General features: G+C 38.3%; 3 protein-coding genes, 1 non-coding gene and 1 pseudogene across 9 annotated transcripts; 1 reads left to right on the forward strand and 4 right to left on the reverse strand.

Moving 5' to 3' along the window:
• Nucleotides 1-13,004: 13,004 nt before the first annotated feature.
• On the forward strand, nt 13,005-18,784 carry LOC137722725 (sucrose nonfermenting 4-like protein). Of its 2 annotated transcripts, none has more exons than XM_068461798.1 (13): nt 13,005-13,883; nt 14,020-14,107; nt 14,932-15,105; nt 15,192-15,299; nt 15,410-15,469; nt 15,679-15,768; nt 16,520-16,654; nt 17,044-17,188; nt 17,306-17,479; nt 17,620-17,683; nt 17,786-17,855; nt 18,081-18,198; nt 18,299-18,784. In XM_068461798.1, the coding sequence occupies exons 1-13, from the start codon at nt 13,753-13,755 to the stop codon at nt 18,388-18,390; spliced, it is 1,449 nt and encodes a 482-aa protein (XP_068317899.1). In that variant the 5' UTR covers nt 13,005-13,752; the 3' UTR covers nt 18,391-18,784. The 2 variants fall into 2 exon arrangements, with proteins under 2 accessions (XP_068317899.1, XP_068317898.1); XM_068461797.1 differs by having other exon boundaries at nt 13,007-13,883; nt 14,932-15,108.
• A 1,067-nt stretch (nt 18,785-19,851) lies between these two features.
• On the reverse strand, nt 19,852-29,438 carry LOC137723301 (protein ALWAYS EARLY 2-like). 5 transcript variants are annotated; one of them, XM_068462461.1, is made up of 20 exons: nt 29,300-29,438; nt 28,422-28,539; nt 28,234-28,299; nt 27,910-27,972; nt 27,726-27,803; nt 27,233-27,404; nt 26,318-26,577; nt 25,862-26,216; nt 25,103-25,177; nt 24,493-24,776; nt 24,315-24,371; nt 23,452-23,775; nt 23,191-23,369; nt 22,817-23,099; nt 21,950-22,156; nt 21,638-21,802; nt 21,143-21,286; nt 20,823-21,032; nt 20,322-20,609; nt 19,852-20,190 (listed from the first exon to the last, which is right to left on the reverse strand). In XM_068462461.1, the coding sequence occupies exons 2-20, from the start codon at nt 28,521-28,523 to the stop codon at nt 20,026-20,028; spliced, it is 3,477 nt and encodes a 1,158-aa protein (XP_068318562.1). In that variant the 5' UTR covers nt 28,524-28,539; nt 29,300-29,438; the 3' UTR covers nt 19,852-20,025. The 5 variants fall into 5 exon arrangements, with proteins under 5 accessions (XP_068318562.1, XP_068318560.1, XP_068318561.1 ...); XM_068462459.1 differs by having other exon boundaries at nt 28,234-28,329; XM_068462460.1 differs by having other exon boundaries at nt 21,176-21,286; nt 28,234-28,332.
• A 659-nt stretch (nt 29,439-30,097) lies between these two features.
• LOC137724020 (U6 spliceosomal RNA) lies at nt 30,098-30,200 on the reverse strand. The gene has a single exon (XR_011067143.1). It is a non-coding gene; the product is annotated as a U6 spliceosomal RNA (small nuclear RNA).
• A 72-nt stretch (nt 30,201-30,272) lies between these two features.
• LOC137722161 (uncharacterized) lies at nt 30,273-48,093 on the reverse strand (annotated as a pseudogene).
• A 1,433-nt stretch (nt 48,094-49,526) lies between these two features.
• On the reverse strand, nt 49,527-53,279 carry LOC137722943 (probable linoleate 9S-lipoxygenase 5). Its single transcript, XM_068462074.1, has 8 exons — nt 52,947-53,279; nt 52,393-52,682; nt 51,988-52,234; nt 51,550-51,888; nt 51,375-51,460; nt 50,873-51,285; nt 50,509-50,772; nt 49,527-50,417 (listed from the first exon to the last, which is right to left on the reverse strand). The coding sequence occupies exons 1-8, from the start codon at nt 53,158-53,160 to the stop codon at nt 49,664-49,666; spliced, it is 2,607 nt and encodes an 868-aa protein (XP_068318175.1). The 5' UTR covers nt 53,161-53,279; the 3' UTR covers nt 49,527-49,663.
• Nucleotides 53,280-53,572: the final 293 nt, after the last annotated feature.

The following is a 53,572-nucleotide window of genomic DNA, read 5'->3' on the forward strand; positions in this document are numbered from 1 at the left end:
GTGGACGCACAGGTAAGTGCCAGGTAAGCGGTATTCATGTGGTTATGCATTCCTGTTTATTATGCAATGGTAATTTGAGAGGTTTAGAGAGCTCATAATCTGCACCCCCGGTGTTAGTGCTCCCGCCCAGGGCCAGGGCACAGCCTTCACGTGTATGTTCACCAGCACCGCATGCTCGCCTTGGATCCAAGATAGGTGCAAGCCTGTCGTACAGACCACATTAGGTGGTTCCGACTTGTAGGTGACCCGCGATTATCGCACAGCTTCACGTGATCGTAGCACTAGAGCATACATATATATAATACACCCAGCCTGTCGTACAGACCACGTTAGGTGGTTCCGACTCGTGTGCAGATTCAGTTATTGAGTTGAGAGTGGAGCTCTAGATTCAGCGGTACATGTCACGTTAGGTGACTCCCGGCTGCCAAATTATATGTTATTGATGTGGTTATGCTTGAGCATTTATATTTGATTATGAGATTCTGTTGTGGCATATTCTCAAGCATGAATGGCATATTGTGAGCATGAATGGCATATTGTGAGCATGAATGGCATATAGTGGAGCATGATTGGCATACCTATACATACGTATATATGTTCATTTTCTGGGAAGTATACAGGTTTTACGGCGAGGGGTTAGAATGTATTTTGCTAAAGAGTTTTCAAAGAACTTTGTTTTTGCCCACTCACGCTTTTGTTTTTGCGCCCCTCCAGGTTCTAGTGGTCTAGCGAGTTCGGTGGTTTATCCCAGAGGGCGTCCCGGCATTTCTGACAGACACTCACCATTGTAGGGTCACCTCCGGGTGTACATATGTCGTATCTTTCCTTTTTGACTGCTGTAGACTTGCTCTGAATTGTGTCTCACATACACTAGTACTTTGTATGTTATTAGGTTTTTAATTATTCGTACTTTTATATTACCTTCTTAATTAGCTTCCGCACGCGCACATGGTTACGTCACCTTCGCGTGACGGCCAGCACGCCCTGATCTCGGTCGGGGTGTGTCAGCTTGGTATCAGAGCCTAGGTTTGGCAGTCCTGTGTCTTTGTGAGTATTCTAATAGTTGGTGTCTTCTGTCAGAATCATGCCGCCTCGTCGGGAACCACGTCGTTCAGATGAGTCTAGTTTCCCTGATCTTACTCAGTTGGGGGAAGTGATTGCTACAGCCCTTCAAACAGTGATGCGTCCTCCCCAGAGGACTCCTCTGGAGACTATGTATAACTTGAAGTTGGATAAGTTTAAAGGTAACGAGGGTCACGAAGGCGCAGAACGTTGGTTGGAACACCTAGAGAAGACTTTCCGGGTGTTACATAACCAGGGGAACCTTCCTATGGAAAGGTGGGTTGAGACAACCTCTTGGTTTCTGGAGATGGAGTCTGCAGCTTGGTGGGAACAAGAACTTCGTAGGTTGACTCCAGCTCAGAGGACCGATTGGAATGTTTTCAAGGACGTGTTTCAAAGGAGATTTGTACCCCCTGAGTATATCGACCGTAAGAAACAGGAATTCACTGAATTGAAACAGCGAAAGATGACGGCTAACGAGTACTATCGTAAGTTCACTGATTTGTCTCGTTACTATCCTGATGTCGCTGGTAATCCGGCGGAGATGCTTCGTCGTTTTCGCTTGGGCACTAGAAAGAGATGGCGTTCTATGGCGACTACTACTCACTGTGAGTCCTACCAGGAGTTCTATGAGATATTGTTGAGGGTAGAGGACTCAGAGAATATGTCTAGCGACAGTGATGAAAAGAAAGATGACAAGGGGAAAAGTCAAGTGTCGCTTGGGCCTCGCCAAACTCAGAACTTCAAAAGGGGTGGTGCCAGTTCGAGTTCGTCTAGTGGTGGTTTCAGTGCTTCTGGACAAGGACGTGGAGGTAGGTTTTATGGAGGTGCTCGAGGCCAGAGACAAGGTGATGGTGGCCGAAACCGACCCCCATTTTGCCGTAGGTGTAATAACCGACACTTCGGCGAGTGCAGGCAGATTAGCGGTAATTGTTTCACGTGTGGACAGGTGGGACATAGAGCGGTGAATTGTCCCCAGAGTCAGCAGCAGAAGCCGCAGCAGACCTTTATGCCGCCACCTGCACTGATTCGGCAAATCCAAGGTCCGAGTAATTATGGTCCAGCAGGTAGAGGTGGTGCCTATCACTATCAAGGTGATGTTGTTCCCTATGCTCCGGGACCGTATCAGTACCCCTAGGACCCGTATTCACAAGGTGGTTATCCCTCGTATCCCAGCAACTACATGCCGTATCCTCCAGTTCCAACGGGTGGATCTCAGTGGTACCAAGGAGGACAGTATCAGCAGAGTGAGAATGCTACTAGTAGTGCAGGGTCTTCGAGACAGATGGGTCAGCCCAGTCAGGGGCGTGGAGCTCAAGGTCGCGGTGTTCAAGCGAGCAGAGGTCGCGGCGGACGACAGCAGGGCCAGGGGCGTATTCACAATATTTCCCTGCAGGATGCTCAGAACAACCCGGACTTGATAATGGGTACGTTAAACATTCTTGGTTATTTTGCTAGAGTCTTAATTGATTGTGGAGCTACACATTCCGTTATTTCTCATACATTTGCTCAAGTAACGCAACCTTGCCCCACACCTCTAGGGTACGATTTAGAGTTCGCTATGCCTAGAGGAGAGAGGTGTGTTGTAGATGGTATGTACCCAGGATGTCCAGTGATAGTAGAGGGTGTTGTTATGCCCGCGGATCTTATTCCGTTAGATATTGTCGATTTTGATGTGATTTTGGGCAACGATTGGTTGCACTTCTATCGTGCCAACATTGATTGTTACGGGAAAGTAGTTACGTTTCACCGTCCTGGATTACCTGAGGTTACTTTTGTGGGTGAGCAGAGTGGAGTAAGACATGGTGTTATTTCGGCTTTGCGAGCAAAGAAGTTGTTGTCTAAAGGTTGTCAGGGGTATCTAGCTCATGTGGTGCTAGAAGAGACTGTTCCTAGCAGAATTGAGGATGTGAGAGTGGTTAGACACTTCCCTGATGTTTTTCCTGAAGATTTACCTGGTTTACCCCCAGATCGAGATGTGGATTTTACTGTTGAGTTGCTTCCAGGTACTAATCCTATTTCTTTAACTCCTTATCGTATGGCTCCTGCTGAGTTAAGGGAATTGAAAGTTCAGTTACAGGAATTAGTGGATAAAGGATTCATTCAGCCTAGTACTTCACCTTGGGGCGCTCCAGTGTTGTTTGTGAAAAAGAAAGATGGGACTTTGAGGCTGTGTATCGACTACAGACAATTGAATCGGGTGACGATTAAAAACCGTTATCCATTGCCTCGTATCGACGATTTGTTTGATCAGCTGAGAGGTGCTTGTGTATTTTCTAAGATAGACTTGAGGTCTGGGTACTATCAGCTGAAGATTAGTAGGGACGATGTTCCTAAGACGGCGTTCAGAACTCGTTATGGTCATTACGAGTTTTTGGTTATGCCGTTTGGGTTGACGAATGCACCAGCAGCTTTTATGGATTTAATGAACCGGGTATTCCAGCCTTACCTGGATAGATTTGTCATTGTCTTCATTGACGATATTCTGGTGTATTCTAAGTCCAAAGCAGAGCATGTTCGACATCTTACTTTGGTGTTGAAGAGGTTGAGTGAACACCAATTGTATGCTAAGTTTAGCAAGTGCCAGTTATGGTTAGATCAAGTTGCATTTTTGGGGCACATCATTTCTGCTCAAGGTATTCTTGTTGATCCTCAAAAGGTTGCAGCTGTGGAGAGTTGGGAGCAACCACGAACCGTCACTGAGGTGAGAAGTTTCATTGGTTTGGCGGGATATTATCGGAGGTTCGTTAAGGATTTTTCGGTAATTGCCTTGCCACTGACGAGGTTAACAAGGAAAGATGTTAAGTTTGAGTGGAATGATAAGTGTGAGCAGAGTTTCCAGCAGCTGAAGCATTGTCTTACTAATGCACCTGTTTTGGCACTCCCGGACGATAGTGGTGATTTCGAGGTTTATAGCGATGCTTCCTTGAATGGTCTGGGATGTGTATTGATGCAGCATGGTAGGGTGATTGCTTATGCTTCGCGGCAGTTGAAAACCCATGAAATGAATTACCCTACACATGATTTGGAATTGGCTGCTATCATCTTTGCGTTGAAGTTGTGGAGACATTATCTTTACGGAGAGAAGTGCAGGATCTTCACAGATCACAAGAGTCTTCAGTATCTTTTCACCCAGAAGGAACTTAATCTTCGTCAAAGGAGGTGGTTAGAGTTGCTCAGCGATTACGATTGCACGATTGATTATCACCCAGGTCGTGCGAACGTAGTAGCCGATGCACTTAGCAGAAAGTCACATGGCCGTATCAATGCGTTGTACGTTAGTCGTATTCCTCTTTTGGTTGACTTGCGTGCTACAGGAGTAAGGTTAGAAGCAGAAGATCGAGAAGTGGCATTACTTGCTAATTTTCAAGTTAGACCAATCTTGGTGGATCGGGTGCTTGAAGCTCAGGTAGTTGATGAACAGATTCAAGAACTAATTCGAGCTCGAGATCAAGGAAGGAGGCGAGATCTCAGAGTTCGTGATTCTGATGGCATGTTGATGTTAGAGGGTAGAATGTTTGTGCCTAGTAATGTGGAGTTGAAGAAGGAAATTCTCGATGAAACACATATCTCGGGCTATGCCATGCACCCAGGAGCAACCAAAATGTATCATACCATTCGACCATTTTACTATTGGCCGGGTATAAAAAGGGAGATAGCTGAGTATGTGAGCAGTTGTGCTGTTTGTCAGCAGGTTAAAGCAGAAAGAAAGAAACCGTTTGGATTGTTGCAGCCGCTTCCCGTTCCAGAGTGGAAATGGGAAAATATTACTATGGATTTTGTGTACAAGTTGCCGCGTACACATAATGGCTTTGATGGCATTTGGGTGATCGTTGATCGGCTCACTAAATCGGCGCATTTCATTCCAGTGAGAGAGAAGTACTCTTTGAGCCGGTTAGCAGAATTGTTCATCTCAAAGGTTGTGAAGTACCATGGTGTCCCTGTAAGTATCGTCTCAGATCGTGATCCACGATTCACATCGAAGTTTTGGGTAGCTTTTCAGGAAGCTTTGGGTACGAGACTACTTTACAGTACGGCATATCATCCACAGACGGACGGACAGTCCGAGAGAACTATTCAGACCTTGGAAGATATGCTGCGAGCATCAGTGTTACAGTTCAGTGATGCTTGGCACCAGCGATTAGATTTGATGGAATTTGCTTACAACAACAGTTTCCATTCGAGCATTGGCATGGCGCCATTTGAAGCTTTGTATGGTAGATCTTGTCGCACTCCGTTATGTTGGTCGGAGGTTGGCGAAAGAGTTTTAGTAGGTCCGGAGATTGTTGAGGAGACTACTCAAAATGTTCAGGTAATTAGGTCTAACCTGAAAGCAGCTCAGGACAGGCAGAAAAGTTTAGCAGATCGACATGCTACGGACAGAACATATGAGGTCGGAGATTGGGTGTTTCTAAAGCTTTCACCGTGGAGAGGTGTTGTGCGGTTTGGAAAGAAAGGGAAGTTGAGTCCCAGATACATCGGACCGTACATAATCACAGAAAGAGTTGGTGAAGTAGCTTACAGGTTGGAGTTGCCTCTGGAGTTGGCTAAGGTGCATAACGTGTTTCACGTGTCTATGCTCCGACATTATGTTGCTGATCCGTTACATGTAATACCTCCTCAACCGTTAGAGATAAATCCAGATTTGACGTACGATGAGGAACCGTTAACGATCTTGGATTGGAAAGAAAAAGTTCTGAGGAACAAAACGGTGAATTTGGTGAAAGTTTTGTGGAGGAATCACTCGGTTGAAGAAGCGACATGGGAGACAGAAAATAGGATGAGGGATTTGTATCCTAGATTGTTCTTCGATTACTAGGGGTTAAATGAGGTTGTTTTGAATTTCGGGACGAAATTCTATTAAGGAGGGTAGGTTGTAACATCCCGTCCCGAAACTAACGAAACGTACATTGAAATTACAATTTTACCCCTAATCTATTCGTTTACGTGTATATTTGTGTTGTGTGGGTGGTGGGACCACACACAATCATACATTTTTTCTTTTCTTTCCGGGATTCCCTCCCTCATTCCCTCACTCTGTCTCTTCTCTCTTCTCTCTCTCTCTCTCTTTCCCCGAGTTCCATTATTCTTCTTCTTCCTCTACACACGGACACACATACAAGCATACCCAAATCTTCACCAAACAAGAAACCAATTACACCATTGAACTCGTGAGGTTGTGAGGAGCACAACCATACCAATTCCAGGTAAGAATTCGAACGTTTTCACGTCGTTTCAACAATGGCCGATTTGAAACACTGTTCATGCAAACCTAAACTAGTGTGTTTTTGGAATTTCTAAGCTTGTAGATGTGTTTGTGAGGTCCCAAGGAGCCTCGGAGTGGTTCGTTGGGTGAATTTGGACGTTGGGAAGGCTAGGTTCGAAGTTGGCCGAACTTTGAAGTTGTGGACAGGTATGATCTAGCAATTTTTAGGCCTTAAAACTAGTCTAACGTGATTCTACTAGTCCTAAGCTTCATTTTGGTATAAAGAACGTGAAAAATGGTTGAAAAACGAAGGAGAAAACTTAGTTTGAAAATTACCCAGTTTTCCGGCGCCGTCGCCGGCGCCGGAGTCTAGCCGGAGAAGACAGAGGAATATTCCGTTAAGTCTAACGGAATATTCCTAACGGCAGTGACGGAATCTGGTTAGATTTAACAGAATATTCCGTCAGTTTGACGGAATATTCCTGACGGCGTCAGTTGATGCCGTCAGTGTGCAGTGCACGTGGCCGCGCGTGGGGGCGCGTAGGGCCGTGCCTTGGCCGGCGCGTGGGGGCGCGTGCGTGGTCCAAAAATTTTTCTAAAAATATGGGCGTGATCCTGAGGTTGTGTAGGTCACGTTGGTATATTCATATGTCCAATTTGAGCAATGTATGAGAAGTTATTACGAGAAGTTGCTTAGGTGCTTTTAAATTAATGTTTTCGTAACTTTGTCGCGTATAGGTGATTCGTTCTCCGAGGACGAGCGTTCACACTCGAGGCAGGGGGGCTACGACCCTTCTAATTACCAGTGAGTGGGCTTTTGTTTTCCGTATATACCTATATACATATTAATTCCCAGAAATTAAATAGAAAAGGTTATATGTTTTATGCCATGCATCATTTGAATATTGTTTACGCATCATCGCATGTATTAGTAGTGGCATACATATATATATAAATGTGTATTTGGTGCTGTGGACGCACAGGTAAGTGCCAGGTAAGCGGTATTCATGTGGTTATGCATTCCTGTTTATTATGCAATGGTAATTTGAGAGGTTTAGAGAGCTCATAATCTGCACCCCCGGTGTTAGTGCTCCCGCCCAGGGCCAGGGCACAGCCTTCACGTGTATGTTCACCAGCACCGCATGCTCGCCTTGGATCCAAGATAGGTGCAAGCCTGTCGTACAGACCACATTAGGTGGTTCCGACTTGTAGGTGACCCGCGATTATCGCACAGCTTCACGTGATCGTAGCACTAGAGCATACATATATATAATACACCCAGCCTGTCGTACAGACCACGTTAGGTGGTTCCGACTCGTGTGCAGATTCAGTTATTGAGTTGAGAGTGGAGCTCTAGATTCAGCGGTACATGTCACGTTAGGTGACTCCCGGCTGCCAAATTATATGTTATTGATGTGGTTATGCTTGAGCATTTATATTTGATTATGAGATTCTGTTGTGGCATATTCTCAAGCATGAATGGCATATTGTGAGCATGAATGGCATATTGTGAGCATGAATGGCATATAGTGGAGCATGATTGGCATACCTATACATACGTATATATGTTCATTTTCTGGGAAGTATACAGGTTTTACGGCGAGGGGTTAGAATGTATTTTGCTAAAGAGTTTTCAAAGAACTTTGTTTTTGCCCACTCACGCTTTTGTTTTTGCGCCCCTCCAGGTTCTAGTGGTCTAGCGAGTTCGGTGGTTTATCCCAGAGGGCGTCCCGGCATTTCTGACAGACACTCACCATTGTAGGGTCACCTCCGGGTGTACATATGTCGTATCTTTCCTTTTTGACTGCTGTAGACTTGCTCTGAATTGTGTCTCACATACACTAGTACTTTGTATGTTATTAGGTTTTTAATTATTCGTACTTTTATATTACCTTCTTAATTAGCTTCCGCACGCGCACATGGTTACGTCACCTTCGCGTGACGGCCAGCACGCCCTGATCTCGGTCGGGGTGTGTCATCATCTCCACGTGTCGACTAAAGGACAAAAGGGTAGCTGGAAAGTTTTGTCTACATGATTAGTTCTTTTGATGCTAGAGCAGTTAAGTACTTGAGAGCCCAGGACATTCGGGGCTCATTAAGTAGATCTATATAAGATGGACGAGCACACTGTATAAGGGGTTAGACACAAAAAAGAAAAGAAAGGTTACACAATTACACATCCCTTTTTTGTAATCCATATCAATTTATATAAAGCACTATAGTGGAGGTAGCCCATTTTCTAGGGGGAACCACTTAAAACTTGTTGTCAATTACTTAAAGCCTTTATCCCAAGCCCATCAAGGGTTGACCATGATAGTCTTTGTTGACCTCCAAATTTTGAGTGTTAACACGTTGAAACTGTAGATTATCTCTTGGCAATTCTTAGTTGATAAACGAGTTGCGCATTGAAATGATGGATTGTCTATTGACATTATAAAAAACAATGGGACACAAATGCATTTAACGGTTAGAAATAAAGCTTTTGGCCCTTTTTATTTGGTAAACGAATTGTGCCTATAAAATGCGAATTGTCTATTGAAATTATCAAAAAAAACGACGGGGCGCAGATGTCGTTACCATTAGAAATAAAGGTTTTTTTTTTATTTTTTTTTATTTTTTTTATTAAATGAGGTTGTGCATTGAAAGAGTGGATTGTCGCCATTATAAAAAACGATGATTAGAAATAAAGGTTTTGACACTTTCTCATGAATAAACGAGTTGCGCGTTGAAAATATGAACTACCTTATTGCCATATTAAGCCAATATAACGCACATGCATCTACAAATATAAAGTAAACACGGCCACCGATAGTCACAAAATCTCTACATTCAAATCCGAATTACCACTATAAAATGTCCCCTTTTGAGTATGCCAATATATGATGAGATTGAACCAATATTTGTTTTGATCCAAACTTACTTAACTTTTACATTTTTTTCACGTTGGAGTTCGATTATTCTTCATTCTGTCTTTTCCAAACTGACTGGTTATCACATTTGTGTCGACGAATTTTACTAAAAGCAATCTAAAATTCATATAAAGGCGAAGAAAAATAAAGCACATATTAGTGAAAGTATTTCTCATAAAGTATAAAATTTATTAAAAAAAAAAAACTGTTTATTCATGCACCTATATTATTTTTCGCGCACTCCTAATTTTCAGTCTTCAATCAAATAAATTAAAAAATAATAATAAAATGACAAAAAATAATAAACAAATAAATGAAAAATAAAAATTAGTGTATGGATTGCACAGTCCAAAAAATAGATGAAAATGTGTAACAAGCCCATTGGTAACTCGCGTAAAGGATATTATTTACCCAAGAGGATTCTCGCTGGATCCTCTTTATGAGGATCATGGGAATCCTTCAGTCAAATATGTTCATCATATATCGTGCAATAAAAAATCATTGAAATTTTTTTTTATTTGCAATTGAATATAAACAGTATCTGATAAAAATTGATCGCACGATGTACGATGAACAAATATCACAAAAATGATTTGACGTGAATCCTTACTCGTTATTTACTGGGGTAAATGGTGGTAAAACTCTCTCTCTCTTCCCATGGTGGCGGAAGCTGACTGGGACTCATGGGCAGTTGTGGGCCCAACATTGATGTGATGTGATTCCGTGGGGTCCAATTAACGCAGCAAATCATGATCGTCAAATTCTGTTAATCTAATACCCAGCCCATCAAACTTTTTCATTTTTCGATCGGTCCTTGCCCTTTTGTCTTTTTTATTTTTCATTTTCTTTTTTTTTCTGGTGTAAAATTTTTGTTTTCTTTTACATCACTTTTTTTTTTTATTTTTATAAATAATAATTACACGGAATTTTTTCTTTCAGCTCACATTTATGTTTAATTATGTTCTGGTTAATGTTTGACTTATTTAAATAGATGATCAAATAAAAAAAAAATGTGTAATAAAAGATAAAATAGCGTCGTTATATTATTTTTCTTTTATTATTATGAGGACGAAAATAAAAGAACAATTGACAAGCCAAAGATTCTTTGGTGCCCACTGCCCCATTTTTTATGTTACTTTCACTCTATTAATAGGAGTGTGCTATTTAAGTATTATTTTTTACTTCTTATATACCTCTTGTTAATTTATGTCATTTAATCTTCTTCAATTCATTCAATCAACGATCGAAAATTAAAAAGACGTATGAGAAATAAAAATGGGTGTGTGAATGACACATCCCTTTATTAAATATGTGAACTAGCATGTATAATTTTAGCAGTTTTTGTGCAAATTTATATATGTTTTTTGAAAGAAATTTAATGTGTGGTTTGTCTTTTATTGGCATACTAAAAATGTCTTCAAGCACTTGGCAAGGTGCAATTTTGAGGGAATTTTAATTTTTTTTACAATTTAATATTTTTTTAAAAAAAAACAAACTTTACTATTTATCATTTAAGAAAACAAGTTACTTAATATGAAAGCAAATTATTTTAAAAAATTTAATTACTGAGAAGGTGATTCAAACTTGGCATATTTTTCATTTTTAAAAAGTGTAAATATGAGTTTAACTAAATTAGCTTAAGTAGTGTGCAATGCTTCACCTTTGACACTTAAGTTTGAATTTCTTTTTTCGTATTTAAGTGAATTTAGGGTAATTATCATAACAATCATTTAAAAATAATTTTTAAAAGCTTAAATGTCAAATGGCTCATGTGTTTCACCCTATCGGTCAATTTGATCACCGTGTTCTCAGATTGACCAAATTATTCCATATGTATCTATTAGCCAATCTTAGACAATTCATTAAAGAACCGTTAAAATTGAGACAAAAATGTAATTACGTTGTAAACCCATAAATGCACGCGAGATCAAATCAATGACGGTTCAAAATATTTTCGCATTAGATAGTCTTGTGGACATTTGATTTGCAATCCAGAAGATAGACGTCCGAGTCTTTTGGCGCGAAAATAGTTTGAGGAGTCATCGTCGCTCATTTGATCTCACATGCATTTAATGGGTTTACAATGGAATTACATTCTTATCTCAAATTTAACGGTTCTTTAACGGATTGTCTAGAATTGGCTAACAAAGGTAAACACGAGAATTAATTTGGCCAAATTGTATACACAGGGACAAAATTGACCGATAAGTTAAAATGCATAAACTATTTTGACATTTAAGCCTTATTTAGAAGCAAAAATTTAAAATAAAATCGTTAAACACAAACCGGTTTTAAGGAAGAAATTTCGAGGAATCTTACCATAAATAGCAAAACAATTTGTTGCATGCCAGTCAAAATGCATGCTCATTCTTTTCTCTTGCAAGCTTTTAGAATTTAGTACCTTACATCAGTCAATCATACTTTTTACATAAAAAATAAAAGAAAATAAATCATTATTGTATTAACAAACAATACGATACGAAAAATTATTTTCACACTTTTATTTTTTCGTTACACATAACTATATTTTATGCTGTGAGATTGAACAAATTAAATAAAATCAATGGAGAAATTTAAGTAATGATGTGTTGAAGAATAGAAAAGGTGCATGGAAACCATTTATCTTGAATACATATAGTACTATTTCAGGTATGCTTGCAACCTTCTTAATTTTTTTAATGAACCGTCTATATTTTAGATCATTTTTTGTAGACTAACTATGCAAAGAAAATAAAAAACCATAAACCGTTTAATACATTTGATTAATTTTATCATAAATTAAGTGTTTAACTAAAAATATGGTATGTTTTAGATGAAATTTATTTATTTATTTTTGCAAAGACAATATTTAACGGCCTAGGAATTAATCCTTAGAAAAATACACGTGAAGCTTGAAAAAACACTTAAAATGCTTCATGCAATAAACTAATGACTGATGCTTTTTCTATAAAGCATTTAAAGTGCTGTTGGAATCCAAATTTTTTTCTCTAAAAACATTTTTAGTTATGTTAAAAATATTTCCAAATAAATATCAAGCAACTTAATAAGATCGTAAAACAAAAATAAGAAAATTGTTACCACTCCTCCAGAATTTCTGTAAGAGTCATTTTCTCTTGGATTAAAAAAATCTTATTCTTTTGTCTCCTTTGCTGAAAAGACAAACAAAGGTAAAGAAGAAACTTAAAATAACTACTACCCTTTAAATAATGATTTTAGTTGTGGAAATTTGCCATTACTTTCATAAAAAAAAAGAAGTAATTAACCAATAAAGTAATTGAACATCTTGGTGCTGGATGATAGTGACCAGAAGAATTGAAATGCCTCTGTAAATCTTTTTGGTCTCTGGTAGAAGGACTATCGTGAAGCTACCATTTGATCCATATTTTTTTAATAATAAAAAATATAAATAAATATATATATATATATATATATATATATTGTAATTGAACTTAATTTGGAGTTTCTTGGCTGTGAACCGAAAAACACTTTTGTGTTTTGTATATTTAGAGAAATTTTTAGTTGTGACAGGAACATAAGTGGTACATCATATGTTTTAATAGGAATGGTGAAAAATTTTATTTTTTAAGTTATTAACTTTTTAGCACACATATCTTGTCATTTATTTAGCGACACATGATGTACTATCTTGTGTACCGGTCATATTAAAAAATTTATCGTATATTTGTGGCGTTATAGTACAGGTGATTAATGAGATTGATGTCTTACTTTTACGGTAAGTTAATAAACTAAACACACATGTTATAATTAAAGTGGAATTATTACGCTCTGCGCCCATGTTTTGATGCACAGAAAAGTTAGTCTAACTATTTTAATTCTTTTCTTTTACACTTTTAATTTCTATTGGGGCGTGTTTGGATGTTTTCCATTAGATTCTTCACTTTAGAGGACACACAGCTTTTGAAGATCCAAACCATATACAACGCCACATACCCCCAGACTCAGCTCTCTCTCTCTCTCTCTCTCTCTCTCTCTCTCTCTTCAATGTTAGGGTTTTCTTCCTGTACCTTGCTGTTGTCACCCCAAAATATGCATTAATTACAATACAACCACTGTAATAGTCGAATTCCTCCTCCTAGCTTCAGAGACACAGAGCTCTGAGATTGGATTTGGTGGGAAAGTCTCTGACTTGGGGTAGATCAGAGATCAAATTGTGGAAAATCCCCTGGCTTTTAGCTGGGTTTTGTGGGTTTTCATCCTGCCCGTCCGATTTGTTGACTTTTTGGACTGAGAATTTGATCAGAGGGTGGTGAGATTGAAACATATCAAATTTTGTGTTTTTGGTTTTGATTTGGTGGCACTGCATGTGCAAGCATTGAGGGTCCTCTGCTCAGTTGTGGAGGATCCCCATTACCAAGCAAGAACAAAGAAAAAAAAAGAGAGTGGGGTTTTCTTTAAGTGGGATTTGATAAAAGGGTTCTTAAATTCTGGGGAAAATAGTTTACTGGGTTGGTGGGATTGGGGTTTTTGTGGCAAATAATCAACTGGGAAGGTGTTGAATTTTCCAGTTTGTGGGATTTTTCTGTAAGTTTATCTAATTATCAAATTTGGTGGGAAATGTTTGGGTCTGGTTCGGGTGCTGCACCTGCACATCAAAGCAGTAGACTTTCCGTACCAGTTTTAATTCCGTATCCGTTTGTCTGGCCTTATGGAGGAAGGAGTGTGTTTCTCAGTGGTTCTTTCACAAGGTGTGCCATGACTGATCAATTTCCAATAGTAGTTCTTGTTATTTGAGTGATAGTTGTTTTTCGTGTTTCGATGCTCAATGTATCATTGAAGATGTGATATGGATTTATGTTTTATTTTATTTTTTTGTATGTACAGGTGGTTAGAACATATACCTATGGCTCCAATGGAGGGGCACCCAACTGTATTTCAAGTTGTTTGGAATTTGACGCCCGGATATCATCAGGTTTATTTCTCACAATTATGACTTATCAACACTATTATACTCGGTTCAAGTTGCTGAAGTTTTAAATCTTACTTATTGCCCTCATTTCAAGTTCTGAAATCATTGGTATTGCCATGAATATATTGTCATGTGATACTGTTCAGTTGAGTTTGCTTGCATAAAGGATAAGCAATGTAATATTAGGAAACGGGATTCATGAATGCTGTAACATAGTTTGTTGCGTTCTTATGTTCCGTCTAATTCTCAGAAAAAGTAAGAAATTGGCATTTCTCATTTGCTACATTCAGATAGAAAGTTAAGGAAGAAAATTGCTTATGTAGGAAACTCTGATCGCCGGTATCAGGTTTTTATTGTACAATATGGTACTTGCTATAGATATCACCCTCGTAATCAGGGGCAGAGTGTGAACAGAACCATAAGGGTTGACTTTTTACCGCAAATTAGATTGCTGAATGAAGCGAAGAAGTATATTTCTGTTAAATAAATGAAACTCGAGTGGATACTTCAAAACTTGCCCTGCTTCGTTAAAATATATAACCTCTGAACCCCTACATAACTGAGCTAAGATTATGTTACTTTTTTTTACTGCCCCTATATGCTTTAATGTATGTGAAGGAAAGATAATGATAACATTTCTGACATGCTTGTGGTGGTGGTAGATATAATCTGTTCAGCTCCTTATGTGTTGATAACATCTTGTGTCCCTCTCTCTCTGTGGCAGCCATAAGATATTCTCACCCAAGGTGTACATATGCTCGCTCACTGGTACATCATGCAATATGTATGTGTCATGCTGACATTAGATGTGTTGTTTCCAATTGCAGTACAAATTTTTTGTTGATGGCCAATGGCGACATAATGAGCATCAGCCTTCTGTTAATGCGAATGGTGGAACAGTGAATACCATCTTTCTAGCTGGAGAAGATATCGTTCCTACAAGTTTCAGTCCTGAGACTTCTGGTGGGTCCAACATGGACGTAGATATGGTTCCTACAAATGTAGTAAGTTTTTCACTTGTATAAGTCAAGGATTTGAGTTGTGTTGCAGTACAGAATAGATCATGTTGTAAGGTGGTCTATTGCAGGAAACAGTTCCTAGGTTCTCAGAGGCTGATCTCGATATCTCTCGACATCGTATATCAATGTTCTTGTCCAGACATACGGCTTATGAGTTGCTTCCAGAGTCAGGCAAGGTTTGAATGCTTACCCTTATGCTGGTGCCGCTATAGTAGGTAGTTTATTGGAGCTGACCACCCTGATCTGGTAAATTATCATTCTTATTTCAATTGTGTTGACATCACAGGTCATTGCCTTGGATAATAGTTTACCTGTGAAGCAAGCATTCCATATCCTACATGAACAGGTGAGTGTCTTTTCCACAAACACGTAAATGCTTTCAAAACAAAAAGTGGGAGGGAGCTTGAATTCCCCAGCTTACATAAATTGATTGTCTCTACTCAATTTACATCAATCCCTAGGACATTTATGCCATTTAAACAGTTTCTGCTGTGGTAATAATTTGTACTTTGTACCTATCTATATCTTTGGTTACTAATTTAAGTTCCTTTTAAGGGAGTACCTGTGGCTCCTCTGTGGGATTTTGAGAAGGGCCAGTTTGTTGGAGTACTTAGTGCTATGGACTTCATCCTAATCTTGAGAGAGGTGTGTTCTGTGTAAAACTTTTGTCATTCCTTATTGTTAATATATGCATGTTCTAGTTCTCTATGAAACACAGTAGTATACATATACAAATAACAATCAATATATATATATGTTTGAAAGTTTTAAATTTTTGAGGCACGCATGTAACTAAGAGGTTTCTAAGCTTCAAATGTGCTACAAGGTGCATACTAATGGTTGTTCTCGTGAAGTTTCCGTTTCTGAACATTCATACTATAGAGACACGTATCATCTCTCCTGCCATCATACCTAATGTTGCATCTATGTTCCAAACCTTGCTGGAGTCAATTTATGGTGCATGAGGGAGTCTGTCAACGGGTAATACAACACTTGTTACGATTTCTGGGCACACACAAACAGTCTTTAAACTGTTTAGTCTTTTTCCGTTTTCTCCATTACATCCATACTGTTTCCTCTATTACAAACTTCTTGTTTCAAAATAACCTTCCTCACCCTGAAATTGTTTTACGCAGATCATGAATTTTCATGGTGCCAATCTCAGATTGTGGTTCTTATTAAAACTTTATTCTGAAAGTGAAATACTAAATTAAATTTATTTTATTAGCTGTTTTTCCTTGCTTGGACTGCATGCTTGATCCTTATTCCTTGAAATTTATCTTGCTTTGTGGATGCTTCTGTCCTTGGCATTTGCTTTGTTTTTTTAATTCACACACAGAGAATGCACTTCGTAGTTCCATTTTCAGTTTATTAAAATGTATGGCTCTTATGAAAGCTTGGGAATCATGGATCCAACTTGACCGAGGAAGAGCTTGAGACTCATACTGTAGCAGCATGGAAAGAGGGAAAAATAAATCTTAACAGACAACTTGATGGCAATGGGAGATACTATCCACCCCATCTTGTCTCTGTAAGTTCCTCATGAGATGTTAATTTGTATTCTTTTCTAAAGTGAAGTGTTACCCTCAGCAATTATATAATTCAGAAATTTGTACACTTTTTGAAGCCTATTGGCTAAAGATCAAGTGGAGAAGATTTCATACTTCATTTAAATGTTGTCGTTTGAATAATTTTGGAAACATGACTTAATTTGTATGCAAAGTAACTACCAATGTGCTCATGAAAATTTTCATAATGCACAAAAATTGGAATTATGGAATGAACTGAGGGTTGTTAGACTCTGCATATTCTTTTGTGTGGGTTTTGGGGCTGAATTATGATAAATCTTGGATTCACTGTAGCCAAATTCATGATTTCAAATCATGATAATGCTTATATTTGTGCTGTTTTGACATACAGGCTGGCCCTTACGATTCTCTCAAAGAAGTAGCTTTGAAAATTTTGCAAAACAAGGTGGCTACAGTTCCAATTGTCCATTCAACTTCGCAGAATGGTTCATCTCCTCAACTATTGCACCTTGCTTCCCTCTGCGGAATACTAAAATGTATGTATTTCTCTAGTATATCGTTAAGCTTGCACATTTAGTTACTAAAATGTATATATTTCTCTAGTATATTGTTAAGCTTGCACATTTAATTACTAATCTGTAATAAAACTTCAGGCATATGCAGGCATTTTAGACATTCTTCTAGCTCCTTGCCCATACTCCAATGTCCTATATCTGAGTTTCGTTTAGGAACATGGGTTCCGAATATTGGAGAGTCAAATGGACGGCCATTGGCAATGTTAAGACCAAATTCATCTCTTGCTGATGTCTTCTCTTTGTTGATACAAGGTTATATTTCTTCTATTTTCTAGCTATCTGCTTCACATCTTACCTAGTTTTTATTACACATTGTCTCCAAAATTAGCCAGATGGTTTTATTTACGTCAGTCCTGACTCATGCTTCTGTGTGGCAATATTTTCTTTTGCAGCTGACGTTAGTTCAATACCTATAGTGGATGGTAATGATTCATTGCTGGATATTTATTCACGAAGGTGAACTAATGAATTTCATTTATATCTGCATCAAGTTTTACGTAGAGCTAGTTACTTTGTTCCTTGACCAATTGTTGAATGTGCTTGTTGTATCCTCCTCAGTGATATCACTGCTTTGGCCAGAGATAAAGCTTATACACAGATTCGCCTTGATGAATTGAGCATCCATCAGGTAATTGCTAAAAGTCTCAGTGTGCAACAAAAGGTTTATGTGATTATGTGAGTCCACAACTCTTGGAGTTTCAGTTGACACAAAAGCATAATGCAACCCAACCTATTAGTAGCGGAAGTATAGACGAGGAGACAAAATCACAAAATCCAAAGACAAAATGAGTGATGCAAAAATTTCTCTAGCGCACCCCTCTGAGAACTGAATGTGCCTGTCTGCATTTTGTAGGCGTTGCTACTGGGACAAGATGCGAATTCTCCTTCCTGCTTCCTCAGTGGGCAGAGGTGTCAGATGTGTTTGCGGTCAGATTCTTTGCATAAAGTGATGGAGCGCTTGGCTAATCCTGGTGAGTTTCTTGGCCATCAAGCAAATAGCTTTCTTTGCTGTGTTTTGTTTGTGTTAGTAACAAGTTTTTTCACAAGTCGCTTCCTTTGTTTATCTTTTAGGGGTTAGGAGACTTGTGATCGTGGAGGCTGGCAGCAAGCGTGTAGAAGGGATTATTTCGTTGAGCGATGTATTCAGGTTCTTGCTAGGCTAGCTTTAAACATATCGGGTACTATATACCATGACGTGGCTTTTGATGGCATTGGGGGTGATTTTCCTTTTGGTGCTTTTTCGTCTTTAGTTTACACAGGCTGAATGGGTTCATTTAATCACTCAAAAGTATTTTACAAATGCGTCGTGTTTCTGAGCCCGGCCTCGTTTTAGAATAGAAATTTGAAAGAGAAAAATCTGTAAATTGTGAGGAGGATTCATTTCCCCCACCTTTCTTTGGCATAAACCTTAATTACCAACTCCACCTAGCCTTCCATCTTTTTATGTTAAAGGCTTAAAGCTAATAGAATGACTTGAAAGAGAACTGTGTAAAGTGTATATTGCATGATTGGCATCCATGGTTCTGGTGCTGCATTTAAAACTGGGTTTCAATGTTTTGTTTTGGTGCACATTTCTGCAATGACCTTGGGGTGCCTTGCATCGCAAGAAACGAAACACTAGGTGTTGTTGGCTGGGTTTTATTTTCTGTAATTGTATTGGATGACATCTTAATATCGATGTGATCTTAAATGTTTGTTGCACTGGCTAACAGAAGCATTGGCTCACGCTGGCCATGCCTGCTGAGCTGTTGGCGGGCATGCCCAATTAGGGCCTTGTCCACACAATTTTCAATGAAAAAAAGGGGAAATGAAATGTCACAAATTTACAAGCACTAAATTTCTTCTCAAATTGGGATTTTATTTTATTTTGCATGTTTCATTTTTTTAGCAAAATCGTATCCCATTCTCTCCTTAATATTTTGGAGAGATGGCCAGCAACAAGACAATCTGCTAGCTCTTAATAATTTAATATTTGACTAGTTAAGTAATAAGTTTGTATCTGCTTTTGCAAGAACTAAAAGTATTTTTGCCTAGTTTTGGCAAAAAGTAAAATAAAATGCTTCTAAAGTCAGTAACAATGGTTTTTGGATTTCTAGAAAAAAGCACTTCCAAGTTTCAAAGTGTTTTTTTTTTTTTTATTTATTTATTTTTTGAAACTAACATTTTATGAACTCGTTTGGAAGGGATAAGGATCCCATCCAGATCCAAATGATGAGGATCTTAGTCGTTCATCATATATTATGCAATCAATTTTCGTTAAGTAATATTTATGTTTAATTTTAAATAATAAAATTCATAATTTTAAATAATAAAATTCAAATGATAGAGGATCCTTAAGATCCCCACCATTTGGATCTGGATGAGTTCCTCATTCGTTTGGAAGTACCTTAAAAACAATTGAAAATGCTTTTAGAAAATGTTTGACTCTCAAAAACATATGTAGTGCTTTTTGTAAAAAGTAAAAGAAGCTCAACTAGTCGCTTCAAACATGTCGAAAGCCGTGACTTACTAAAAAACCGGAAACATAGTTGAGATGCAACTACTGGCACGAGTATGATTGATAATCTGTCAACCAGAAACATGTACTCGTCTTTTTTCTGGCCAACGGGGCAACATCGGAGAAAAGTAGGACGGAAAACCAAGCCTTTATCGACGTATATATACACGGAAACAGCTTCTAATTTACAGGCTTAAGAACCAAGAGACTCGATCTGATGCGCAATTGGCAGTCAGTAAGTCTGGTCTCGAATAACTGTAGAAATCAAAACAATTCCGGGGACTGGAAGGAAGCGTCGGACTCAAGTTGGTACGAGTGCTAATATCTGAGTCTTGATTCTGCCCATGCACATTTGAATTTCTCTGTAAACTCCGACATTCTGGGGACAGCGCGGATGCAGGCTTGTCACTGCATAATCTAATACTTGAGCAACAACGGCAGGAGGGAACTGTCGTTCTGTGCACGTCTGCATGCAGACAAGTGAAAAACATTCAGCATAATGCAGTTAGGAATCCAGTTACAGGTAAGAAACCACCACGGGAAAGTGAACACTAGCATTTTTCTCTACCGACCTAACTTGACACTAGCCCGGTTTACCTGTATCATGTGTACAGCCATCACGCATGCAGAGATGAGCTCCGAAAGAATCTGTGCCTCATTTTTGTCAGCGTCATGCAACTTCGGTGCAGATGAATCACTGGTCAAGTTGGGATCTGATGTGCCGGAACTTAATTGATTGCGATGGCCCAAACTGCCATTTACTTGCTCTTGAGACCTGTTTGCAGGTAATCTAGAGTCTGATGTGAAATGCTGGTTATCGATGGAATCTAGAGCCTCTCTTATTCTAACGTAAGCATCTTCCCCGCACTTCCTTGACGCCATTGCCTGTAATGATAGTGTCATTGTGTTACCGCACTAACTGCCTTCAACTTCAATACCGACGAAAATGAAGAAAGAAAAAGAGCGCCGGCTTGGATTTTCCTTGGCGAAAAATAAAGAATACTAACGATTGGATTTTCAGCCATTTGATAAGATACGGCCCAAATGTAGAAGACCAATATCCTACAAACCCAAAATTACAGCACATCCAGTTCATACCTGAATTGCAGCATTAACCATCATATGTGCTTTCGATTTTGAAACTTCAACAATGTCAGCAACACTAGATCCTGACTCTTGAGAAATAGAGCTGTCGAAGGAACTCGGGCCACCATAGATGGTGGAATTGGATGGCTGTTTCATCCAAGGAGGCAAGGAATTTGCTGGGTAAGTATTCCGTTGCCTCAAATTAACCAAAGCTGAAGAAACCTGCGCGTGGAACTGAATTTTTTAGGGCCGCTACAAGGTTAAAGCAGAATATGGTACACCAAAAACAGATGTAAAGCATGACATGATATAAATTCACGGAAGCCACATGCCTGGCCACTGGCTTCCTTTAGCTGTACAAGTACCGTGGCGTAATGCTTCTTAAAAGGCTCACTATCTTTTAAAGAGCATTCTCCACTGTTCTGGTTTTCCAAGATGTTATTATTTGTGTTCCTAAGCTCCACCAACAATGCCTCCTAAAATTCGAAAAACAAAATCAACCCTTTCTGAGCATCGTTACAAATTCAAGGAAGATTACCAAAGAAGCTTGATGCTGAAAGATTTTCAGGGATGGATAAAGACAACACCAAGACAATTGACCAAAGTGGGAAAGGGCACCAACGACCATATTGAGGAAATTCTAGAAGACCTAAGGAGTTCAGGAGGAAGTGGCTTAAAGGTTGAAAACTTTCAAGCCAACTGAATTTATGATAAGACACCTAAATGCATGCGAAATGCGGCATCAGAATGTTCCCATTTTGGCAATAAATTGAAATAAATTATGTACATCTATTAATCAGCTTCAAGGGTAAAATAAAAGTATAAACCTTCTTATCAAGAGCCCGATTCAACTCAGAAAGAGCTCGTATATCAGCTTCCCTTGCTTGATTATGTGCGACCACCATACCAGGTTGACTATATGCTGTCTGTTGTGCCCTACCAATATCAGCCGATGCTGTTTTTGGTTGTGCTGTTGTATGAATTGCATCCCCCTGTACAAAATTTTAAGAAAATTAGTTGATTATACATGAAAACTACCATCCATACGTTCCAGAATACAAGATAAGCAGTGGATTTTATGAACTGCGAAGAGTTTTAACATAAACAAATTCACAGTTTTGCTTAGTAGAAATGCTGACCTTCCCCTGCTTTATGGAGGCATTCACGGGGCTAGTTGCTTTCACCAAATGCCCACTTGAAGGAAACATCATAGGCCCTCCAAAATTTAGATTTCCATTCTTATTTGCTTCCTTGGATGTAAGAAAGGATTTGTCAAAAGCAATATTCTGTCTCCTTAGAGCTTCTGGCATATTATCCAATGGGTTCAAAGGCATACAATCAACATCCTGCAAAGAAATTTTCTCATGTCATATCTCAAAATAAACAGATGGATTTTCTTGATGTAGCGTTCTGATTCACTAGCTCTTGATAGCACATGAGAAATAGGAACCAAAAGAATAAAATATTAAATTATCAAGCTGCTTAGCAAACAGCAGCGTCATCTGAAATCTTCTGGGTTCATCTTCCTTCAGTTAGTATATAATTAGTACGTAATCCTTGAATGCATAACCTAAAATTTTTATGATCCGTAGTCTTTATTTGAATCAACAGCCACATAATTTTATTTTGAATTTCTGATAGATAAAACAATTCAGTAAGAGCTAAACAGAAAACTAGAACATAACTCCCTAAAAGTAATAACTTGAGTGATATATCTGGTAGAACCCAATATTTAAATTACTAAATTACAGTCAAGTATCCCAATCCAAGAGTCATGCACACAAATAAATCCTTAGATAGGATGGTCGAGGGAAAACAGTTTATCTAGCATTGGTAACTATTGACTCACTAAAGATCAAATAAGCTAGTATTTGGTGTGTGAAGATGGGTGCAAGAGTGACAATATGTACTTTGACGAAAATGAAACTCACAAAAATATTTCCACACTGAGAACACGAATACAAAATGGAAAGAATGACATGTAGACAAGTTAAAAGAACCCCTACCATGACAAATTCAACTCCTATATCTGGACGGTCAAACTGAACCCTGCACTTATCATGATCAACGGTGAGCACACTTCCATCATGAACTTCTCTTGTTTTAGGATGTAGAGCAATTACTCGTTGCCCAACTGATAAAGGTCTTGCTAAATCTGTTGGGAGTCCTTCCCTAACACCAGTACGAAGCTCAGCATAATGTTTCCTCACAGATTCCCGATATTGTTTAAGTTTCTCCCTTTCTTCATGTAGAAAGTGCTCAGAAAACCTTCGAGGTTTGCCAAGGGAACTGCAACGTAGAGAAAGCAATGAAACAATCTTCAGTAAATATTTTCACAATTCACATATCATATTCTATCTAAACTAGTTGAAATATGTACCTTCTAATGACACCCCATTCAACACGAGTTAGTCTCGGAATGTGTCCCAGTCCAACATGATTTAAGTACTCCTCAAACTCCCTTTTGGCAAACCAAGGGTAGTCAAGTGCGCTATAAAACCACTCAAAAGTGCACCATCTACGTACTAAATGTGATGACAAGCAACAAGATATCTTTTCCTGCAAATTGGTTATATGAGAAAAGAATACTTTGGTTTTAAACATGGAAAAATTTACAGAAAAATAGGGAGAATGACTTTACCTTTAGATGGAGTGCTCTGTCCTGCACTGAGTTTGAGCGTGTGATAAGCTGATTTTTCAATTTTTTCTCGCAAGACTTCTCTTTGGGGTGCAACGTTCTGGGTATATACATTTTACGTCTACTTGTTTGTTTCGTTGGCAAATTAACTTGGCTTGAAGTGGGAGCTTGTGCGGTCGATCCCGTTAAATCAGTCACTGTACGCCTCTGATCGCTATTCAAAGATCCTTCCAATGATCTGGCTGATTTCCATTGTTTTGAAGGCGTAGAGATTTGATTGGTGCGTTTTCCTTTAGTCACTGGTTTATTTTCTTCTTCACCACAGCCCTACAACATATAGCATGGGAAATGAAGTAAGACATAACTCAAACATAACTCAAACAAAATTACAGGTAAACAATCATTTACTTTCATTCAATATAACGTCCAGCTCAAAAGATCCACAATTTGAAGCTATACTGTATGTGTATATATTGTCCTGATGGAAATGGACTGTTACTACGTTTGGTGCAGAAAAAGGACCATAAATGCAAGTGAAAACTAAAAACATACTAAAATTTATCATGTTGAAAATGATACTTCTTATTGGATAACACAAATATATAATTATATATTTCAAAATATCCAACAAACTTACTACCATTTTATATAATGGTACAAATATAATACATTTATATAATGGTCATATCCTATTCTTTCAAGAATTGCTATATTGTTATATTATTATCATATGGCTATCCATGCTTCATATATAGGCCCACAACTACAAGACTTGGAATCCAAAAAGTAACCACAAAATATTGGCTCTTAACAGAAGACAGGAGAAAACATGTGCAAATGTGAAGAAAGATGATCAGCATACATACCTCAGTCTTTGAAGGTTCATTCATATCAGAATCCATATGAGCATCAGCATTTGATATCTGAACGTGAACAAGAATTGTCGTTAGTCACCAAATAACCAAACAGTTGATGAAAAAAATTAAGGTAAGAGAGATTCCAAGAAAATTTAAATTGATAATCAACCTTCATTGCTATGTTTACCTTTGGTATTGAAGACTTCCGTTTCCTTTTCAATATTTTAGTGGTAGACAGAAGCTGTTGTTCCGATTCAGAGACAGTATTCATATCAACTGCTGGATCCCTCCCAAGTTTGGATTTTTTGGAATTGGAACCCTCAACTCCAGAAATTGTGTAAGGCACTCTATGTTTTACACTGGGGATTTTATTTTTGTTTCTGAATTGGCTTGTAGATGTGGCTTCAGGGACACTAAATTTATCTTCTGCATCAACATTTGCCCCTTCATCTTTCAACTGGACAGATGATCCTATATCCAACAAATAAGGATAACATCATACTTTAAGAGAAAACATTTGATCATTTAACCATGCATAATAGATGTGAAAAATTAACAATTGCACCCAGATAAAAATATGAATCCCGAGAACAAAGTGCAGTCTAAAATGCTGCACTAAACTATTATTTCATGAATTCATCTAAGTCATTTTTCTTCAAATTTATCCATCCTCTAAATGCAAATGGATGTCCCAATAAAGTTATAAGTTGATACCTGTTGATCTATTTTCCCTATATATAGATAAAATGTCTCACTAACACCCATCTAGGAAATTTCCTAAGCAACAATCTACATACCAGATTCCATTGATTCCGGCATCATCAGAGACAAATCAGCTAAGGTTTGCAGAGCATCCAAGCATGAGCTTTCATCTGCGAGAAGAAGAATTGCAATATCAATACATCGTTAAAAGACATATACAGCAATCCTCAATACATATAGCAGGTTGTAAACCTCAAGCTGCAGAAGTAAGGATATATAGTACATGGTACTAAAAATTAAAAAAAAGCAGCAATTGCTGGAATTCAAAATTAAAATGGTTATTAAAGGTGCCTGTGCAATTAGGTGTGTCTATGCCCCTGATTGTCATATTAACAAATTGTATGCATAAATAATATACACAAATAATACGTAAATGTACAAAAATATGGTTGGATTCAGTGTTTGTCCTCTAGGTTCTAAAATCATATCTGAAATCAGCACAAATAATATGTGAATGTAAAACAATGTGACTGAATTGTCCTTCAACAACCACTACTTCTCATAATTTTAAGAAACAAGCACTTGCATTCCTTTCCAGTTCCTGTATATGGCAGTGTCTCCTAACAAGTTAAGTTTGTTACAGACTTCAAACGGAAAAGGACAAGCAAAACTCCAAAACAAAGAAAAACCATATTCCAGAAGATAAAGATAACATCATGCCATTTATTTCAACTTTCAATTGCATGAAAAGAAAAAGAAGAAGAAAGTAACAATTAAATAGTCATCATTCTCCAAAGATATATGAAAGACCTTAGAACAGGAAAACAATATATAATGTGCATAAGCAAAATTACCTCCAAAATAAAGTTTCTTGCTCTCCTTCCTTTGACCTTGTGGAGAAGGTTGTTCCCCTTTTGTATTTGAAACTTCACTATCATCTATCGCCCTAGAACTTACATTAAGTCCTTCAGTGCCACTGCATGCTTCCCCGCCATCATCAAACTGATGATTCCCACTGTGTTTAACTTTCCCTCTCTTTTTATACAACTTGTTCCCCTTCGAAGGCATGTCTACTGTACCTACACCTTCTAACAAATCTCCGGCATCGTCTCCAGTTTCAGCGCCCCCACTTCCCAAACTACCTTCCAACCAGTCTTCATCCACTGAAGCACGACGAAGATTGGCACGAGCTTTCCCTGGTGGTGGATGCTATATTACATAAACAAAAGAGAATCAAATCATTCAGTTCAAAATCTCTATGAATAAGGCAACAAATGTAGGGCCAGAACAAGTGAAGCCATATTATGTACCATTCTTCCTGAGCTCTGGACAGATGAAGATTTTATATGCACAGGTCTTCCGTATGGCGTTTGAGAAACTTGGGGAGAGCCTCCTCTTTGCGAAGCCTCAGTCAATAATGCTGCCACATGCGCAATATCATCATCATTGTCCCCCTCTGACTTCCGACCCTTTTTAATTGGAGAAACATAAGCTTCCCTATCATCTTTCTTATGCGGATACGAAATTGGGACTCGAGGTGTCCTCTTTCCAACTGCACGAGGCTGGTCACCTGATAAAAATTTGCGTCAAAAGAACAGAGGGCAAGCTTCAGATGATAATCATTTTTCTATTATGTACACCATCAGAAAAAAATATTCAAGACAGTTCCCATGATCATATACTGACACCAAACAAAAATATGAACTAGCACTGCACCAGGCTACATGCATGTAAACATTTTCCAATTTTTTTTTAATTTCTGTGGATTCTCATGAGCGCTAAGAAAACATCTCCTTCCAAAGAATAAAAATAATTTACTACTACACTGAAATTTAGGTTTCAAACATGGAAAAGAAATTCTAAACAAATATGACTACATTAGTCAGAGTCAAAATCAATCAATCACTGAAACCATTTGAGCATCATTGGGTAGCAATAAAATTATCGCAGAAGACCTTCCAACCTATCAAAAGAAGCCCCAACCCTCACTCTCCCCCACCAAAACAAGGAAAAAAGTTCTTCCACCTTCTATGGTATCACATATTCAACAAACCAAACTTTTTATGTTATTTTTCTTATTCCCTATCAGGTTTAACTCTGCAATCAGCATATTAATCTTCAGCCTTGCAAAAGAAAAGGATATGAGGTAAAAGAACAATTAGTACAAAGATATAAATATAGTTGATTAAGCACCAGTATGATGTTCATCACATAAGGTATCATACCATCAAGCTTTCTCCTTTTTAGTAATGATAGGCATCCTTCAAGCGATGCACTTGGATGAGCGTGTAAAACATCTTTCGAGACACTGGGCTGATCTTTCCCAAGCTTGCGTTTCTGCGGCTTTCGAGAAAATCCTAAATCATCATTGCTCTCTCTTTCACTATCACTGCCTTCCTGTCAATTCAGAGGTACGAAATTGGGTTACAAAGAGAACCCTGATGAGTAGAAATATTCAAGTTCATACTAATATAGCACATACAAGACTACATAATGTGAAAAAGGAGAGCTTTAATGACACTCATTGTTTCATGTGCACTGTGGCATTGCCAGTAAACTTAAGAGCCCATGAAGTGCATCAAATCATATCAACAGTAACCCTAACAGGTAGAAGTTTTGGAAATTGGAATATCATCTTCAAGTATAAACCGAACATTTCCAAATAATGTATAAAATCCAAAACCAGGGGACAAACTTGAAAGAGTAATCCAGTCTTACCATAACATTATAGTGATCTGTCATCATCGCTTTAAGGCCAACTACAGAAGCTGTTCCCTCTGGCAATGACAAATACGCCTGAAATCAGAAGCATAAACAATTCATATAGTCAGAAATGGTAAAAGACCACCTTATAATGAAAGTTTAATAACAAGGTTGAGGTAGTATCATGGACCACACATACTCGGTTCATATTGTAAAGAGCCTCCACCATCTCAATGCTTCTGTTGCGCACTGCAGCAGCCACCTAGAAATCCACAGAAATCAAATATCTAAAAGATAAGGGAGTAAATAAAACAGAAAGTGCATAAAAGAACAATTCATTTTAGTATAAACAACTATTAGTCAGACATTAAAGGACGCAAAATGAAATTTGCTTACAATATGATTCACCAAGTACAACGCGATTAGCCTAAAGCTGATATATGGCAATAGCACCAGCAATCAGCTTTAGTTGTCTACAAATTTCCAAAGGCAAACTGAATCAGGAAATCAAATATGAGCATACCTTCCGCCAATCTTTTCCATATTTTCTGTATGCATCATAAAAACGCTGAAGCTCTCCATTGCTCCACTGCAATCCCAACTTATCAGATAACTTTCTCTTCTATGCAAAAAATTTGAACAAAGAAAATATCAGTTGATTTATGTAATCAGTCTTCACAAGTGCTGAAATGAAAAATAAATAGGAGTTACCCGTTGCTTCTTTTTGTTTGACCCTCCGCCATATTTCTCCGGAGATGCCTCATTTACAGTTGCATACCGCTTTACACCTTTGGCTTTTCTTGTTGGGGCCATGGCAAAGTTCACGTATCTGAAGCACATAACACAAATCAGAGAACTGCATATGTGCCGCTGATTTAAAACAACTCCTACCCAGTGACACCAACTACAGTTCGACAACCAATACCCCAATCAAAAAAACTAAAACAGTATGTTTTCTCTTCAAGAACAAGCCAAAACAAAAACCTCTTTTCTCTAAAACAAATTCTCCGCCCAACTCAACATTCCAATAAGATCTATAGCCTCAAATAAGATCTATAGCATCAAACAACAAGGTACAACCACTTCAAAAAATTAAATTTTTTGTTATCGTTGTTTTCTCATCGAAAACCAAACAGTCTGCGAAATTCAATTCAACCTCAGCACAACGCGCACACCCGAATGAGCATCAAACAAGGTACAACCACTTCAAAAAACTAAAAATTTTCTTATGATTATTTCCTCATTGTAAACTAAATTTTCGAAAACCAAACTGTCTGCGAAATTCAAATTCAACCTCAGCACAACGCACACACCAAATTCAGATTCGGAAAAACCCTCAATTGCCCAAAATCCCACCACACTTTGAGATCGACTCCCAAAATTCAAAAACCCACTCCACATGCAATCACTGGCGCCGATTAAACTGGTTCAAAAGAACCGCTTCCCACAACCACTTCGAAAATCAGCAGAAACGAAACAAAAAAAAATTCAGAGCTATTTCTCAAAACATTAACTCCCAAAATTTCAAATTATTCCGAGCCGACAACCCTTTTTCAAAGCCCTAAAAGTTACAGATCGGAGGCACTTACTGGTCGTAGGGTTTATGCAGACCCGAATTGAACCATCAGGGAGATGGCAGCGGCGAGGGAGCTCTAGAGAGAGAAAGTGATTCGGAGGAGGAGAGAGAGAGAGAGAGGGACTTCTAGAGAGAGACAGTGGGTATTTTAGAGAGAGGAGGCGTTGCCGCGAAACTTGAATATAAAGGTGAGAGGGCAGAGCCAATGAAAACCAATTTTATTTTTTATTTTTTATTTTTTTGAATTTGTTTTCCATTGGATTTTTCACAGGAGATGAGAGGGTAAAGGAGGAGAGTACGGAGTTTGTATTTGTGGGGGTGATGGGATCCGTACACGTGGGGACGGTGAGGGATCTGGACGGTTTGGGTCCGGTGTTGGTTTTTGGTTTCTGTACGACTGAGTACAGGGGATTGGATTTGAAAATATTCTGGACGCGTGGTTTATCAAATTTAGTGCAATTTAAAAGAAAACATCCTCTTCGATCCTCTTTCTGGGATCTGAAGGTTCATCAATCACAGTCGTTCATTTACATCGTGCGGTTAAAAATTATTTAAAATTTAAAATTAAATGTAAATAGTATCTAATAAAAATGATTGTATGATATACGATAAACGGTCGTAATTGATGGATTTCCTGGATCCCGACAAAGAGGATCCGGGAGGATCATTTTCCCAATTTAAATATCAGGTAGATTCCTTTCTTATGGGCTTGGGCCAGGCTCAACTTATTGGATAACGGAGACAGTGCTCTGCCCATTGTCACAGGTCTTGTAATGCGACTGGTTTTCTTCGGGTTCGGGTTGATTTAAGGCTTGCTTGAGATTGATTCTCCGTTTATGCGTGTCATCCTTACCCAGAGGCCACGGTAATCTTCTCTATATTGTTCTAATTTTGTCGGATGTCCCCGAAGGGACTGCTTGTGATTGATTCTAGAATGGCTAAAGCGTTTTATGATGAACGAAATATTTACCAATTATGTTTGACAGAAAAAACTTTGTATTTATACATACGAACCAATTCTCGTCAATTAAATCCAGAAGTTTTACATAAACGGCAAGCAAAACTTACAGTGGTAAGATGCACAAGTAACCATTAAAATTTACAAAATCAGAAACTAAAATCTGAAGAACTTGCATCGAAGTAAGCTTGATTCAGTATGTGAGACAAAGCTAGCTCAACCTGGAAGCCTGCTCGAGAAAAAGGACTAGTTACAAATTGCAACCGCGCGGATCCTGCATTGCAACGGAACTGAATTTCTGATATGATGAAACTTCCTTCTGATACATGGAGAAATTGAAACTGGTAAAAGAGTGGTGCATCTGATCCAGTACGTGCTGCCAGTAAACTGGAAACCGACCCGATTCCAGCTTGGATCGCTGGCACTCCATTCCATCTGTATGAGCTGCAACTATTTGCCTCATGAACCAACTATGAAGCATCAGCAAAGCGTACCAATCACTGCCATTCCTATCATGGAACATGGATCTATCTTTCAATAACGCATCTGCTGTTTCTAAATTCTTCAGGGCCCCTGTCCTTGTCCCTCCCATATTCATTAACCCTTCCACGCTGCTGCTTTCCAAATCCTTCTCTCCTAGGTCCCTTAAATTTATGTACATTGTCCCCTCTGTTACTCATTCTTTGCCCATCAAAATCATTCCCCCGAAATCCTTTGTTATTACTGCAAGATCCTCGTGCTGATCTATCAAAATCATCATTGAACGAGTTCCTCCCACGACCATTTCCAAATCCTTCTCTTTTAGGACTGTTGAAACTCCGAGTATCATTACCTCTGTTACTCATTCTCATCCCATCAAAATCATTCCCTCGAAACCCTCTATTATTACCACGAGACCCTCGTGTTGCTCCATCAAAATCATCGTTGAAAGAGTTTCTCCTACCACCCTTCATTCCATTGGATTCAAATTGTGTCTCTCTGGTAAAGTTAGGGTCGCCATGGCCTTTGATATTGTTTTCTTTATTCCTTCTTGGCCTATTTTTATGAGATTGAAAACCATTGTCTGATTCTGAACCAGAAAGTGAATCATCTTTCATATCGAAATTTCCTCTCCTCTCAAAACCTTTTCTCTTAGAATCCAAATTATTTGATTTACCTCGCCTGGCGCCAAATTTTTGATCTAGATCATCATCCGACATCCCAAGCTCATCATCAGAACCGAAGCTTAATCTCTTGGATGGACCAGGTGTAGTTCTACCCCTACCTCTTGATCTAGAATCGGCAACATGACTAGATTTCCAGTTGGGATGGACTGAAAGCTCTTTGTCAAAATCTACATCAAGTTCATCATCATCCGAGACAGAATGCAGCCCTTTGACGTGTAGGCTTAGATGGCTTATTGTATGAAGACGACTTTGTTCTTCGACGACCTTGTAAGCTATTGTCAGAGTTTTCAACGTCTTCTGATTCGGACCCTTCAAACTCAGAAAAATCAATTGAAGCATCCTGTGCTGAAGTTTTATTTCGAGTGTCTAACTCGTAATTGTCAATATCATCATCGAAATCATCAAACCCTCTCCCTGGCCTAACAGTATCAGCTTCGGAGTATTCTTCATTGTTGCCCCTTGGTACTCTGCTATCTTTACTCAAATTGTATTCACGGTGTCCAAAATCTTGTCCTTGAGCCTGGTTACCAAGAGAATTTTCATCCCTCACTGAAGAATCTGCATACTCAAAAGCAGCAACATCTGCTCCATCTGACTCATTGTCATCAAAATTAAAATTCCAGGCATTAGCGTCCCCATGAAGAACAGCTGTCTTCTCCATTCTTGTCCTAGGGCCACGCTGCACTTCTTGCACTTTGTTCTCCAGGTATTCATCCGGTGGTCGCTTGCAATCACAATGAAAACATGCCATATTTCTCCTATAATTTAAGAAATTGCACCTGCCATATAACAAGACATAAGGAAATCAATAATCTCATAAACTAAAACTAAAATAATTATGTATTTGAGGATGAGAAATAAAAGATCATGGGAAAGCCAACAGCTGAAAAATGCCAGGTTTCGAAAAGATCACAGCCGAGTAATTAATTAAGATCAATTCAAATCTATTAAGAGCACTGCACATAAAATTTTAATAGTACTAGAATGATGTCTTACCCAGGGCACTCCCATTCTCCTGGAAGCAGTTGTCTTTTTGGACGTTTGGCATCACATTGGAGGCAGATGTTGTTCTTGGCAAAATTCATGAAATCGCACCTGATACCAACATTCAAGATCATGAGCATTGTAGAAATCACAACTTTCATTACAAATTTCCGAGAGCATATTAGCTAATTCAATTCAACCATGCTTCTTAACAAAAAAATTATCAATCAGCTAAGTTAATGGAAAGCCATTTATGGGATATAAACAACATAACTATTAACTATTCCTCAAAGAAAGTCCCATTATTCTGGTCCAAAGAACTTCTAATGATGCCTAAAAGCTTGGTATGTAAAATATTAGACCTGGCAGAGAAATTTTCCCCAAGGAAAGTGTCATATAAAACGTACATGTATTTTCCAAAAAACCACCACCAAAGTATTAATTGTACAAAACAAATAAATTTGGCCACGATCCAGAAGAATAAAACTAAAAATTAGAAGAAACATACTTCGAGCATAGCCAGTCCCCTTTTTTCATCTCAATGTCATCCCGTAGAACTCGTCTTCTTGGAGGGGGAGGAGGCTGCTTTACTTTTGGTGGTGGCTTTTTGATTACCCGAGGTGGAAGATTAGGATCTATTGGAACTGCACTCAGCTTGACAACCTGATGATGCAACTTACGGACCACAGTCTTGACAGATTTTTGTTTCAGAAGTGACTTATTGACCAATGATCCATTAACAGGATCAAATCCATAAGTCAATAAAATACGCCTTATATCAATAGTTCGTGCCTCATCCTCTTTGTTAGTAATCATATATGCTATTTCACAAGAATTCCTTAAACTGCAGGAACTGCAAACCTGGCATATGAATGAATACTCATTAGTTGAAAATGATAATTAAGCAATCATATCTATGTGACCAATAAATATGAGGGTGAGGCCAAATAAAATACCTTTCTGATGTTACATTTTCCAATAAAGGGCATGGCACAATATCAACAAGTACGACGAGAAATTCTCAAACGATCTCTCATTACTTAATAGTCAATGGAAAATCATTTGTAATATGCTAATAGCAACCAACCTATTTATTTACTCAGATCTCAAATGGTAAAGCCATACTTATGACATAAGAGGTTAGCCTCCAGAGTCAGAGCTACGCAAATGATCTCAGCAGTTAGATGTAAGTTTTATAAGCTTGCAATACAAGGAATTATTTTAAGTAACACTCACATCTCCTTCATCAAGATGGGTATGCTTCCTTAATAGTTTTGATGAGAAAACCACCTTCTTGTCCGTACTTGGGCATCCAAAACCCACCAAAACTTGAATATCCTGTCTCGACAAGGACCTGAAATTACTCTACTGTCTCAGAACTTCTCAACCATACTTGCATTAAATGCACCATACGAAAACCAACACATGCTTAAGCAATAGCTACTTATACAGAAGAGAGCAAATTGAGCACTTATAGGATCATCCATCAATTAATCGAAAAGAAACAGACTTTTAATCATAACACTACTCCATTCACCCAAATTGTGCACTTTTATAAGCTTGCAGTCATGATTTGTTTTGCATACAACCAACTAAAACACCATTTTCTTTAGCATTACCTTATGATATCGAATCGGTCCTTCCCGAAATTAAGACATGCTGTGTGGACAGCCTTGAAATCCTTGAAATCAATACCTCGGGCATCTTCCTCCGCTGGAAAAACAGCTTCAGAGGGATCAAAGCCGATATCTTGGACCACTCTGTCCTCGTCCACGCTCCTGTGATCAAAGTAGTTCTGCTGCACCAGCCTCTCCATCAGTTCAATCCACTCCGGCCACGGGTGCACCACCTCCACCTCCTGCTTAGCCACCACCGGCTTCTCTACCCTCTCCCACCCGGTCAAAACCGATACAGAATCGACCAAATGAGCATCATATCCACTCTGATTGCCAACTCCCATCCCTAATTCCGGGTCAATTTGGGGCTTTTTCGATTCACGCCAAGGTATGATTTTCTGGAGGGTATGATCCTTCTCGGAGCGTTCTTTCTCGATGGCGTCGATTTGGTCGAAGACGAAGCTCAGGCGAGCGGAGAGGGAGGAGGGTTTTGGGTCCGCGGAGGAGATTGGGGTTGGGGAGGTGGAGAAGGGTTTAAGGAGAGAGAGGAGAACCGGAGTGGGTTTTGGGTTTTGGGAACAGCGAGATAGGCGTTTGAGGAGGAACAGGGAGTATGGAGTCTGCCATTCTGAGAGAGAGAGAGAGAGAAAGAGAGCTCAAATCCTTAAACCCTCCATGGATGACGAGAGGGAGGGAGGGCAAGGAGAGGATGGAAGGTAAGCTTAAACCCTACAATGGGCTGTATTTTTGGACAACCTACAGTGGGCTTTTTTTGGAATAATAAAATTACTGATTTGGGCTTGATTTGTAATTAAGGTTAAAACTTGTATTTCGAGATTTGACGAGACGTTCAAAATATTAAATTTTTTAAATAAATTACATAAAACTACCTCAACTATTGGTGTCACGACACTTTCATACCTTATCTTTTAAAATTGACAATGTCATACTTCGTCTTTAAAATTTGGTCCAATGCTATACCTTTCGTTAGACTGGCCGTTAATTTGTTAGTTAAGTGCTGAAGTGGCTTGATCCAGACCCCACTTTCTATTAAAATAATTAAAAAAATATTAAAAAAATCATTTAATATTTTTTAAATATTAAAATAATAAAGAAAAGTAAAAAAAAAAACAAAACAAAACCTTTCATCCCTTTCCCCCTCCCTCCCTCCCTCCCCATCTACCTGCTGCAACCTAGAAAAAAGAAGAGAAAAAAAAAAAAAAAAACAAAACAAAACTTCATCCCTTCCCCCCCCCCCGGCCCGCATCCTTCTCTCTTCTCCCCCATCCCCCCCCCCCACACCCGAGCCCCTACCTGCAACCCAAAAAAAAAAAAAAAAAAATCCTAGTTCGTCTTCCTTTTGCATCCACCCTTCGCACCCACCCCCTGCGGAATCGACTTGGCGAACGGGATCTAGGGTTTTTTTTTTCTTCTTCTTCTTCTTCTTCCTCCTCCTTCTTCTTTTTTCTGGGTTGCAGGGGGTTGGATTTGTTTTTGTGTGTGTGTGTGTGTGGGGGGGGGGGGGTGGGGTTGGGGGCTGATGGGTTTTCAAATTTTTTTTTTTGGTTGAAGATTAAGTAGGGAAGAAGACGAAGATGGGGAGAGAGAGAAGGGGGGAGGTGGGGTGGAAGGGACGAAAGGTTTTGTTTTTTGTTTTTTGTTTTTGAACTTTTCTTTATTATTTTAATATCTAAAAAATATTAAATGATTTTTTTTTTTTGATAATTTTTTAATAGAAAGTGGGGTCTGGATTAAGCCACGTTAGCTTTTAACTGAAAAATTAACGCCAAGTAACGGAAGGTATAACATGACACAAATTCGTAAGATGAGGTATGACATTGTCAATTTTAAAAGATGAGGTATGAAAGTGTCGTGACACCAATAGTTAAGGTAATTTTTTGTCTTTTACCCAAACTATTAAAATAGTGCACTTGGATTTGTCTTCAATACTTTGCACCTAGTGTTCTAAAAATCGGCCTAGACGCCGTCTAGGCGCTAAGCGGTGAAGGCCCACTCCGATTTTTGGAAAATCGTTTCAAAAAATCAATCTGGAGCTAGTCGGTCCTAGGCGGCTCCTAGGAGGAGGGCTAGGAGGCACCTAGGCCATTTTTTTAAATATTTATTTATTTATTTTTTATTAATTGTGTACTTTTTTCTTTTTTGGTTTCATGGTGGTATACTTATGGAAATGATGTACCTAATTTGTAAATGATGGATTTACTACAAGTTCATCCAATAGTGAAACAAATTGGAGCACTTTTGAGGGGATACATACAAGGAAAAGGAATAAACTAGTTGCAACAAGGTTAAATAATTTAGTCTATGTCCAATTCAATGCAAGGATTATAAACAAGAAGAATTTAGTCTATCATCAAAATCCTCCTCATTATGATTATATGCTTACTGTTTTTTAAATATTGAACTTTTTGGATGTATATAATTTGTGTATTCTTCTACTTCTATTTTTGCATTTTATCATTCTTTTATTATTCATACAAGTATATTTTTTTTTGGTGTAAATATGCACTTATTTACAAGATATATAATAAATTTATATAAATCTGCTTAGGCCCCTACCCGCCGCCCGACTAGCGCCTAACGATTTTTAGAACCTTGTTCGAACCTGGTGTTTGATTAGCGGTAGCTAAAGTTTAATATCCCGGGATAAGATTGGGATATTATTAAAATTAATATTTGATTAGATATTTGATTATAGTCATTTCACTAGATATTCACGTTCGTAAATAGGCAAAAGATAAATAGAATGAATGAGATATAGCAAAACACGCGAAGACAGAGTAGAGTGGAGGTGGAGGAAAGTGTTTTCACGTGTTCAAAAAGGTTTTCGTCGAAAGAAAGTAAAATTCAGAAATTGTTTTATGATTAATTCTATTGATTTCAGTTATATTAAGTGATTTTCATACATCATTTTTACCTTTTCACATAACTCTCTTTCTTTTTAGTCATTGAACTGAATAAGTTGAACAAAATAACGATAATTAAACAAAAGTGTATAAAAAATGTGTATGTTTATCATTTAACTTTTCGTCCAATAACAAACCCCAAAGACAAGCATTGCCAAGTGCTTATGGTAATAATTGTATATTACCCCGGATATGCAATGGATCACAAGGATCGTTTTATAATTGAAACTTAAACATCCAAGACGAGTTAAATGACTTAGAATTTCCTTAATTTTTTCATTCACAGATTCTTTCCAGCAGACAAACCCTAGCATGTAGCAAGCAAAAGAAAGATAGCAAATGAATTCTGTGATGATTCGTGCATGCATGCGTCCAAAATCCGACGCATGAAACTAACTGCGTTGCCTTGCTCCAAAGATTTGTATGTAAAACAAGAAGAAATTTTTTATTATCCCGGGAACATGCCTGTTGTATTAAGTATTACAATACAAGTAATTAGATACTTAAAAATAAAATTCAACTACTTATATTCTGACACTTAATATACTGAACCGTATTTCTACTGTATTTAAAATTTCTTGAAAACAAAAAAGGTTGCCGTACGTAGGCCCTGGAGTCATGCACGTGTCAAGCCATGCAGTCCTCCAAGTCGGAATTAGATCCTCTCCGGATCTTCTCATTGGGGATCCGGGGGATCAATGAATAATAACCGTTCATCAAAGATCGTGCGGCCAATTGAATATTTTTTGGTCCTCGTGGTGAGAGGGTAATTGGAAGATAGCCCCCGTGGTGAAAAAATTCGGATTTAAACCCTCATGGTGAACTCCGTTAGGATTTAAGCCCAAAATTAACATTTATGTGAACTCTCCATTAACCCAAAATTAACAATCCCACTCTTCCCCCAAAGATTTCATTGGATTTTAAAACCACGAAGTTTGCTGTGTTCAATCTCAATGTGTCCTGCATTTTTCTCCTTGTTTCGTATTTGAATAGCTGCAACCTCAATCTTTGGATCAGAAAAGCAAAAGAAGAAAGAAAAATTGTGTGAGCGTTGAGATAGAAAGTGCTATCAAAGCAGCAATATTCTTACCATCAAACAAATGGCACCAAAAAAATCCAAATCCATCTCCCATCCAAAAGAGAAACCCATTTTCATGTTTCTTCAATTTCCATAGACGCATCCATAGAAACCCATTTCCCTGTAAATGAATACCACTACGTATTTTGGATTTTTGTCGCCATTTTCTCCTCCAATTGTTTATAATTGTAATATTCATTTTCATTTTGCTTTTTGCGAGCAGAAAATCACAATCCTTTTGTAATCTAACAATTGAAGGATCTTCTTTGAAATCATTTTTTCTCAAATGAGCATATTTAGGGAATTCACTGATTAATGAACAAAAGATCTTTAAATGGAATCGAAGCATGGATCAACGAATTCATAGTCTTGGATGAATGAGTTTTTTTCTCTTTTGGTTATGAAGGTTGAATGGGTTAACAGATAGATGAGGAAAATGTTAATTTTGAGCTTAAATCCTAACGAAATTCACCACGAGGGCTATCTTCCGATTACCCTCTCACTACGGGAACCATTAATCCAATTTAACCTTTTTTATATTTTCAAAAGTAAAACAATCTTGTTTTACGTGAAAAATATAAAAAAGAAAAAAATTGTAGCTGCACGATCTTTAATGAACGTTTATTATTCATTAATTCCTGGGATCCCTAATGAGCGGATCCGGAGAGGATCTAATTCCCTAAGGTATCGTTTGGTATGCAGACGGGACGGAACGGAACGGAATGGGATGGGATAGGACGGAACGGAACGAAGCGGGAGCAAAGATGCCCTCGGATGGAAACAAGGAGGAAGAAGGAGACGGAGATGTTATAATTTTGTGTTCCACGGATGTGGAACGAGTCGTTCTAGGGGGTGAGGTGGAACGAAAATTCACCCAAAACTCGTTCCGTGGAACAGCTCGTTCCACCCTTTTTAGGCGCACCAAACGTGGGACGAAACGCTTTGTCCCACTCTGTTCCGTCCCATCCCACGTACCAAACGGTACCTAAGTCTTCCTTGCTGCTGGGACCTTTGGATGCATTGGCCAGTGCGACACTGATACACGTTGGACTGGTCACGTCCATTGTTAATTCATACAATGTCAATTTTGCATGGGTATTTTTCGCATAATATCTGTCCCATGCAACAAGCCCCTCCCCCTCTTATTAATAACCACCCAAGAAGCTTTCTTACGACTAATGCGCCAAGTTGATGACATTATTCGTTTATTATGCGCTAAGTTGATGGCAATATTCTTTGAATAAACGAACTTAGAAAGTGATTCACCTGTCTAAAAAAACGCTTAATAGACATGTTAACGACATCACACATTAAATAAACATTAGTCATGTATTTAAAAAGTGATTCACTTGTCTAACTTATAGCATAGTAAATTAGTGACAAGGGAACAACTCTCTCTCTCTCTCTCTCTCTCTCTCTCTCTCTATTTTTGGTTTTTTCTAAAAGATATTTGAAGTATACCAAATTTGGCTTATGATTTGATTGTGAAACACTGTAATTTTACTAATGCTAGACTAGAAGCAAACTAATTTTTCCACCATGAATCCATCCATGATCCACGAAGAACTGTTAGGCATTGGATTGCCATGTACGTGCCGCATATTTACTTGGAATAATGACTACAGCTTTCTGCAACACACCCACCACCCTGTTGGCAATTTAAATTTTAAGAGTGGAGATGCTATATATATTTTCCATAACAACCTCTTCGAAATCATCAAACAGCAAAGACCCATCCACTATTGAATTAAGATCTGGGACAGTTTGAATTAGACCTATTAGAAAATGGATGAGTGCAAGTGACGAACGGAACAAAGAATTCAGTCACTTATATTTGTTTTGAAAATAAGTCACAAACGTATGCAATATTCTATAATTCACTGTCACGAACACGAAGTGATGAAGTGAAAATGACACTATGGAATATGGATGATGTTGCTCTCGAGGATTGGAAAAAAGGATGTGCTATCTACACACCTTATTTTACTTCTCACACACCCCTTGATAATTTATGTCCATTGATCTTTTTCAATTCATCTGATCCGACGGCCAAAAATTAAAAAAAAGTGTGTGAGAAGTAAAATGAAGTGTGTGAATATCACATCCTTTGAAAAAACTGAGGCGCATGCAGGAGGACCGTATTCGATTTCTTGCTTTTGATTGAGTTGCCTCAGGTCTTAATAATTATTATTTCTTTTCTCTAAGCATGTATAAAATCATTACAGTAATAAATTGAAAATCTAACCACGAGCTGGTGATCCAGTGGTAAAGAGCGGATTGCGAGGTTTTATTCAAATTAAAAACTGGAGGTTTTGGGTTTGAAACCCGCTATTAGTGTGGAAGCCAGACTTGTGGCCAGTGAAGGCTGAAATGCCTCCATGAATCTTCCTGCTTTTGGAATAAGTAGATAATCGTGATTTGCCACTAATTGTCATCATTAAAAAAAAAAAAATAATAATAAAAATAATAATAAAAAAAATAAATCGAAAATCTAATTTAAAATTCCCAGGCCATTCCTTTTGTAATGATTTTGTTGCGGGTAAGATGGGTTTAGGGTTTATTATTAGCACGAAAAATATGCATACATCTGTACCATAAACTCTAAACTCTAGGGTTTATTATTAGCACGAAAAATATGCATACATATGTACCATAAACTCTAAACTCTAAACCTTGCCCGCAAAGTGAGCATTTTGGTTTATTTGAATTTTTCATTGAATCTTTCCATCTAGGCGCGGCTTTGTCTATTTTTTGATCGTCTCATTAGACTTTCGTTCACAATATTGTTTCGTTAAATTTATGTTAATCTAATCCTTATTGAAACGACATTATACTTATTATTATATCATTTAAAACGATATTGTGCATTTGCAATTATCACACAACCTAAGGCTCCTCGTAACTCAGATAGAGCTTAGCCATGATCTCATGATCTATAAGTGATTCCATACTATAATATTAGAAAAATGATTTTTCCACACCATTTTTAACCTATGCATCATAATTTAATTTTAGCAAGTTAATTTTGATTTATTCAATTTAATTACTACGTAAAGAAAAGTGTGTGAAAAGTTGGAATACGTGTGCGTGTCAAAGTCCCTCACCCACTGTTATTCCTAGCAGTAACCAAAGAGGCAAGTTACTGGCATATTTTTTTACCTCTGCGTATATTGATGATACCTAGGTAATCAGAGTGCATATCTTGACCGTCCAATAAGATTAGTATAAAGTTGTTCAAATCCAATGGTTGGGATGATGATATGCATGCACACGAGTACTGATGTAGAACTGTTCCTGGCATTAACTGTTTGGTTCATTGGTTGTCTTTTGCCTTCAGCCGAATAAGTTCTCTGCGTCTTGGCTCTAGGCATGCATCAAATCTTTGCAGTACGGTTACGATCTCCTCCAAAGATTTCATGCAAGTAAAGAAAGCTTTACTGTTCTTCGTGTACCAAGAGAGAAAGAAAGTATTTGATAGCTCTATTTTTATTTATTTTTCATTGACATGACCGATGGAATGGTCACTCATAAATAAAGATTGCTCGTACGTTCACGAAAATGGGAAGTTCGCGAGAAATCTAACCTACGATGATGTAAAGGAGAATGATTCTTTCCTCTTTAAATTTCGCATTCCTTTCGGCTCTTATTTGAATGGTATTTTGGCTTCTATATAGAAGTAGAAAGACGAAAATGAGAAAGGAGAAGAGAGGAGGAAAAAGGATTTGAGGAGAAAAAAATCTTATTCCGGGTTTAAAACCAATCTATGAATATATGATTCCTACATATAACTATTAATTGTTGGACTAGAATCCTTAAATGACAAGGATTAGCTTTATTATTATTATATTTTAATTACATTAGGATTATTTCCACATCAGAGGGTTATTAAATCCTATATATATGGTAATCTTTACCCACAATTAGTAACGAGTTAATAATCTACACTAATCATGTTTTCCATAAAGCTCGTCATCTGTACGGTGTCCTATTAACCCGTTTTCTATGAATCTGGTCTTATATACACACATCGATGTTACAATGATCTTATACCTATTAATTTTTTTTTTAATTTTATTTTTTATGATTTATAAGTATTTGTAAGTATGTAGTCAATACTTATACATGTTAAGCTTAAAAATTCACTCTACATGACGGGACTTGTTGAGAGTTAAAAAACTCCTCAAGTTAAGACTTAAGAGGTAGGTTGAAAGTATGAAAATTTGCCACATAAGGAGACATGTTAAGAATATGTATCTTACGTCGAAAAAATCGTATATATACTTATAAATAATTAGAATACTCTTCCATATTACGTACTAACTAATTTACGATGGGACCTCACTTTCTTAGCATTAATCTGACTTAGATGCGTACAACGTGTGTCCTTGCTCTACTACGTGTCCTCACTATGTTATAACTAATGTATCATAATTTAAATTTGCCCTACTTAATGATCCTCTACTTAAACATGTGCTCTACTATATAAGGAAGCAAGAAGGGGAAGGATTGAAGCAGCCCTTCACGGAAGGTAGAGCTAGATACTGATGGAGGACGGAGCTCCTTTTAGTCCAATTCAGAGGGCTGAGGAGTGGCAAGAGCTGCCATCTCATGCATTTGGCTACCCCCTTAACATATTATTTTTCCAACCCTAGCCCGCTGCACGAATGTTAAGGGTTTGGCCTGGTGCATGGCTTGGGAGCAACTCCTTCCGTTCGCTTTGCCCACCCATTGGACTGAAGGGAGCTCCCCACCAGCGTCGGTTTCATCTCATCACATTTAATTTCATTAATTTCTTTTCTATGTCGTTTTATGTTGATTTTTGTTCATAGTCTAAAATTTCTATCTGTTGCTTTATCACCCGACGATTCATCTCACAAACGGCCGGAACTCATGTGCTTAAATCGTCATGCATCTTATCTACGAAAATTTTATGGTGGGATATCGAATTTTTAACCATTAGTTCTTCGTCATTATATCTTTAATCTGTTGTTAGTTTGATCCTTTCCTTTGTAATTGTATTTATAGTTGCAACTTGACTTGTGTGCGAATACGGGTGCTAGTAAGGAGAAATTGCCACATGAGTAGTTCCTTGGTTCAAACACTAATGGCACGAACCTCAGCTTTCGATGATGTATGCGGTAGTTCAATCATCTATGCTCCTCGAGCATCGTTGTATAATTACACTCCCTTTATTTTCCTTTACTTACATTTTTGCTGTTTTTGTTATTCAAACGGTGCAGGTACCGATGGCATAGTGGATGCCGTGTATGCGAAGAGTTATTTGGTACGTTGTTGTAGGTTTCACCTGTATTTTGTATTTACGGGATGGTAATATTATGGATTGTGTAAAGTATTTATGAATGCGGTTTCTTTGAATCTAGTGACCCTTTCTATTTACGAATGAGGAGAGGTGATTCGAACTTAACGAATGGAATGAACGCTCCCTTTTGCAGTTGAATCTATCGTTTTTTTCTTCTTGTTTATGAATGGGGAGAGGCGATTCAATCTTTATACCTCCCCTAATATTGGAAAAGAAGTATTACTGGACTAACAACTATTTGGTAGAAATAAAATACTCTTAATCACGGGAATTACAAGCTCTTTGCAATCGAATCTCGAGCTCCATTGCACCGTATTTTACCAACCATGGTCGGCGATCATCTGAATTGCAGTTCAGTCGGGTGCGTAGTGTTTCAACCAAAATATACAAATGGACTCAACTAACAACTCAACGTTTTTGCATGAGTAGAACCTGGGGACAATTATCTGCGTATTAGTTTAAGTTAAGGAAATTAATTAGAACAATCGTTGGATTTGGTTGGAGTACTTTAAGGCCATCTTCAACTGAAAGTTGGTTAGATGATTCGTTTTAGCCATCTGGTCCTTTAAGAAATTAATATTTTAATGAACAATATAGGTCCATATTTGCCTCCATCTTCAACCGAGAGCCAAAGGGTCATAGGGCTCGTTTTAGCCCTGTCACAAAAAACCGTCTCTAACCAAAGACCAAATATAATTTATTATTTAAAAACTACAACTTAAATTCAAATCCAACGGCTAAGTGATGTCAGCTAACCGTTGGATGTGAATTTTTATTTTTATTTTTTTGCTATAAATAGGGTGGATATTGGGCTATAATGCACACAACTTTGAATTCAATTTATTTCAATTCAATCTCTTTCAATTCAAGTTTGAAATGAATTCCAACTTTGGATCCTCTTCAGATTCCAATTGGTGGTCCTCATCTAATTCCATATTGGAAGAAAAATAGGCGCAGATGAGACGAGAAGATGAGGAGTCTGATGAAGCTGAAGTAAGGCGCAACAAACAAAACAGAGCAGCAGCCATGGCTGCGACCATGGTGTGTCAGCCAACTGAGGAACAACCTCAATGGGGTGGCTCTGTTGTTGGTCGTTCTTACAAACCATGAAACAGAGTGATGACGCATGCCAATTCGATGAACAACTACTTTAACCCCAACTCGGTGTACACAGAAGAGGATTTCAGACGTCGCTTTTAGATGAGGCATCATGTCTTCAAGTGTTTACTTTGTGATGTCCAGCAGGTCAATCCACATTTTCGACAGAAGCGGGACAAAGCAAGTCACCTTGGTTTCTCGCCTCATCAAAAGGTTACTGTTGCACTCTGAATGATGGCCTATGGCTCCCCAACTGATTTGATGGATGAAACCCATGGTATATTTAAGTCTACATGCCTTGATACTCTTGAACAATTCTGTGACACAATTGTTCAAGTTTACAAAGATGAGTACCTTCATGAGCCAAATCAAGAAGATCTGGATTGGCTCATTCGCAAAGCTGAAGACTCTGGGTTTCCAGGCATGATAGGGTCATTAGATTGCATGCATTGGGATTGGAAGAACTGTCCCATCGGATGGCAAGGAGGCTTCTGCGGAAGGTCGAGAAAGCCAACTGTAGTGTTAGAGGCGGTTGCCTCGTATGACATATGGATCTGACATGCTTTCTTTGGAGTCCCTAGATCCCAAAATGCATTACAGTTCTTGGGCATTCACCCTTCTTCAATAGCCTGACAGAAGGTAAAGTACCTCAACTTGACTACTACATCAACGACTGTTAATACAATATAGGGTATTACTTGGCAGATGACATCTACCCAAAGTGGGCGACCCTTATCCAAGCAATTCCAAACCCTAGGAATGACGCCGAAAAATTGTTTACCTTACACCAAGAGGCATACCAGAAAGATATTAAGAGAGCTTTCGATATTCTATAAGCACGGTGGAAGGTCATCAGCGAACCGGCAAGAGGATGAAGTCAAGAAAATTTGGACTCCATCATGATGTCTTGTATCATATTACACAATATGATAGTGGAGGATGAACGAGATAAGTATATTGATGGAGAGTTCGATGAGGACCAAGACAATCCAAATAGGTCAAGAAGGGCTCGTGCAAAAATATATGATGGGTCTAATTTGCCTTTCAATCCAAGAACTGGTAGTATCTCTATAAAGAAGTACATGAGGCGCTATAGAATGATACGTTCCCGTGCCACAAACAAGTACCTACAACAGGATCATATTGCACATCTTTGGGCAAAAAGTAGCATGAAGTAGGCGTTTGAGTTTTATGTTGTTAATGTTATTTAATGTTATTTAATATTGTTTAATATTGTTTCATGTTTAATGGTTTAGAAGTTATAGGGGAAAAAAGTTTACAATTTTTAAAACAAATTTTTCTATAAAAAAAAAAAAAAAAAAAAAAAACTGTATAATTTTTTTTTTAGAAATAACGACTAGCTAACGTTAACTAGCCGTTATTTTTAAATTTTGGCTTACCATTCCTGTCGGATATAATCGATAGGAATAAGCACAATGTTATCGGATATGGCCAACAAGAATAATGAAAATTCTGGCCTAGCCAGGGGCTGGTTGAGTTGGGCCAGCCGATTAGCCCTTTGGCCATTTTTTGTTCAGTGGGGCCCACGAGCCTTTTGGCCAAGCCCTCGGTTAGGCTATTTTTGACCTTTTGGCCCTTTGGACCCTTTGGTTGGAGATAGCCTAACTCCTTCTAAGTTTGGATTTTTGGATTGATCTTTCCCATCTAAAGGTCAAGTACCTCCAACATAGCCCACTACAACCTTGACTCACTCGCATTCATAGATTTCACAAAGTTGTAGATGATTCATTAACACGACACGAAATTGCATGAATAAAAATGCATTTAAAAGTTTGCTCTCCAAGAAACAAAAATGCATGTCACAGTTGGACCTTTCTTAGCATTGTTCTTTTACTAACTGAGCAATTACCCTCGCTGTTTAATTCAAACGTTAACGGCCAGCTCAGTGAACAGTATGGACACCATGGTAATTCCATTCATCGAGAGTAACTTGGGGGTTGACGACACACCAGCAAGGATGGCCTCGAAAGAGATCTTTATTGGTATAACCTCACCTGGCCGCACGAGTTAAAATAGTTGTTCGAGTAGTGAAAATGAACGATTCGTGTGTCTTCGCCTTCCTTATGATCTTTCTTTACTCGATTCCTTCCTTATGATCTTTCTTCACTCGATGAACAGAAAAGTGAAAGAAGAAAGCAACACGGCGCCGTTGATTTAGCAACCCTCAAACCTATTAATATGAAGAAATAGAAACCATAGCTATGAGAGAGAGTAGCAGAGAACAGAGAGAGAAGTAAGAAGCTAAAAGAGCTTTCTGAATTGTTTACTTAATGTTGAAGTAATTACAAGAGTATGTATTTATAGTGAACTAGTCACTGTAACAAACTTCCTAACAAACTAACTAATCTAACAAACCACCTAATCTAATTACAAATGGCAAGATCTTATCCATACAACATTATACTCTAACATCCCTCCTCAAACTCAAGATTGGGGCGCCCAATCATAAGGTTAAAGCAGTATCTTCACAAATGTAGTATTTCATCAGGTTGTCAAAGAACATTAGTGTAGTATTCCTTGCAATTGGAGAGTAAGGTTGCTGGCGCCACCTCCCTTATCACAAATGCCCATATGGTAGCCTAATTGAATATCAAATATATTGCCACCATTGCATAAGCAAGACACATAATATCCTCTGAATTCAAGTGCAACAGATTGAATATATTTCTCCTATATGGCCAAAACAACAAGTTGAACAAAAATTCGAGAAAGAATCCTACATTATACTTTTCCTGCGACATGTCTGAAAGAACCTTTGCAAATTGATGTACCAAATAGAGCCTAGTAGAAGGGTGCAGTATAGATAGTCTTCGCACTTCCAGTAATGGAGTTGAATCACAAGATGTTGCTAATTTAGCTGATACACTAGTTTGTGAACTTTCTGCACCAAAACTAGCTGCATGCTCCTCAATTTTCATTGTGGAATTGACCATAACATAGTCCTGCTTGACGGAATCCATTGAATCAAAAACTCGAAGCTGATCTTGCAAGTTCGTATCTCGAGTAATACATGAGTTGGTAATTTAAGAAAAACAATGGGCAACAAGATGGCCCTTTTGTGAACAAATTTGACATGTAGTAATTTCAGGCGGTAAAGAATTATGATATAGAGATGAAGGGGAGCCAAGAATTGCAGGTGAAAAATGAGGAAAAGACTTGTAGGTTGCACCATTATCGTAATGCAACCTCCCTTTACCACGATTCTTGAATCGAAAGTTTTTGTACACACTATTATAACCATCAACAATTTTGCCATAGCTTGACTGACATGAACTAAACTTGTATTGAGCATGATAACCATCATTAAAACTAGCATGCAACTGAGAGCCAGAGAGAAAAGAAAGAACCTTGTGTCTCACAGTCACCATATTGAGTTACCACATCAGACATAAGGGGTGTCACAGAAGCACAATCCACAATGGCTTCCTTAGCGACCAATTGTGCACGAAAATCCTTGAGTGAAATGACACTCTCACGCCCCTGGATTACACACTTGAATGTGTTGTATTTTGCAGGTAGTCCATTCAATGCAATGACCACAAAGTCTTCATCATCAAATGTGACACCAAGAACAGAAAGTCCATCCCTTGCTTCTTTAAGCCTTCGAAGATATTGGGAAACTAAATCTAATCCTTTCTTCATGTTGTAAGGATCACTATGTAACTTGATTATACTACTTTTTGTACTTGGTAAGAAAAAGTGGTTTTGAAGACGAACCCACATCTCTCGAGAACTCTTGCTACCAATTACAAAGGAAATAACGGATGAAGAGAAAGTTGTAGTAAGTAGCAATATCAAAGCATAATCATGCGATTTCCATGCTTTAAACTCATCTGATTCATGGTAGCAGATGACCCATTTGTGAGTACAGAATGTGCAGAGGTTGCTGCAGACTGAGGAGGACACAAATTTGATTTGTCAACAAATCCCATAATGCCATGGCCCTCAAGCATTAACTGCAACAGAAAGTGCCATTGAAGGTAGTTGGTCACATCTAACTTGACAGAAACGGATATAGAGACCAAAGAAATCAAGCCAGCAATTGGTGATTGCAAGATTTGTAATTGATTTGCAACGACCATGTTGAGAAATTGTAGAAAATTTAACTGAGGCAAAAGACCAAACACCTAGTGTGCCAAATTTTGTTGAATGTAGAATGCAGAAACGGGCTATCGGAGATGCCCAGAAAAACAGAGAAGACACAACCAATACCTTCTGGTCAGTCAGAAACTGAAACAAGATCCCTAAAAATTATGGGCATCGAGAAGAAAGAGATTTGCCGGAGGAGGAACACAGGAACAATAGCAACAGCAGTCGGAACTTGGACACAGGGAGGTACGGGAAGAAACTTACATGCCTCAAATAAATGCCAATTTGAGGAAATCACAGAGTAAAAATCCTAGAGAGATCGTAGATAGCGGAAACAAAGAACAAAGGATCGAAGAAATTTTGCGGTTAAGCTTCTTTGGCTCTGATACCATGTTAATATGAAGAAATAGAAACCATAGTTATGAGAGAAAGTAGCAGAGAATAGAGAGAGAAGTAAGAAGGTAAAAGAGATTTCTGAATTGTTTACTTAATGTTGAAGTAATTACAAGAGTATATATTTATAGTGAACTAGTCACTCTAACAGACTTCCTAACAAACTAATTAATCTAACAAACCACCTAATCTAATTACAAATGGCAAGATCTCATCCATACAACATTATTCTCTAACAAAACCATCAGTCTCCTTTGAAGGTGTGTATATTTTCCGCAACCAACAAACTTCAACTTTTTTCTCTGCACCATGATGTGTAGATTCTGCCGAAACCAACTAACTTCAAGTACTACTCCTAATTCCCACCACAATTGTTTTTGTTTCTTTCCTCATTCCCCTCCAACATTGCTTCATTTTATAATTGGAACCGTCCATTCTAGGTAAATTCATTTGATTTAGAGACGTTTAAGAGTAAAGAATCAATCTTCGAATTTCATTTGAGACAAAGCTATGTCTTGTTCATAATATCCCGGTCCTTGCCAAATCTGAGCGTAAACTTTCAACAGAGAAATGAGCTTTGAGCATATGCAATCTAAAAATGAATACAAATTTATTCATTGGTAAAATGTTCAAAAAACTACATGATCAATTTCCAAATTTATTCTTACAAACAAAAAGAATTACATATAACACGAGTGAAATACAATGCAGACAAAGAAACAGAAATGATTTAGATGTTGATACTGGTGGGAACTCCCTTGTTAGTAAGTCCAGGCTCACTAGAAGGATACAGCAAAGTGTAAGGGATCTTGGCCGGTCCGAACCGGTTTTTCAATCTCTCATCCTTGTTCATCTTTTCAATTTTGGCCTCAATCGCTTCCAAATTCTTTTTAAAATCCTCAGAAGCCTGCAATATGTCTGCATCCGTTGTCCACTCCGCGGTGTCACGCTGTCCGAGATAGAGCTCATCAGTGGGGTGCCTTGACAAGATTTCTACCGTGGCCATTCCAAGAAGTGTCGGCAGCTGAGGTGCAAACGTTTTCAAGAATGCCTTGTCAGGGTTTGTCCTGAGCTCCTCATACTCTGGAGTGCCTTCATCAGGCATGAACCTCCGGCTTAGGGTTGGGCGGTTTGGGACGAATCCACCAATGGAGAACTGACCGTAGTTGATTGCTGCATGATGGGCCGAAGCAATATATATGATAGTTGTGCATGATTCTATCAGCTCATCACGAGTCTGCATTTTAGGCCACCAGGGTTCATCTTTCTTGTCGCCGTGGCCTACCTCGCGGAGTTCCTTCCACCAGGATTGGAGTTCCGAATCATTTTGAACCATTTGATCATTTTTGTAGTAGAAGGAGCAATAGTCTTTAACCCATGTTTTAATTGCAGACCATAATTCAAGTCCGTCTGCAGCATATGGATAGTCCTCTATCAGTAAACGCGCACCGTGTGACACGCTTGAATCTTCAACCGCCACTCCTCTGAACATAGAAAAAGGGAAGATGCTTTCAATTTACTATCGATTGTAGATGAAAAATGTACTTGAAAAATGATACTAACGCAAGATATTACCTTTTGATCAGATCCGCAGGGAGCGCTTGATCAGGAAAAGTCCAGTCCTTGTACATTGCTGATGACCATTCCATCGAAAACTTGGAAGCAAATATTATTTCCTCTATTACTCCACCTGCGTTTGTGAGAACCTGTCGTGCAGATGCGTTTGCATTCATCGTCCCACGAAAATGAGGATGCAGAAGTTTGTGAATCGGGTGAAGCACGCTCAATTGCCTATTTGCCGCTATCACAAATGGCTCAGTCACTGCATGAGCTCTCAACCTGCAACAAACAAGAACAGAAATATAAAATTTTATGAATTTATGTTGCTATGGCAAATGCTACCATTTGTTTTGCTGATATTTCTTTGACAGGGATATACCAGTGGCTGAAAAGCTGATGACAGCCGGAGTCATTTACAAGTGCATAACCTTTAGCAAGTTGCCAAATGGAACTCTCGACGCCTTGGCTAGACGGAGTATAGACTTTGCTAATGCAACCAAATTGATCTCCATCCGGATGTGGCAAGCTGAGTTCAATAGCTATTGGCTTTAAAGTCCCATCATTGTTCAAGAAAAGGAGTGTTCTGCTTGCATAAGCTTTTGTGGAAGTTGTGTTTATCCGCCTCAGGTACGGCATCCATGCATCGTGGTGGTCTAATATGAATAGCTTGTTGCTCATGATTGCCTCATCTATGGTGAGTCCATTTAAGTTATGTTCTATGTGTTCTTTGGTTAGTTGACTTGTTTGATCCCCATATGCTTCTCGGTCTAGCTCGCTAGACGGTGGAAATTCCTGTAGTTTATGCAGAAATTACAGCGATTAGGGTTGATCAATTGAGAAAATATCATTCAAATATAATAGATCTCGAAAGCTAAGATTACTTGGAGACGACTTATAGTGACAGGATTTACTCCAGCCAGTAGTTCTCTTGCAAATTCTTCGTCAGTTCTCCATGCCGACTTATCCTCTAGCAAAAATCAATTAAAATACCAGAATGAGTTAAAAAGAAAAGCAGTATATGAAATTGAAGGCACATATAACGTTATACTATATTACCTTTTATCACTTGAGGCACTGGAAATTTTAGGAACCTTTCGCCATCAGTTCGAAAAAGCTCCTTGAACATCTCCTCGGGTGTGCTATCACTAATGTGTTTTAGTATCCCATCAGGCAATTCTAATCCTCCTTCATAGAGTTTAAGTACTTCTTCCATGCTTTCGAACTCGTTTTTGTTACCAACGAGTAGATCTCTTATCTCAGGTTTAAGGACCTGAGGGATAGATTTCAGGACATAAGCAAGCAAGTCTGACATCTTTACAGGTCCAAATCGTTCGTCTCTTGGAACATATACATTTAAGATCTGGATAAGCTTCAGCCTGCTCTCGGTGTTAGGATCTATCAAGACAAAAAGTATAAACGTCTTAGAGACTTTTCTTTTTGAATAATACCGAGTTTGAGTAGTGATGGCACGAGAAATGAATTTTATTTACCGACCTGTTTTTGTTGCTGGTCTTCCTGTTCTTCCGCGGCGAGGATATGGGTACTCAATAGACCCTCCAAGAACTGGACGTGCATATTCGGGACCCTTATCTGGATTCCCCAAATCGTTGTAGTATGCATAGTCATAGACCCTGTCCCATTCCTGAAGCTCTCCTCTTTCTTCATCGTCTCCTCGCAGGTTTACTAGCTCTTCTTCTCTAAATTTCTGTAGTGGCTTTGGTGTATCACTTGAAAGATAGGTCTGCACAAACACATAAACAATCTGTTAATTACCGGGGGACTTACGCGCGACTGTAACAACCATGTTAGCGAAGAAAACAGTCCTTTTGTCCAAATATACGCATCAATCTATTGATTCGGTGGGGGACTTTTGCGCATTGAAATGACCATTTTCAGTACCTTGTTAGAGAAAAAAACACGGTCTTTTTTGTACTTGTCAGCAGGATACACCCATGAGTTGCAAACAAAGTGGACTCGACCTTCGCCAGGAACATCTTCGAGTGTGAGAGTCTTCAAGTAGAACTCACTGTGATGCTCATTTCTAACTACGAAAGCTCCCGGGACGCCAATTTCCTTTTCCCAATCAAAAGTAACATCAAATGCAGCCTCCCCTGCTGTCAAGGGGGTGATTTTGGTCACCCAGTTCTCCAAGTATGCTGGCTTTCCAACTTTTCCTTTCAACTCATTTTCTACAAAAAGAACATAACAAATTCAAAAATCCAAAAAAATGTCAGATTATAAGTCCTCCAAATAGTGATTTTTTTGGAGTCTACGTTAAGTTGTTCCGTTTTCTCTTTGCGGTTTATTTCTTTCAATAAGAAGATTATGCGAGATTAGCTCTTTAGTAACAAAGCAGCATTGTCTAACAGATCTCATTCAACAATATTACTGTACTAGTGATTAACTTGGAACCATGAACTTCAAAGACAAAATACTATATATTCAGTTCTCACCAGGGTCACCATTAACCGAACTAATGAGCCTTAGAGAAACCGCTTTGCCTAACAGCTCGTCAACACGATCAAGAATCGAAGCTTTAAGGTCGTTCACATCGAGAACAACCTTCTTCATCAACACCACTCTCCCCTTGATCTTCTTGCCCTCATTTTTGGGTTGCGTATCAACGGTGGTATCCTGGGACGACGTGGGATACTTGGAATGCAGCATCTTTATCTTAATTGAAAACGGAAAATGTTAACAGAAGGAGAAAGGTTTGAAGATCTTTGAATTGTGATGGGAGAAACGTGTGTGGTATTTAAAGGTGAATGAGTTCAATAGTGTTCAATTTAATCCTGCCGTTATTTTTTACTTTTATAAAGACTTTGGTGCTACATGCCATGGCTGCATGTGAACTTGATGGTGTTCAATACGTAACCAACTTATCCAGCTACTTCGCCTTCAATGTCTAGAATTTGATTTAAGACCAAGTCATGATTTTGCATTGTTCATGATTCAATGAACTTCTAACCCTCTCTTTTGTTTGGCGTACCAACTTTGGCTAGAGTTGATGCGTTTCCTCTCTATGTGCACAGACACTTGGATCCCCCATGATTTATATTAGTTTAAAAAGTTATCCATA

Source organism: Pyrus communis, chromosome 17 (assembly GCF_963583255.1).
Source record: "Pyrus communis chromosome 17, drPyrComm1.1, whole genome shotgun sequence".
Taxonomy (NCBI): Eukaryota; Viridiplantae; Streptophyta; class Magnoliopsida; order Rosales; family Rosaceae; genus Pyrus; species Pyrus communis.

Bases quoted from the DNA above. Each gene is read 5' to 3' on its own strand.
- LOC137722725 (XM_068461797.1), top strand. From the start codon at position 13,753: ATGTTTGGGTCTGGTTCGGGTGCTGCACCTGCACATCAAAGCAGTAGA. The intron at 14,108-14,931 runs GTTTATTTCTCA...TTCCAATTGCAG, and splicing joins TGACGCCCGGATATCATCAG to TACAAATTTTTTGTTGATGG. The intron at 17,684-17,785 runs GTGAACTAATGA...TATCCTCCTCAG, and splicing joins CTGGATATTTATTCACGAAG to TGATATCACTGCTTTGGCCA.
- LOC137723301 (XM_068462458.1), bottom strand. From the start codon at position 28,523: ATGGCCCCAACAAGAAAAGCCAAAGGTGTAAAGCGGTATGCAACTGTA. The intron at 25,178-25,861 runs GTAATTTTGCTT...TTCTTCTCGCAG, and splicing joins CAAGAAACTTTATTTTGGAG to ATGAAAGCTCATGCTTGGAT. The intron at 22,157-22,816 runs GTAGGGGTTCTT...ATTTCTTTGCAG, and splicing joins TAGGAGTTGAATTTGTCATG to GATGTTGATTGTATGCCTTT.
- LOC137722943 (XM_068462074.1), bottom strand. From the start codon at position 53,160: ATGCTGCATTCCAAGTATCCCACGTCGTCCCAGGATACCACCGTTGAT. The intron at 52,683-52,946 runs GTGAGAACTGAA...TTCTTTTTGTAG, and splicing joins TTCGGTTAATGGTGACCCTG to AAAATGAGTTGAAAGGAAAA. The intron at 51,461-51,549 runs GTAATATAGTAT...GATTTTTGCTAG, and splicing joins AGTGCCTCAAGTGATAAAAG to AGGATAAGTCGGCATGGAGA.